Raw genomic sequence first — 72,089 nt, forward strand, 5'->3', positions numbered from 1 at the left:
AGTTTATATGATTTTAATTTGATCATTTTAATCTTGCTGGCACTAAAATTTCATTTGCAGCATATGGTGGTTTGTATTTTGCATTTTGTGAGCGGCACATAAACAAAATATTTACACAATGACTGTACTCTGTTTTTACACTGATAGTCTTAATATAGTCTTTCATAATAAAGTCTTTCATAGTCTCATATTTTGTTACACAGTGCTTTCAGATCTTACCTGGCATCAGAATTAGCCAGATGGGTGTATTGAAACAGTAGGAGTGCTTGTTGATAGATGCTCTGCCTTCACATTCAGTAGTGTTTATGGAGGTCAGAGGATGAGCACCAGCACCTGGCAGTGATATGATATGGCAGTGGTGAGGATGGGTTCCCTGGGGAATCATGAGGAGGGAGAGTCCTCCTGGCTTCTTCCCCACCATTTTGGTGAAACCTAGTAATCATGAAATGTAAAATAATTCTAATGTACATTGTCTCCCTTGGGCTGGAAATTTACATCTTACTTGAACAGTATATTGTAGAATTTTTTTTATTTGGGAATAGAAATATGACCTCACTGAATCTCCAGCATTTGATGAGGAAGTTAATGTGTTTGCTCTCCTTGTTCTGACAATCCAGTTGATCTAATATGGTGTGATCTTCCTAATCCCAATAATTTGAGACTTTGAGTTTTCCTTTTAGGTAGTTTGTATGTTATACTTTTTGAAGGACTCATGAAGAGAAATTATTTAGACAATGCCTGAAGTTTTTGTGTATGTTAATATCCTGGGTTTTTCTTAAATTTGAATGTCTTCAAATAAATCTTGCCTCAGAATCATGTTGAGAACTTACTGTAACAGGGAGATTATTGGGATGTACTCTGATGTCTTACCTGGTAGATCTGGGGATGGGCAGTGGTGTTCAGCTCAACACAGGGTAAATAGGAGCTTCTGCCCAATTCTGCTTCCCAGTGTTTTTGGATTTCCCTTCTTCATTTAATACAAATGCAAGTTCATTGATTTGAAACTCCTTTCTGTTCTCAAATAAAGCATGAGAATTACTGCCAGAAAACACTGAGGATTTTCAAACAGTATAATTTAGATTACTTTGCTGAATTAGCTTGTGGAGAAAATCCCAGGAACAAAGGAAGTGGATTGAAAACAGTTGAATATTTTTGCATGCCCCATCAAACTGGAGCAAATTAATGTAGGAATCCCAGATAAACTAGGAGTCAAGGATAAGAACATGAAATCACTCAACATGAGATTATCCCAGGACCAGGAGAAATCAACATATATAATCTATCTGGGTGTTAAATTTCTTGAAATTTTTGCATAATTGTTTCATTACACACATTTCCCATGAACTTTCTGAAGATGCCTCATTGCGTGATGCTCATCCTCTCCATTCCCAACCTTTGTTCAGTGAACTGTGTGCATTCATGTTGACACTTCTTTTAGTTTCCACACATTAGGGAGAATAGAAGATACTTACTCTCTGACTTAGATTTACTTTTCTTGTTTAACTGAATATACAACAAGTTTCTTCATTGTATTTGTAATAAATCTAGCTCATCAAGGCATTTTATTTTCATTATATGCAAGTTACTGAATTCTGATTGTATTTTGTGCCTATTCTGCATCTCAATTTGCATGTGCCACTATTCAAAATCTCACTAATGGCATCAGAGCAGTGGCTAGGCAATGGAAAATTTGTTTTTCTTAAAATATTAGGCACCACATTTAAAGCAATTTGAGTTTAGCAAACTTTAGAATGAGTTCTCTTAAATGCCCTCTTGTCTCCCTCCTTATTAGATTTACTCCATTAGCAATATCTCAAACTGATATGCAAACACAAATGATTAGTCAGTGTTGCTCATCATCATTCCCTACATGACATGGTATCCATTGTGTTTACTTTCATGTTGTTCATTCTGTGGGTTTGGCAAAGGTTTAACAGTACACAGCTTCCCTGATGGTGTCCTACATAATATTCCTGAAAGTCACTTGCATTCAAGAAGTATAGGTGTCTGCAGATATCATCCTGTCCTTGGTGTTTGTGGAGGTGAGAATAAATACATAACTTCTGGCTGGTATTGTCTGCTTTTTAGTAAAAAGTGAGAAGTACTCAAATATTCCCTAGTTCTCATGAGAGCATCGACCAGGGTTGTAGGTGCCTAAACAGTCATCATAGGATTATCATGGTTGAACTGCAATGTGGAAAGCTTTCCTGTTTTACAACTGAATATGTGGTGACCTGACATACAGAATGGGAACTTCCAAATTCAGGGTGATTACTGGTTCCACAGTGATTGAAAACCTCATGTCCTAGTGGGTATCTCTGTAAGCAGGATTAGTTTTGGGTCTCTGTGGCATCAAGGCAATGTGTGCTACCCAGGACACTGTTTGTGGGAAGCTGCCCCTTTGCTCTCTGGGTCTTTGGAATGTGTGATCCTGGTGTGTTCTTGTTTGAAACCTGAATGAGTTGGGCCATCTCAGAAACTTGCCTGATGCCTCCCTTTGAGCCTTCTGATGCAATTGTATATAATTGCAAAAAGTTCCTGGAGAAGTTTTTTGACAAAGCCCTTGCAAGAAATTTATCTAACAGGAGTTTCTCCCTTGATTCTTTGTATCCATGGACAAGGAGAAAATGCTGGCACCTGGGGTGAAGAAGATCATCCACAAACATGTTTTCCATCTTTCGTTTCTCACCAGGACAGAAGACCTCAGCTGCAGAGCCTCAGGGCAGAAAGCTTCCAGGTTCCCCCATGGACGAGTGGACAGCTGGTCAAAAGATGTAAGATGGAGTGGTATTAAAGTGGCTTGATTCAGACAAAAATATGATAATAATTATATTTTAATGGTGAATTACCCTTGTGAACTTTAATGCTTCTAATCTTCAAAATTTAGGATGTATCCCTGATTCTAACTTTTTCTGAACAAAAATACAGACATCCCAGAAGGGAGATTATTTTGCTTCTGCCCCTCTTTAGCATACCTTCTTTTTCAGATAATTATATATGTTTCACATATAAATATATGATAATTGAATGCTACAGAATATTGTATCTTGTAGGACAGCATAATTGTTTTTTGCACATCTGTTTATGAAGGTGCTAATTTTCTGATTTCTACTGTAATGCTACAGAAAATAGGATTACATTGCATAGATCTTTAATAGAAGGTAGATATTAGGTCATAGATCATTGCATTATTGTTAAAGCAAAAAGATTTGAAAAGTTTAGCTGGTTCCGCCAAGGCGATGCAACTGATTAAGTATTTTAGGCATTTTTCCGAAGATCACGCCACAAAATAATCTAATGGATACTAGCTTGGTATAGCAATATTATTCTCTTCACATATACAGTGTCCTAATTTGATATGTACACATGACATCCCATTTATGAAATATTTATTAGTAGTAGTAGTATTCCCCATGGTTATGCATGCAGCACATCATTTAAGTGTACCCTGAAATGATGGAGACCAGGATATAGTGAATGTCCAGTATTTGGAGTAGATTCTATGAATAGCACTCAGGTTCCCCCATTATGAATGCCATGCAAACTGGAGATCATAATAAAATATCATCAAATTCAGGAGAAAATAACTGCATTGATGATACTTGGAAAATAATTCATAGTTGAACTTATATATTGAACTTACAACAGATTTAGACACTATATGATCCAATGTTAGGCTGACCAACTCTAGAATATATAATAATTACTGATAAACTGTTCTTAGCGATAAGGAACACAGCATAAAACAGATCAAAAGGGCAACTGTCACAATTGCCTAGTGCGACAATGAGCTTTCTAGATCTTTTGATTCCAGCGGGGGAACAGGAGGAAGAAATGAGAGCAGGAATAGATGGAGGTGTAGAAGAATGAGGAGAACAGCAACATATATAATACAAAACTAAGTATTATTTGATCATTTAGCAAGGATTTTCAAATTTCCTCATTCTACATACAAAGTGTGAATGAGGTATTTAGATAACAAATATTAATAGAAACTATATATACATGTATATATAACATTAGAGGGAACAACTGTATATATGGTATAGAACACATATATAAATATAGAAAGAGGTAATATTTATATCATACACATACACATACATATTATGCAGCAACATGAATGAAGAAATGAAAAACTGTTACTTCCTCTGGAGCACACAGTGACCATTATCAAGCAGTGAACATGACATGGTATGCTCATCAATACTCAACACCCAGTGCATCTAATATAAATACAAAGGGCTCCTCATTTTCATTCATTGTGAAATGTCAGATCCCAGAAAACAGAAATCCATTGTGTTCTTTGCATGGAAGGCTATTTATACTCAATTCTGTAACAAAAATTGAATGAATGAGGCCTGTTTGGAGTAAATACTGATACCAATGCTGATGATTTACTTTAACATATGCTTAGTGTTCCAGATAAAGGGTTATCTGTCTTAACTTTAGGCACCATGGGTCTCATAACCCAGTGTTTCAAGTCCACCCTGTGAGTGTTTCAGGCTTCTCTAAAGTGTTCTCCCCTTTTCGCTGTTCTTCTTTTGAAGTCTGAATCTGATTTCATTTCCCTGGCTTGTGATGGTGGTTGATGGGTAAGTTTTATGGGGAAGAGGTTTTTTCTGGATAAAGTCCAGACTTTGATCTACCATTCTCTGTGGTCTGAGATTTTCTCTCTTTCTGATCATAGAGCCTTCAGCTGAGTTACTCTCTTTTTCCCATTACTAACTGCAGTCTTATGATTATATGATTCCTGTTTCAAGAAGCATTTGGTGATGCAATAATGTGAAGAATCATTGTAGTCTGTGAATATAAGAAACATCTATAGAGGCAGTGCTAAAGAGGATGTGCCTTTCCATTATTTATGTGTTCATTAACAAGTTGAATCCATTTCCTCTATTTGCAAGAAATGTAGAGAGGGCATTCCAGAGTATATTGTAATATTTACTTTAGATATCAAATATCATAACTTAGAAGATGTTGCCAGAAATGAATTAAATTGATGAGGTAGGCATACAAAAAGATCATGTTCTTTGGCTGCATGGACAGCCAGGTGATAACATGCCCAAGACTTTATGATGTAATAGCAGAGCTTATTTTCAGAATCATTTAGACTAGAAGACCAGGATGAAGGAAGTAACAGCTTTGATTCTTGCGAGGGTGTGTTGTGCAGCAAATATGACAGTCTTCACACTCTGTCCACAGTAGGTGTAAAAAGAATGATTAGAACTTATGTATTTTTGCCAGGATAGTCCAATTGTAATAGTTATGGGAGTGCAATTGATGATAATCTGGATTGGATGCTTCTCCCTTAATGATCCTTGTGCCTTTCCTGCAGATTTCAGTTCAAAAACTACCAGTATGTTCTGGCCTTGGTTTTTGATATTGAGATCATCAAAAAGAACCCCCATTTTTTACCCAACATGACCTTGGAATTTGATCTCTATAATGGCATGCACAGTGACATGATGGTGACAGGGAATCCCTTCCTGTGGCTTGCGGGCCTGGAATAGGACATTCCTAATTACATGTGTAGGAAAGAGCAAGTCTGTAGCCAGGATTTCAGGAATAAGCATTAGTGTCCAAATAGGGACACTGCTAGAACTCTACAAAACTCCACAGGTGAGTTTTACAGGAAAGAGGGGGGAAAAATCACATCACCTTAACTGCCTCACTCAGAGCAAAAAGGGAAATGACTGACACCTTATGCTTTAGCCACAATGTGTAATATAAAGAGGAGCCATGCAGAGTTTTGGAGGAGTAACCACATTTGCTTGGTACAGAGGTGTGGTGAAGTGAAAATGGAAACATTTTCCTCAACCTGTGAGTCTAAACGCATGACCGAGGAAGTTCTCATGTAGTGGGAGATGAGAAAAATGAAATATTCAAATACCTGTGACACTTCAAACATTTGCTTAATTACCTTCAGAAATAAGATTGTATATTCTGGCAATAACCTTACACATATTTCTTGCATTTTCCTCTAGCTGACTCTTGGGTCTTTTGAACTGCTTCTGAGTGACAGTGGTCAGTTAGCTTCCCTCTATCAGATGCTCCCCAAAGACACTTCTCTGGCCCTTGGCATGGTCTCCCTGATGCTCCATTTCAGTTGCATCTGGGTGGGTTTGGCCATCTCAGACCTCCCAAAAGGTACTCACTTTATTTCTGATTGGAAAATTGAGATGCAGAAAAATGGTATCTACCTAGACTTTTGGAATTTATTCCACCCACTGAGGATTCATGATCTTGTATCCCCTGGCTGTATCACATCCAGATCCTAAAATCATCAGCAAAGGTGGTTATTCTTTTCTGTGACACTGATTTTCTCATGGGAAGATTTAATGACATTGAAAGTCTGAGTCACCACCTCAAATTGGGATTTTGCCACCAACTGGAGACTTTTTCTGCTCCACTCATTCCATGGGACTCTCATGTTTTCACACCACCATAGTGAGATTTCAGGTTTCAAAAATTTTCTTCAGACACCAAACCCTTCCAAATACACAGAAGACATTTACCTCTCCAGATTCTGGTTGCTGGTTTTTGATTGCTCAGTTACTGGGACAACTTGCAAAACCTTGCATAACTGTCCACTGAATGCCTCCTTGGAATGGTTGCCTCTGCTTCATTTTGATATGACCTGGAAAACCTTGCAGAACTGTCCACTGAACGCCTCCTTGGAATGGTTGCCTCTGCTTCATTTTGATATGACCATATTCAATGCTGTGTATGCTGTGGCCCACAGCGTACATGAGATGCTTCTACAAGAGTTAGAAATGCAGCCAGTGAACAATGGGGCAAAGGTGGCATTTTCTCCCTAGCAGGTAACTTGGTTTCCATTGCATGACATGTACTCCTGGAGTGATCCCCTTAAGAGCTTCTGCAGGTGTTCAAACCAAATAGCTTGGGATCCTTTCTCAAAACACCAGAAATCATGCAGTTGTTTCAGTGTCTAGGATATAAATGTGCCCCTTTCATTAACTTTGTCTTCAGCAACAAGGTTCCATTGACTACTGTGAAAACATCTGTGGATAAGTATCAGTGCTTTGTGAAAAAGAATGCAGCATATTCTCTATTTAAGGTTTATGTATATGAAATACCTAGCCTTTGTCTCTATTTTAAAACTAAGCAGTAGGAGAATTACTTCTAGTGTCAGATGGTGCTGAGATGTTCAGGGATATTGGAGTTAATGATCTTAGGTAATTTGCACACATTTGTATGTGGGTAGCTTCATTTTACTGTCTGTTGTCGTAGAATCATGGAGAAAGTAAGAGTCTAGATTTGTTCAAATCTCACACCTAGTGATTTTGATTGCTCATGTTTTTTAATGAAAATGATTGAAATCTGAGGAAGGATAATAAAGACACTTGTTCTTCCACATGTTTCGAGTCTATTTCATGGCACAGAGTCAATATGGCATGCAATCAGTGTATTAGAAACAGGTACTTACAATTTAAGAGCATAGATTGTCCAGGACTAAATACCCTACTTGGAGTTTAGATAACAGACCCAACTATGACCTACATCCATCTGATTTTTCTTAGATGCCACGCTCAGTGCAGCAAGAGTTGTAGCCCTGGACTCAGTAAAAACCCTCTGGATGGAAAGCCTACCTGTTGTTTTGATTGCACACCTTGTTCAGAAAATGAGATTTCCAATCAGACAGGTAATTCAGTGCCTGTTTCATGGTGAAGTTAACACCTGTCTCAAAAGTCTTCATCTTTGACAGAAAAAAAGAAATGGAATGTGACTGATGAGAAAATTCTGCCTACCTTCAGGTAGTAATTATCATATTTTAATACATAATGATCTTCAAAAGGATAAAGATTTTCAACTACACTAAACATTATTTAGTACTCAAGAAAACATAGGAAAGATTCAGTGTCACTGGCACTCTGACCAAGTGATCTGTGGGATTACATGTGTTGTAAAAAATGAACAGAAATCAATAATGGAGAATTTTTACTCCTGAAAACTATGTAGAATTTCTCATATTTTTCCATTAAGCAGTAAGATATGATCATCGCATATATCAGGAAGATTTTCCAGCTTTAGCTTGTGATGGATGAGTAGTTACTTTAACCATATACTTGGTATCATTCCAGTTTTCTTGGAAACAGATTGGTAATAGTTAGATTCTGGCAACAGTTAAATCAGTTGGAGTAAGATGTTCTATGGGCCTGGCACCATGGCTCACTTGGCTAATCCAAGTTTGTAGAATTTATTTGAAAGAGTTTTGGAGAATGAGGGAGAGACAAAGAAGGAGAGATCTACTATCTTTTAGTTGACTCCTGTCTGCAATGGCCAGAGCTGGACCAGACTGAAGGAATGAGCATCATCTGACTCATTCAGATGTGAGTACAGAACTCAAACCCTTGGGCCATCCTCACTGCTTTTCCCAGGCCATTAGCACAGCAGGATCAGAAGTGGAGCAGCTGAGATAGATCCTGAGAAATATGATGTGTGTATATACGGCAATGCATGTGACAACGATTTTTAATTGTAATGTCCAAAGAATTGTCTGGAATTACACTAATAGATTCTATACCTTTCACATCGACCTCTTTAAAAACAATGTTCTGGCTTTATATGTGAAAATGATATCTCCTTGATGATATATTATTTAGTATGATATATTATTTAGTATTATTAGTTGGGTTGATGGTGTTTGTGCATTATCTGAAGAATATATTCTTGAATGCATTGCTTTCCATCCATTTTCTCTATTACCATAGGCCTGTATCTATCTTTAAAAGAAACACAGAAATTTATTTTCCATGTGGAAGTCACATTCCCGCCTTTAAGGTGCAAGTAGTAGGCACAGGGCAAATAAATCCAGTTTTGATGCATTTATAAAGGAAAACCACCACAATCCTACTGCTGAGGCAGCTCCCACCACAGTCTTCTGTCAGACGTGTCCTGCTCAGAATCATGTCTGTGTCAGGGACCCTTAGTGGTGCGGTGGAGTCATCTGATTGAAATGGGACAAATGTGCTGTTGGAGTGCGACATTCCTGCAGTTTTGACCTCTACCTAAGTCAGGCCTGTTCCTGCCTTTCTACCTTTCTGTCGGGGTCAGTGCCGTCTGCTGCCCCCAGAGGGCACCCATGGTTCTTGGTTGGAACCCGGCACAAAGACTGCCTGAATGCACCTGAAGTTGCCCCCCAGGGGCTCTGTGAAATTTAGCCTCTCAGGTTGTCCCCTCCCTGCCACTCTGGGAATTTGCAGAGACCCACACACCAGCCATCGCTAGCCCCTGCTTTGAGTCTTAAGTGGATGCCGGAAGCCAAGGGAGGCACCTAAGGCTTTTCATGAGAGAAGAGAGGTGAGAACTGCATCCTACACAGGTGCCCTTCATGGCCCAATGTGGCCTCTTCTGGTCCCTATGCTGGGTCACTGAGACCTTGGTAAGAGTCGCGCTGTCCCAGCCTTAGGAAGGGCGCTGCATTCCCCTCATAGCTGTCTCTCAGTGCCTCATCGAGGGGACTGCAAGAATCCCTGCCACGTTCTGTGGTGAGATGTGGACCTTCCAGGGATGTTCCTGGGCCCAGTGAGGCCTGCCAGCACCTCGCTGTGGAAAAGCCCAGTTTTCCTAGAATGTAAAATAATCTTTCTTCTTTCTTTTGTCTCCTCTGACTTGGAAAAGTACCTCACATCTCTACCCTCCATTAGGGAATACAGCCTCGTTGTTTCACACTGCACCCCAACGTTAGATGAGAGTTAGCTTTACACTTGTTATTCTGCCAAGCCAGTTCGCCTGGGTATAATCTGGCAATTTGAATCTTGCTCGTACTGAGTCTCATCATACAACTTTAACCTTGCTGGTATTAGATTTAGAGATGAGGCTTTACCGCCATTTGTATTTTATGTTTTCTGAGGGCCATGTGAGCACAGATGGTTTGGACAGGGACTGTGTCTGTGTTTGCTTTGGTTTCACTGATGCTCTGAATTCTGATTAAATAAGGCCTTCCAATTTGATACTGCATTAGAATAGTCAGTATGGCTTCTGAATACCCTGGGACTGCTGGGCACATGCTCTGATTTCAGCCTCAGTTGGTATGTGTGGGGGTCAAGGATCAGCGCCTCCTTGTAGTGGTGACAGGTGTCTCTGCCTAACCCTGCTGCTTCCTCTTTCTGCATTTCTCAGGTGGTGCAGGTCTTGTGGCACTGTGTGAAGTTTCTTCCCTTTATTCTTTCTCCATTTTAATTCAATGCAAGCTGATTGCATTTAAAAATCATTTCCTTCACACTGAAAAAAGTAGATTCCAAGGCAGAAATCAAAAGGGAGATGTCCTGAGTTGGAACTGTGACCTAGATCCTTGAAGGATTTTCCCCACTAAGGAAGATCCTCAGCTGGTTAATTTGATTGAATTCCTGACTTTTTAGGAAGAGAAAACCCAAGAGCAAAGTAGTAACATTGCAAGCACTAGAACATTTTGGAGGGGAAACCATTGGGCAGAAGCCAGTAGCCTCCCTGAAAGAAATGATTCCCTTAGGTAAATGAATATGGTAATGCAAATGATCAGTGTTATCGAAAAGAAAATGAAGTTCCTCAACTGGGTCCAACCTGACATGGTGGGGAGTAGAGCTCATGAAGTTCTTGTTGTAGGAGACAATCCTAGATAAAGAGTACAACTTCTCCATGGGTTTAAATCATACACTGGTGCTCACAGCCCATCTGTCCAAACACATGAGAATCATGATGTAGTTGATGACTGTTCAAAAAAAGCAATATTAAATTGAAAACAATTTATTTTGACTTATAGCTCTCAACAATTAGAACTGACAATTTCAAAATTTAAAATAATGAATAACCAACTGCTTTTAGAGTCAAAGTTGGAATTATAAAGTTGATCCTGTTACAAGTTCCACTTGAATTCCAACAGTTTTGGAGAACTTTAGAGAAAGGAAGAAGAGGAAAAGTAGGAATATATGTTGAGGAATAAAGAGGAATCAGGGGAAATGTATAAGAATGAGCAATCAATAATTGAGTCGCACATATGTGTATTCATCCTGTGAAAAATCTATTCTATTCTGCCTTGGCTTATTTCCTTATTTTGTTTTAAACTAGGGCTGCTCATACTTTAAGTAGAAATGCATAGGCATTTATTTTCCATGTGGAAGCATCATTTATCCCTTTATTGTACAATATGTAGACATGGGAAATTAAATCCAAAATTAGATATAAAAAATATATAGCCATGCACAATCATTCCTCAGAGGCAATAATTATTTAACTGTTATTTCAGAGTACACTCTACACAAATGTCTCTGTCTTGGGTCTTCTGGAATCAGTTGGAACCCCTTACATTGAAACTAGACAAACATTGGAGCTGCAGAACCACATTCATGTTGTCTTTGCTTTCCAACAATAGTGGGGTTTAGGGAGTCTGTTCTTGCTCTTCTGCACAAGTCTGGGTTCCTTTAGGGGATCAGGGCCACCCTCAGACCCTAAGAGAGCACACATATATGGCAATGGATTAGAATTTTTCCCCAGGTCTGTGCTAAATACCATGTAGGGAGACCTTATGGCCTCTTTTTTATTAGATTATATTTATTTACTTATTTGGGAGAGAGAGAGATCTTACATCCACAGTTTCACTCTCTAAATGGACAATAAGACCAGAGCTAGGCTGATCTGAAGCCAGGAGCCAGGAGTCAGGAGCTTCTTCTGTCTCACACTTGGTTGAAGGGTCCCAATCATAGGCCATCCCACATTGCTTTCCCACGTGAAATAGCAAGGAGCTGAATTGGAAGTGGAGAAGCTGGACATGAATCAGCACTCATCTAGGATGTTGCACCACAGGTGCATTCTTAAGCTCCTGCACCACAGTGCCTCTCCCAGAGCACATTTTCAGGCAGCTCTGTGGTTGCCACCTCCCCACCATCACCGCGAGCTTGCGGAGGCCCTTGCCCAGACTTCCACTAGCCCCTAGCTTGAGATTTCAGCTGATTCAGGATCCTGTGCACCACTGGCTCAGTGAGGCTTTTCAGGCAACCCAGAGGCAGGACCTTCACCTTACATTGGAGCCCTCAGTGCTTTCGAATCTTATCTGGCATTAGAATGAGGCAGGCAGGTGTACTGAAACAGTAGTACTGCTGGTGGATGCACTCTCAGCCTTCACATTCAGTAGGTCCTTGTGGAGGTCAGAGGATGAGCACCTACCCCTGGCAGTGATATCGTACCTCTGCCCAATCCTGCTTCTTTCTTGCTCTGCAGTTGCACGGTGTAAGGCATGTAGCACCAATGTGAACTCTCTTGTCATTATTCATTTTTTTATTACAAAGACAAGATCATTGGAACTGAAATTCCATATTCTTTGCATGCAAAAACTAAGTCCTGCGTTAACGTTTCAATGATATTTTTGATTCTAATTTCTATCATTCATAGCTAGTTCATATGTCTGTATTAACTAAATAGTACATTCTGTGATGACTTGTCTTTCATGATTTGTCTATTTTATGATAGGCTTGTTTATTTGATTAAAAAGAAACCCACAGTCATTGATTTTTATATGTAATGTGAAATTGGCCTGTTCTCAGCTATTGTTAAATAGTATCCATAGGGCAAATAAATCTAAGTATTTATAACAGATAAAGGAAAACCAACTGCAATCCCATTGCTCAGAGGCAGCTCCTATCTAAATAGTCTTTCAGATTTTCTGTGCACACACATGTTTATTTCTGCAGGGATATCCAGCGTTCCCATGGAGATCCTTTTCATTATACTTACGAGTTTTCAGTTCACCCAGTTTTGACATGGAGCTGTCTACTGTGCTTATGCCCACGACTCCTTTCCTTTCTGTCAGGGTCATACCTCCCTCAGGCACTAGAGGTTGCCTGAGGTAGAGAATGGATTTGAACTTGCCTGCAAGACTACAGTAAATGTACCTGAGGGGTGTGGGGATTGTTCCAAGGCCTGCTTCTTGTGGAATCTCTCAGGTCAGCTCTTCCGGAGTGACACCTGAAGTTTGCAGACATCCACAAGTCAGCCATAACTAACACCCCCACATAGATCTTCAGCCAAAGTCAGGAGCCTCAGCACTGTGAGCAGTTTTCTCATGAGGAGACAGAGGCAAGAACCTTGTGATGAGTAGGAGCCTCTATCCAATTCTACTTCCTTGTGTATTAGATTTCCCTTCTTCATTTAATACAAGTCAAGGTCTTTCAAAGAGTATGATTTGGATTACTTTCCTGAATTTGCTAGACAAGAAAACCAGAGGAAGAAAAGAAGTGGATTGCAAACAGATTAATGTTTTCGCAGGAAGCAACAACAGACAAAAGGTAAGAGCCATCCTGGAAGGAAAAGATTTATTGTATGTCACAATCAACCCAGGGCAAATTAATGTGGGAATCCCAGATAAATTCTGAATCATGGAGAAGAAAATTAAATCACTCAGCATGGGGCCATCCCATGACCAGGAGTAACTGACACAGTTCTTAAGTGGAGGAGAAGATTATGATAAGGACAAAGGTACCTCACAGAAGAAAAGTCACACAAGAAACACCTTGTAAAGTAGCCTCATCAGAAACATGAAGAAAAAATAGATATTTGTTGATGACAGTAGAATAAAAGAATATTAAATTTAAAATAACTGCTTGAGCCACTAAATTCCCAACTGTTAGATTTTCCAGTGCTAGGATATCTTCTTACAACTGATGACCTGTTTGAAGAGATAAAGGATGGAATGGTTTATCATATCCACTTGCAAACTCTCAGCAAAAGCCTGTTTGGCAGAGATCACATATAGCTTTCTAGAGAAGAGGAGGACGAGGAGATGAAGAGGACAGAGCAATTAGAGGAAAACTGGAAGAATGACAAAGAAGAAAATAGAAAGAATGAATACAGATCAGAAAATATATTTTTGCTTAGAAGGGCAATTTTCAACATTTCTTAACCAGAAAGCAACATAGATAATAAAAAGATAGTTGAAGTCAAATTTACATTTTTTTAATGTTGGAAACATATAAAATCCTGTGCCCAAAATTGAAAGATGCATCTTCCTCTCAGACACACAATGAGTGTGTATAAGATGTCAACATGATATACACTGTTCATCACAATTAAACACCCAGGCTACTTAAAATACAAGTGGCACCTGTGTTCTAACCTTGAAGTTTTGTGTCAGTGTCCCTAGAAATAATTCATGTTGTTTCTCGGCCCGCACGTCTATCTGCATGCAAGTCTGGAGGAAAGATTCAGAGAATAAGACCTATTTGGAGTTAGAACTGCTACCCATAGTAATTATTTATATGAAATTACTTTTCAGATTTCCATAGAAAACTAGCTGGCAGCCATTCAACTTCACTAGGTGCAGTGACTTTTGATATAAAGTACTTGAAATCCCCCCCAGTAAGTGATTCTGATGTCTTCTAAATGTTCTATATTTTCATGATTTGCCTTTTTTCAGGCTTTAAATTTGAGTTAGTTGCCTGATTTGGGATGGGAGGTGATGCCCAGTTTTGATAGGAAGGAGGCTTAACAGTTATAAATCCCAAGCCTTGTGCTCCACCTTTCTCCACACTTAAGATACCCTGCCTCTGCTTCTCACCTAGCATTCAGGTGAGTTATTGTTTAATCCCATCACCTTGTGCAGAGTCATGTTCATGTTGATGATGCTCAAGGAATCATTTAATGACGTGCTAATATAAATAACCATTTTTGGCCCATGATGGAACATGTGCAAAAACTCACCAAGAGTGATTTGTATTTAATTCATTATGCTTCCCTTTGAAAATCAGTTTCTCTCCCTTGTGGTGCATGGAATTTAGACATAACATTCCAGAGCCTGTTCTGGCATTTGCTACAAATACTGTTGACACAAATAAAATTAACTAGTGTTAATCCCAATTTAATTGTTGTGTTAGTCATCTAGAGTTTCCATATAAGAACATACCATGACTTTATCACTTAACAACAGGAAGTTAATTTTCAGAATTACTGAGGCTGGGAAGACCAGGAGCAAGATACATGAAGTTGGCGTCAGTCCAAGACACATTTCCTGCCTCAAGGAAAGATATTTTTCCTTCAATCTTCACACAATCTTCACATGTCCAAGAGATGTAGCATTCTCTCTCCACAGACTCATATTGGAAAGAGGAGAAAGAAAGCAGCTAGGTAAGTCATAAAGAATTGTACTTACCTCCCAAAGACCTCATCAACTATGATCATGCTACAGAGCAGTATTTCAACAACACATTCATTCTCTAGAAGTTCTAGGATTGGAGTTGATAATCATCATGGATGGAGTCTTTTGCCTAAGGATCTCTAAGGATCCCTAGGATCCCTAAGGATCAGGTGCCCTTCATGGCCAGGGAAAACAGTGGAAGATGGCCTGTCGCTCCCCCTCTTCGTGGAGGAACGACACTAAACCCTGCCTAGGTTTCCTATCCGAGTCACGGCACCATTATGTCGCTCCCTGTCTTCGTGGAGGAACGACACTAAACCCTGCCTAGGCTTCCTATCCGAGTCATGGCACCATTATGTCGCTCCCCCTCTTTGTGGAGGAACAACACAGGACCCTGCGCTGTTCTTTTGTCTGCTCGGCCCTCCCCGGGTTTGCTGCTGGTTCTTCCCGGGTTGGCTACCGACCCTTCCACCTCCGTGGAAGACCCATGCAAACACTCTGCTCTGCTTGCTAGAGTTGCCCACAGGTGCTTACAAGCCCTATCAATCAGGCAAACCGAATCCAGGTCCTCTCTTCACCATGTTGTGAGGAGCTTTTTAGGCGGAGACCGTGGAGCGCACAGAGCCGGGAAGCCGCCACGGGTGAGGCGCCAAGAAGCAGCCTCGGGGTGGGCGCCGGAAAGCTGCTGGGATAAGAGAAACAGAAGTTTAGAAGTAAAATGAGAGAAATAGGAATGCTGGCAGATAGAAGTAAAATAGAAGAAATAGGAATGCCCGGAGATAGAGAAATAGAGAAAAATAAGGCCTCCCCACAATACAGCAATGAGAGAGCTTGTATTCGGTCTGCCTGATTAGTAAGACGATAAGCACCTGCAGGCAGTTCTAGCAGAGCAGAGCATGTGCTGCAGGGCACCGAACACAGGCACGCATCAGCGCCTAAAAACCTCCTCACAACATGGCGAAGAGAGGACCCGGATTCAGTTTGCCTGATTGATAGGGCTTGTAAGCACCTGTGGGCAACTCTAGCAAGCAGAGCAGAGTGTTTGCCGTGGGGCACCGAAGACAGGCGCGTATCAACGCCAAAAAATAAAAAGAAAGGGGGATCTGTGGGGAGCAACTGGGAGCAACTCGGACTAGGCTGTTACTGGAATTAAGACTTATTCTATGCATCTGCTCTCCCACAATATGGTGCTGGGAGAGGAGGAAACAGCTTCTACACAGCTGCCTCCAGTTCAACAAATAAACAGCAGGACCTGCTCCTGATTGGAGGAGAGCAGTGTACTCGGCGTTGTGGGTAGCAGAGTTGGGATTGGTGGAAGAGGACTATAAAGGAGGAGAGATACAACATGCAACAGGAACATCTATCTGAAGGAACACCTGAGCAGCCCCCGAGAGAGCCGGCCGGTGGTGTGCCACTCCCCCGTGGAAGTAGGGAAAGTGGCAGGGGGAACCGCCCTTCCACGGAGGTGGAAGGGAGGGTAGCCAACCCGGGAAGAACCAGCAGCAAACCCGGGAAGGGCCGAGCAGACAAAAGAACAGCGCAGGGTCCTGTGTCGTTCCTCCATGAAAATGGGGAGCGACAATGGCCCAAGTTCTTGGTCCTCTGCAGCTATTTGGGAGACCTGGAAGAAGTCCCTGGCTCCTGTCTTTGGATTGGCTCAGCTCCAGCTGTTATGGCCTTTGGAGAGTGAACCATGGGATGGAAGACACTTTCTCTCTCTCTCTCAGACTGTCTCACTCACATTCACTCTCTCACTCTTCCTTTCAAACAAAATCTTTAAAAACAAAAACTATTGTAGCCAATTGAGCAGATGTGAGGTGATATCTTAGTGTGATTTTGAGTAGTATTCTAGGTCTACTAATGTTTAGCACCCTTGGTAAGGCCTTTGGCTCATCTATTTGTGCAGGAATGTCTGTTCAATTCCTCTACACAGTTTGGATGATATTTTTATTGTTCCTTCATTTTGTAATATGTATGTTGTAAACATGTATCTGGAACCATATATAGCCATATTCTTGCATTTTCTATCAGGTGTTTGACTCTTGTAAGTTCTCCCTCCAATTACATAATCAGTGGCTCAGGCACTGCAGTTTGATCACCCCTCCCTCTCCAATACTGTTGTTTTCTCTGGCTCTTGGCTGCTGGGATTTTTGTTGTCTCCTTGAACATACAGCATGTCTGTACCTTCCACACTGATCCACAGCATTCTTGTTCCTTCCATAGAATGCCCACTGTGGATTTGTTTCTAACTCTCCCATAAGAATGTGTTTCTTCCACTTTTACTTTTATATCTCCTAGCCTAAAACAGTATGTCCTTCCCATTCAGCCATCTTGGTCTCTCCCTAGTAATCAGCAGTATTAGTCCTAGCTTAGATGGATAATGGTAGAAACCGATTCTTGGTAGATAACCATAAATGGTGAAAGTAGCAAAGTATCATGTTCTGTTATATTGAGAGGATGATGTGGGGCTTTTTGGCTGAGACATAATGCAGAATGGTTTAAAAAATGCAGTGTTGTAGACTTCACATACCAGCATAGCTAATTTGGAGTTACTGAGAATTGATACAGTGAGTATTGATGTGCTAGCTCAACTCTGCATTGTGGATTCTCTTAGTTTCCTTTACTGCTTGCTATGACATTAATGTTACAACGTGCTTATAGTGATTTCTACTTTTGATTTGAAGTGTATTGAGCCTGAGAAGATAGTCCAGAATAGAATTCATTGGAGACAGTGCTCTCAGTGCAGACTGAGTGTAAGTTCTTGTGTGTGTTCCCTATACACACAGAGAACTCTGTACTTAACAACTCAAAGGTGCACGTTTTCATTTCTGGAAATTGTTTTGTAGGAAGTTATATGTTATTGGACATCAATAGAAATTATTAGAAGTGTCAAAGGGGCGGAGCCAGATGGTGGAATAGTGAGGGTGCACACCGATAGTCCGGGAAAATTTAGTTTAATAAAAGTGGAGTTACAGTAGCCTCAGAAAAAGGATCAGGGAAAAAATGCAGAAGAATATCTTCCGGATCTAGTGGCTGTGACTCAGAGGACCTACTGGGAGAACAAGGTCGCCCACTGCACAGAAGCCGAGCCACTGCGGGAGCTGCAGGGTCTGCACACCAGTGCAGGAAGGGGAGTGGATGTCACACAGACACCAGCGGGGAGAGCAGGGATGCCCAGGGCTCCAAGTCCACATATCGGTGCTGGAAGGGGAGGTGAGCTCACTAACCTGAGACATTAGCGGGGAAACGGTGGTCAGAATCTAGAGGGGAGCGGGAAAGTTCACCAGACTGACTACAGGAGAGAAGGAAAAAAGGTGGGGTTGGGAGATACTGGTACAGACAAGTTTCTCTCTAGTTTCTCTCTCCGCCAACCTTGCAAAGGCAAGCAAGAGACAAAGAGCAGGCCCCACTTGGGATAAACATAACAACAGGGGAGAGCTAAGGAACTGAGTCGCTACAATTCAGTAGCCTAGGCAACCCAGTGGGAGTCCAGAGGAGAAACGGAGCCTGCACAGACTCTTTGGGTAGAAGCCAGAGATTGGAAGCTAAATACCAATTGTGCTGAGCCGTGCTGTGTGGTAGTACTTACCTCCTGAATACATAAATTAAATAAATAAATAAATAAATACATAAATAGAGAGAGATTTAGCACCCATAACCTGAGGGTGTCACCTTTACACACCTGTAACCTGGAAGAACCAAGCAGAGCTCTCAGGCCACACCCATCTCAAGCCTCCAAGGCTCCTCCAACAGCAGGCAGTCCACTTAACACAGACATAGTATAAAATAAAAAAAAAAAAAACGCACAGTGAGGGAAGAAGAATTAACTATGCCAAGAAACAAACACAAAAATCGAGGAAACAAGATCAACGATGACTCTATGATGCCTCCAAATAAACAAAACACCCCAAGCCAAGATTATGAAGATGATGAGATAGAAGAAATGCAAGATACAGATTTCAAAAAATTTATGATAAGAACATTCAGAAGTTTTCAAAAGCAAATCCTTGAACTACAGAAATGCTTATGGGACAAGATTAAAAATCTCTCTCGTGAAAATGAAATTTTAAGGAAGAACCAAAATGAAACGCAGGAACTAGTAGAACAGGAAAGTGTGATAGTGAAGAGAAATGAAAATGAAATGAAGAGCTCAATTGATCAAATGACAAACACATTAGAGAGCCTTAAAAACAGAATGGGTGAAGCAGAAGAGAGAATATCGGGCTTAGAAGACAGAGCACAGGAAAGGATACAGTCAAACCAAAGAAAAGAAGAGGAAATTAGAAATCTAAAAAATATTGTTGGGAAACTACAGGATACTATTAAAAAAAACCAACATATGGGTTCTAGAAGTTCCTGAATGCATGGAGAGAGAGAAAGGATTAGAAGGCCTTTTTAGTGAGATACTAGCAGAGAACATTCCAGGTTTGGAGAAGGACAGAGACATCCTAGTAAAGGAAGCTCATAGAACCCCCAATAAACATGACCAAAAGAGATCCTAACCACGACACGTTGTAATTAAACTTACCACAGTGAAACATAAAAAAAAGATCCTAAAATGTGCAAGAGAGAAACGTCAGATTACTCTCAGAGGATCTCCAATTAGACTCACAGCAGACTTCTCATCAGAAACACTACAGGCTAGGAGGGAATGGCAAGACATAGAACAGGTGCTAAGAGAGAAAAATTTCCAGCCCAGAATATTATATCCTGCCAAGCTCTCATTTGTGAATGAAGGTGAAATAAAGACCTTTCATAGCAAACAGAAATTGAAAGACTTTGCGGCCACTTGTCCGGCCTTGCAAAAGATACTTAAAGATGTGCTACACTCAGAAACACAGAAACACAGCCATCAATATGAAAGAAGGTAAAGGAAGAAAACCCACCAGTAAAAGAGCGTGGGAAGCTCAAAGCATATACTAGAAAATATCTCCGGGAAAATGTCAGGGTAAAATCACTATGTATCAATAGTCACATTAAATATTAATGGTCTTAACTCTTCAGTTAAAAGAGACGATTGGCTGATTGGCTTAAGGAACAAAACCCAACTATTTGTTGCCTACAAGAAACACATCTCTCTAACAAAGAGGCATGCAGACTGAAAGTGAAAGGTTGGAAAAAGATATTCCATGCCAACAGAAACCAAAAAAAAGCAGGTGTAGCCATATTAATATCAGACAAAATAAAGTTTAATACAAAAACTGTTAAGAGAGACAAAGAGGGACACTATATAATGATTAAGAGTTCAATTCAACAGGAAGATGTAACTATTATAAATGTATATGCACCTAATTACAGGGCACCAGTCTATTTAAAAGATATGTTACGGGACTTAAAGGGAGATTTAAATTCCAATTGGGGGACTTCAATACTCCACTCTCAGAAATAGACAGATCATCCGGACAGAAGATCAACAAGGAAACAGCAGATTTAATCGACACTATTGCCCAAAGGGATCTAACAGATATCTACAGAACTTTCAATCCTACACAGAAATCATTTACATTCTTCTCAGCAGTGCATGGAACCTTCTCTAGGATTGATCACATACTAGGGCATAAAGCAAGTGTCAGCAAATTTAAAGGAATTAGAATCATACCATGCAGCTTCTCAGACCACAGTGGAATGAAGCTGGAAATGAGCAACTCAGGAATTCCTAGAGCATATGCAAACACATTGAGACTGTACAACATGATCCTGAATGAACACTGGGTCATTCAAGAAATCAAAAGTGAAATCCAAAACTTTCTGGAAGTAAATGAGGATAACAACACAACATATCAAAACTTACGGGATACAGCAAAAGCAGTATTGAGAGGCAAGTTTATAGCAATAGGTGCCTATATCAAGAAATTGGAAAGGTACCAAATAAATGAGTTTTCAGTGCATCTCAAGGACCTAGAAAAACTACAGCAAACCAAACCCAAATCTAGTAGGAGAAGAGAAATTATTAAAATCGGATAAAAAATTAACAGGATTGAATAAAAAAAATTACAAAAAATCAGCCAAGCGAGAAGCTGTTTTTTTGAAAAAATAAACAAAATTGACACCCCATTGGCCCAACTAACTAAAAAAAGAAAAGACCCAAATCAAGAAAATCAGAGATGAAAAAGGAAACGTAACAACAGACACCACAGAAATAAAAAGAATCATCAGAAATTACTACAAGGACTTGTATGCCAGCAAACAGGAAAATCTATCAGAAATGGATAGATTCCTGGACACATGCAATCTACCAACATTGAACCAGGAAGACATAGAAAACCTAAATAGACCCATAACTGAGACAGAAATTGAAACAGTAATAAAGGCCCTCCCAACAAAGAAAAGCCCAGGACCAGATGAATTCACTGCTGAATTCTACCAGACATTTAAAGAAAAACTAACTCCAATTCTTCTCAAACTATTCAGAACAATTGAAAAAGAGGGATTCCTCCCAAATTCTTTCTATGAAGCCAGCATCACCTTAATCCCTAAGCCAGAGAAAGATGCAGCACTAAAAGAGAATTACAGACCAATATCCCTGATGAACATAGACGCAAAAATCCTCAATAAAATTCTTGCCAATAGAATGAAACAACACATCAGAAAGATCTTCCACCCAGACCACGTGGGATTTATCCCTGGTATGCAGGGATGGTTCAACATTCATAAATCTATCAATGTGTGGGGAGCAACTCAGACTAGACTTAAGTTACTGGAATTAAGACTTATTCTATGCATCTGCTCTCCCACAATATGGCGCTGTGAGAGGAGGAAATAACTTCTACACAGCTGCCTCTTTCCAACTTGACAAGCTGCAGGAGCTGCTCCTGATTGGAGGAGAGCAGCGTATTCAGCGTGTGGGTAGCAGAGTTGGGATTGGCAGAAGAGGACTATAAAGGAGGAGAGATACAGCATGCACCAGGAGCATCTATCTGAAGGAACACCTGAGCAGCCCCCGAGAGAGCCGGCCGGTGGTATGCCGCTCCCCCGCGGAAGTGGGGAAAGTGGCAGGGGGAACCGCCCTTCCACGGAGGTGGAAGGGAGGGTAGCCAACCTGGGAAGAACCAGCAGCAAACCCGGGAAGGGCCGAGCAGACAAAAGAACAGCGCAGGGTCCTATGTCGTTCCTCCATGAAGAGGCGGAGCGACATCAATGTGATTCACCACATTAACAGACTGCAGAAGAAAAATCATATGATTATCTCAATAGATGCAGAGAAAGCATTCGATAAAATTCAACACCCTTTCATGATGAAAACTCTAAGCAAACTCGATATGGAAGGAACATTCCTCAATATAATCAAAGCAATTTATGAAAAACCCATGGCCAGCATCCTATTGAATGGGAAAAAGTTGGAAGTATTTCCACTGAGATCTGGCACCAGACAGGGATGTCCACTCTCACCACTGCTATTTAACATAGTTCTGGAAGTTTTAGCATGAGCCATCAGACAAGAAAAAGAAATTGAAGGAATACAAATTGAGCAGGAAGAAGTCAAATTATCCCTCTTTGCAGACGATATGATTCTTTACTTAGAGGATCCAAAGAACTCTATTAAGAGTCTGTTGGAACTCATAGAGGAGATTGGCAAAGTGGCACGATATAAAATCAATGCACAAAAATCAACAGCCTTTGTATACACAAGCAATGCCATGACTGAGAAAGAACTGCTAAGATCAATCCCATTCACAATAGCTACAAAAACAATCAAATACCTTGGAATAAACTTAACCCAGGACGTGAAAGTTCTCTACGATGAGAATTCCAAAATTTTAAAGAAAGAAACAGAAGAGGATACCAAAAAATGGAAAAATCTTCCATGCTCACGGATTGGAAGAATCAACATCATCAAAATGTCCATTCTACCAAAAACAATTTATACATTTAATGCAATTCCAATCAAGATACCAAAAACATTCTTCTCAGATCTAGAAAAAATGATGCTGAAATTGATATGGAGGCAAAAGAGACCTCGAATAGCTAAAGCAATCTTGTACAACAAAAACAAAGATGGAGGCATCACAATACCAGATTTCAGGACATACTACAGAGCAGTTGTAATCAAAACAGCATGGTACTGGTACAGAAACAGATGGATAGACCAATGGAACAGAATTGAAACACCAGAAATCAACCCAAACATCTACAGCCAACTTATATTTGATCAAGGATCTAAAACCAATTCCTGGAGCAAGGACAGTCTATTCAATAAATGGTGCTGGGAAAACTGGATTTCCACGAGCAGAATCATGAAGCAAGACCCCTACCTTACACCTTACACAAAAATCCACTCAACATGGATTAAAGACCTAAATCTACGATCTGACACCATCAAGTTATTAGAGAACATTGGAGAAACCCTTCAAGATATTGGCACAGGCAAAGAGTTTCTGGAAAAGACCTGGGGGGCACAGGCAGTCAAAGCCAAAATCAACTGTTGGATTTGCATCAAATTGAGAAGTTTCTGTACTGCAAAAGAAACAGTCAGGAGAGTGAAGAGACAACCAACAGAATGGGAAAAAATATTTGCAAACTATGCAACAGATAAAGGGTTAATAACCAGAATCTACAAAGAGATCAAGAAACTCCACAAAAACAAAACCAACAACCCACTTAAGAGATGAGCCAAGGACCTCAATAGACATTTTTCAAAAGAGGAAATCCAAATGGCCATCAGGCACATGAAAAAATGTTCAAGATCACTAGTAATCAGGGAAATGCAAATCAAAACCACAATGAGGTTTCACCTCACCCCGGATAGAATGCCTCACATACAGAAATCTACCAACATCTGATGCTGGGGAGGATGTGGGGAAAAAGGGACACTAACCCACTGTTGGTGGGAATGCAAACTGGTCAAGCCACTATGGAAGTCAGTCTGGAGATTCCTCAGAAACCTGAAGATAACCCTACCGTTCGACCCAGCCATCCCACTCCTTGGAATTTACCCAAAGGAATTTAAATTGACAAACAAAAAAGCGGTCTGCACCCTAATGTTTATTGCAGCACAATTCACAATAGCCAAGACCTGGAACCAACCTAAATGCCCATCAATGGTAGACTGGATAAAGAAATTATGGGATATGTACTCTTTAGAATACTATACTGCAGTAAGAAACAATGAAATCCAGTCATTTGCAATAAAATGGAGGGATCTGGAACACATCATGCTGAGTGAAATAAGCCACTCCCAAAAGGACAAATAGCATATGTTCTCTCTGATCGGTGACAACTGACTGAACACCAAAAGGAAACTTGTTGAAGTGAAATGGACACTATGAGAAACAGTGACTTGATCAGCATAGCCCTGACTGTTAATGAACAACTTAATACATTATCCCTCTTAGTATTTGTTTCTCTGTTCTACTTAATATGACTGGATTTATTCTGTAATTAAAACAAAGTCATTCTTAAGTGTTGAAATTTAACTGAAATATGATCCCTGTTAAACATAAGAGAGGGAATAAGAGAGGGAAGAGATGTACAATTTGGGAAATGCTCAAGATGACTTGCCCCAAATGGTAGAGTTAGAAACATACCAGGGGATTACAATTCAATACCATCAAGGTGGCATGTAGCAATGCCATCTCATTAGTCCAAGTGATCAATTTCAGTTCACAACTGATCATAATGAAAGGACAAAGTGTCAAAGGGATCACATAAACTAGTCTAGTACCTGCTAATACTAGCCGATATAATAAAGGGGAGAGTGATCCAACATGGGAAGCAAGATACACAGCAAACTCATAGAATGACAGATGTCCTAAACAGCACTCTGTCCTCAGAATCAGCCCTAAAGGCATTCCGATCTGGCTGAAAAGCCCATGAGAGTATTTCAGGCATGGAAAGCCAAGACACTCTGGCAAAAAAAAAAAAAAAAAAAAAGACCTAAATGAAAGATCTCTGTGAGTGAGATCCCAGTGGAAAGAACAGGTCTTCAAAGAAGGAGGTACCTTTCTCTGAAGGGAGGAGAGAACCTCCACTTTGACTATGACCTTGTCTAAACAAGATATGAATCGGAGAACTCAAAAGGATTCTATAGCCTTGGAAACTCATGGCTGGAGCATAGCGAGATTACTGATGCCATAAACAGGAGTGTCAATTTGTAAAGTCAACAACAGGAGTCACTGTGCACTTGCGCCTCATGTAGGATCTCTGTCCTTAATGTGCTGTACATTCAGATTTAATGCTATAATGAGTACTCAAACAGTATATTTCACTTTGTGTTTCTATGTTAGTACAAACTGTTGAAACCTTTACTTAATGTATACTAAGCTGATCTTCTCTAAAAACAAAAAAGAAATTATCAACTCCCAACTTGACTCTCACTGGAATTAAACATGACAATAGGTCTGATCTGATTTCATCATCATTTAAAAATCATCTATTATTTTTCACTTAATGTTTCTGTGTGGGAGCAAACTGTTGAAATCTTTACTTAATGTATGCTAAACTGAGCTTCTGTATATAAAGAGAATTCAAAATGAATCTTGATGTGAATGGAATGGGAGAGGTAGTGGGAAAGGGGAGGGTTGCGGGTGGGCGGGACGTTATGGGGGGAAGCCATTGTAATCCATAAGTTGTACTTTGGAAATTTATATCCATTAAATAAAAGTTAGAAAAAGTGTCAAATAGAAAAAATATTATCAACTTTTATGATGTTGTTGCTAAAGTTCAATTTATACAGAAATGTATGATCTCAGATTCCATTTATGTTTATGCAGTTAGATTATATATTTCCCTAAAGTAAATCTAAAGTTCTAGAATGGAAGCATTCATTACAAGCTATAAAAATATCAAATATCAAATTTAGCATTAAGAATCTAGAAGATAAAATGTTAAATGTGAAAGAAACACTTAAGCAAAAATTATTGAATATATCTGGGTGACAATTTTTTAAAATTCATGCACAACTATTTCATAACACACATTTGCCACACATTTTGTGAAGCCTACTCATTGCATGGAGTTCATCCTCTCCATTCCCAACTTTTTTTTTTTTTTAGTAAATCATGTGCATTCACATTGACTCTACTTTTTTTCTACACATTAGAGAAAACAGTGGATACTTGCTCTCTGATTTAGATAGACTTTTCTTGTTTATCTGAATAGAAACAAGTTTTATCATTTGACTGGTAATAAACTTAACTCATGAAGACATTATATTTTCATTTTTAGGGAAGTCACTGAATTCTGTTGTGTATTTTGTCCCTACAATGCATCTCACTTTGCATGAGCACCTAATCAAAATCTCACTAATGACATCAGAGCAGTGGCTAGGCCATAGAAAATGTGTTTTGCTTAAAATATTTAGGGACCACATTTACAGTAATTTGAGTTTAGAAACCTTTTGAGTGGAAAAATAGAGTTCTCATATATCTGCCCTCTCTACCCCACTTACTAGATTTTCTCCATTGGCAATACCTCACACAGGTATGCAAGCTTAAATTATTAGTCCTTATTGATCCTCATTATTGACTATAGGACATGGCATCCATTGTGTTCACTCTTGTATTGTGCAGAATGTAGATTGGGCTATGGTTTAATGGTACATAGCTGACCTGATGGTGTCCTACATAATAATCCTGAAAGTCACTTGCATTCAAGAAGTACAGGTGTCTGCCCATGGTGTTTGTGGTGGTGGGAATAAAGAGGTGACATTCAGCTGGTATTGTCTGCTTTAGATTAAAAGCGAGCAGTACTCAAATAGTCCCAGGATCTCATGAGAGCATCAACCAAGGTTGTAGGTGTGCAAACAGATCATCATGGGATTCCATGGTTAACAGCAACATGGAAGGGTTTTATGCTTTACAAATAAAGATGAAATGATTAGATATGCAGAATGAAAATATCTGAATTCAGGGTGATTACTGGTTCCACATTGATTGAAAACCACATGTCCTAGTGGGTATCTCTGTAAACAGGATTGGTTTGCGGTCTATGTGCTAACAAAGCGATGTGTGGCTGCCCAGAACACTGGCTGAGGGAGGCTGCCCTGTTGCACTTTGGGACATTGTATTGTGTGATACTGGAATTTTCTTGTCTGAATCCTTACAGAAAGCCTTGACTGATGCCTCCCTTTATGCCCTCTGATGCAATCCCAGTACATAATTGGAAAAAGTTCATGGAGAGGTTTATTGACAAACCCTAGCAACAAATGTAACTATCAGGGGTTTCTTCCTTGAATCTTTGTCTCCATGGACTTGGAGGAAAGCCTGGCACCTGGGGCAAGGAGGATGATTCACAAACATGTTTTTCTTCTTGTGTTTTTCACCAGGACAGAAGACCTGAACTGCAGAGCCTCAGGGCAGGAAAAGTATCAGATTCCCCCATGGATGAGTGGACAGCTGTTGGAAAGAAGTCAGATGGAGCAGTAGTAAAGTGGCTAGTTTCAAGCAATCACACACACACAGACGTGCACGCTCTATGTATGCACCTGCATGACCCTGCATGTTCACTGCTGTTGTGTCCTAGGGTTTTACACATTTGAAGATGTTTCCTTTGATTTTTCTGTTGCTCTTTCTGCAGCTGTATCCCCTTGTGACTTGTCAGGATGGTCCCGACTGCTATTCCCAGATGGAACAGAGTTTTTACAAGGATGGAGATATTGAGATTGCTGCTTTTTTGCACATTTACACATATGAGGTTCCCAGAACCATGATGAGGTTCAGCAAATATCGCAGATTCAGATGGTAAGTTGTCCTTGCCATAATCATTTTCCATTAATTCACATATTACCTACTTGTTATTAGGTCTGCAATTCTATAGGCAAATATGTTCTGTATCCCTGCCATGTCCATCTTCTGTCCCTCCTAAAAACTGCTGGTAATTGATTCGGGGCATGAGGAAGACATTTCTTTCTGCCTGGCACCGTGGATGGTTCAGGGAAATAGTGTCTCATGAGAGGAGGAACAAGAGTCCGGTTGGTATCTTCCTGTCCTTCCCTGTCCAGGTTCATCAGCTCAGGGGCCTATTGTGCCTCAGTAGCAGATTCTTACAGAACCCATGTACTGAAATGAACAAATCTGAGTTACATGAGCTCTTCCACACGTGCTCACACTCTTTTCTGCTACATACTAGATTTGGGGTCATGAGAACACTTCATTTCTTCTACAGTTGTAAAGGAGAAAAGATTCAAAAAGGTTTTTCTATATAAAAGTAATCTCAGGGCAACACCTTTGCACAAATATAGTAATTATATTTTACTGATGATATATACCCATAAGAATTTCAATGTTTGTAATCTACTACATTTGCAATTTTTCCCTGATTCTGCCTTTTCTGGGCAAAATAGATTTCTTAAGGGGGATTATTCTGTTTCTTCCCCTCTTAAAGGTACTTTATTTGTAGCTAAATGTAAGTGTTTCATTATATATATATATATATATATATATAGTATATATAAATTTCATGCCTACAGAATATAGTATCATGTAGGACAGTGGGACTGTTTTCTTCAAACCTGTTTATGAAAGTGCCAATTTTCTAATTGGTTTCTACTGTAAGGCTACAGGAAGTAGGCTGCAGCTGCATAGAACTTTGATAGAAGGTAGGTATTAGGACATAGATCATTTCAGTATCATTAAAGCCAATGGATTTGAGAAGTATAGTTGGTGCCACCAAGGACATGCAACTGATGAAGTATTTTAGGCATTTGTCCAAAGATCTTTGCAGAAAAAAATCTAATGCATACTAACTTGGCATAACAATAGTATTCACTTCACATTGATTTTTATAAATTCACATTCTTTGATATGTGCACATGGTATCCCACTTATGAAATATATATTTATTACTACTAGTAGTATTCCCCCTGGTTATGCATGCAGCACATCATTAAGTGTACCCTTAATGATGGAGACCAGGAAATAGTGACTTTCCAGTAGTAGGAAAAGAGGCTATGAATAGAGCCCAAGTTCCTCCAAGATGTATGCCATACAAACTGGAGATCCTAATCAAATCTTAATAAATCCAGGGAAAATATCTGTGTTGATGATACTTGGAAAAACAAGAAATACTGAACTGTTAATACATTTAGGCACTATACCCTCCAATGCTAGATTCACCAACTTTAGAATATACAACAGTTACTGAAAAACTGTTTTTAGAGATAAAGAACACAGCATAAAAGAGATAAACTCTTACAAATTCCAGTGTGTCCAAGAGCTGTCTAGACATTTTGGTACAAGACAGCAGCTGGAGAAAGAAATGAGAGGATGTGGAACAATGGAAGTGTCATAGTAATGAGGAGAGAAACAGATATATGAAATACAAAACTGAATTTTATTTGATTCACAGCAATGCTTTTCAAATTTCCTCATTCTACAAAGTATGAATGACATATTTGGATAACAAATATGTATAGAAACTATATATACATAAAACACTATATATATATATAGCAACTGTATGCATGGTATACCTATGTATAAATATATAGAGAGAATATGTATGTAATGTGAATACATATATACATATTATGTTGCAGCAAGAACCAAGAACTGAAAAACTGTCACTTCCTCTGGAGCACACAGTGATCCTTAGCAAGCAGTGTACATGACATAGTCTATTCATGAGGAATCAACACACAGGACATCAGAAATAAATTCAAGGGGCTCCTCATTTACATTCTTTGTGAAATGTCAGATCCTAAAAAGTAGAAATGGATCATTTTCTTTGCATGGAAGGCTATTTATATTCAAAATTGTAGGAAAACTCCAGTGAAGAAGGCCTGTTTGGAGTAAATACTGATACCACTCATAAAGATTTACTTTAACATATGTTTAGTGTTCTAAATGCTTGACTGGTTTAATTGTAAAGCGTCATAGTCCAGTGATTCATGTTCACCCAGGGAGTGTTTCCAGCTTCTCTAAAGTGCTCCTCCCTTTTCACTATTTCCCTTATTTGAAGCTCTGAATCCGATTTTTATTTTCATGGCTTGTGATGGAGGTTGATGGATAAGTTTAATGGGGAAGAGATTTTTCAGGATCAATTACAGACTCCCATTTTCAGTGCCATGACATCATCCCTCTTCTCGATTACAAAGCCTTCAAGTGAGTTATTCTCTTCCCATTACACCCTGCAGCCTTATGATTGTATGACTGCTATTTCAAGAAGCACTTAATGATGTGGTAAGATGAAGAATCATTTTAGTTTGTGAATGTAGGAAACATTTAGAGGCAGTGCTAAAGATGATGTGACTTTCTTTCTCGTGCTTTCTTTGATAACTGGAGTGTACTCCTAGGTGTGCATGAACTTTAGAGAGGGCATTCCAGAGCCTGTTGTAGTATTTACTTTAGATATCAAATACAAACACTTAGAAGAGGTAGCTGTTGCCAGAGATGATTTAAATTGATGAGGTATGCATCCAAAAATAAGATCATGTTCTTTGGCTTCATAGACAGCCATGTTACAACATACCCAAGACATTATGATGTAAAAGCAGATCTAATTTTTCAGAATCATTTAGTCTTGGAAACCAGTAAAAGTTGGTAGCAGCTTTGGTTCTGGTGAGGACGTGTCCTGCAAATACAACAGTTCACACTCTGTACTCAGCAAATCTACACATACGGATTAGAACATATGAATGTTTGGCCATGACCATTCCATATCTCACAGTAATCACAGAATTGAAGATAATCTGGATTGGAGGCTTTTCCCTTAAGATCCTTGTGTATTTTATGCAGGTTTCAGTCCAAAAACTACCAGTATGCTCTGGCCTTGGTTTTCGCTATTGAGATCAACAAAAACCCCCATCTTTTACCCAACATGACCTTGGGATTTGGTCTCTATAATGTCATGCACAGTCATATGACGGTAATGGAGAACCCCTTCATCTGGCTTGTGGGACTGGAAGAGGACATTCCTAATTACACATGTAGGAAACAGAGCAAGTATGTTGCTGTAATTTCAGAAAGTAGCGTTGCTGTCCAAATGGGGACCCTGCTGGAACTCTACAAAATTCCACAGGTGAGTGTGCAGTGAAAAAGTGGGATAAAGTACATCACCTTAGGTGCCTTACTTAGAACCAAAAATTTAAGGGACAGAGACCTTATACATTTGACACAGTATGTGATCTAAAGAGAATGCATGCAGAGATTTTGTAGATTAGCCACATTTGTTCTGAAGCGGAGGTGTGGGTGAATGAAAAGGAGAAATGATTTGCAACCAGTGAGTCTAATGATTCATGAACTAGGAAGCTTTTATGTACTGGGACATGATAAAAATAAAATATTCTAAAATCTGACACTTCCATTATCTGCTTAATTTTTTCAGGAATAATGTTATTCACTATAGGAATAACCTTACACAGATTTCTTGCCTTTTCCCTTAGCTGTCCCTTGGACCTTTTGAACCTCTTCTGAGTGACAGTGGTCACTTTCCTTCCCTCTATCAGATGGCACCCAAAGACACTTCTCTGGCCCATGGCATGGCCTCCCTGATGCTCCATTTTGGGTGGACCTGGGTGGGTTTGGCCATCTCAGACCTCCCAAAAGGTGTTCAGTTTATGTCTGATTTGAAAGTAGAGTTACACAAGAATGGCATCTGTGTAGACTTTGTGGAATTGATCCCAGCCACTGTAGAGTCACTTTCTTCATTCCAAAGTACGTTTCACATACAGATCCTAAAATCATCAGCAAATGTGGTGATTCTTTTCTGTGTCACTGAGTCACTCATAGGCGCCAGCTTTCAATCATGGAGGGAGTTAATGATGTGGAAAGTCTGGGTCACCACTTCACAATGGGATTTTGCCAGTTCTGAGAAACCTTTCTTGTTCCACTCATTCCATGGGACTCTCATTTTTTCAGACCACCATGCTGAGATCTCTGTTTTCAAAAACTTTCTTCGGACAGCTAACCCTTCCAAGTACCCAGAAGACTCTTACCTCTCCAGATTCTGGTCACTGGCTTTTAATTGCTCAGTTACTGGGACAGCCTGTAAAACTTTGCAGAACTGTCCACTGAATGCCTCCTTGGAATCCTTGCCTCCGCATCATTTTGATATGACCATGAGTGATGGGAGTTACAACATATACAATGCTGTGTATGCTGTGGCCCACAGCATACATGAGATGCTTCTACAAGATGTAGAAATGCAGCCAGTGAACAATGGGGCAAAGTTGGCATTTTCTCCCTGGCAGGTGACTTGGTTTCCATTATTGACATGTACTCCTGAAGTGATCCCCTTAAGAGTTTCTGCAGGTGTTCAATCCAAGTAGCTTGGGAACCTTTCTGCAAAACACAAGATAAAAATTAGCTTCTTCCTGTAATTTGTCATTAGCAAAAGGGCTCCAATGAAAAGTGGGCAGGTCTCTTGGATCAGCATCAGTGCTGTGACTTAAAAATGCTCTCCAATTCTGTCAATTTAATTTTGACATGTGAAATACCTAGACTGTGTTATTCCATTTTCAACTTCAGCAGTACGGTAATTATTTCCAGGTCCAAATGTTACTGAGGATGCTCATCTACAATGAACATAAGGGATCTCATATAATTTGCACAATTCTTTATTCTAGTAACTTTATTATAGATAGTTGTCCTAGGTACACTGAGAAAATGAGTGTTGGTATCTTGGACTGCACTGTTGGAAATGGTCTGAATCTCACAGCTAGATAATTTTGATTACACTTGTTTTTGTAGAAAAATGAGTGAAATCATACTTACTTTGATGTAGTTCTCATCAGGTTTATTTTTTCTTTTACTTCAATTCATTGGGTGGTCCTAAACAGGTTCTATTGTTTATTTGTGATTACAGACAAAGAGAGATTTTCTCTAACCTGGGTTTCATTGTTATTGCTTGGCAGTCTTCATGAGAATATGATGCATTTTTTCTGTTGCACCCATTTCTGAAGAATCTCCAGTTTACCAATCCAGTTGGTGACCTAGTGAATTTGAATCACAGGAAAAATTTGGAAGCTGAATACGACATTCTCAACTTTTGGAATTTTCCATATGGTTTTGGACGTAAGGTTAAAGTAGGATGGTTTTCCCCATACATTTCACAGAGTGAACAGTTGTCTCTCTCTGAGAATTTGATAGAGTGGGCCACAGGAATTACAGAGGTAAGTAGGACTGATCATAAGGTTCACACGACACATTGTTACCCCCCAACTGCTAAGGGAGTATGTGCAGTATGGCTTATTCAAAAGACACTTAGAGACATTAAACCACTCCCCTTCCAATCCAAATACTTTCTTATGTTTTTAGTGTCTGAGGATGGACAGTACACACACATTTTCCACCACATCTTTTGAATCTATTTAAGAAAATCAAATTGAATGTAGTCATTGTGTCAGAAACAGATGTTTACAGTTTCAGTGAATAAGTTTGCAGGACTTGAAAATCCTCTACTTGGAACTTAAGTTATAGTCTGAACTATGACCAACACTCATCTGATTTTTCTCAGACTCCACGCTCGGTATGCAGTGTGAGTTGCAGCCCTGGATTCAGGAAAACCCCTCTTGAGGGAAAGCCTGCCTGTTGTTTTGATTGCACACCTTGTCCTGAGAACGAGATTTCCAATCAGACAGGTAAGTCAGTGCCTGCCTCTTGGAGAAGTTACCACCTGTTTCTTAAATTATCAACTTATCCATGTAAAGAAAGTATGTGGAATCAATAATCAATAATAATCCACAAAAGGATAAAACTTTCCACAATACACTCCCTATATTATTTTTGAAAGCATATAAAAGACTGAATGTCTCTGTAATGCTGACCATGTTTGAGTTCAGGCTGATATATATAGGTATAAAATAAATGAAAACCAAGATTGGGTAATATTCACCGCATAAAACAGTGTGGCATTTCTAAGATTTATTTCATGAATCAGAACTATGCCATCACATGCATCATAAAGATTTTCCAGTTTTCGCTTGTGTTGTGTGAGTAGTTATTTGTACCATATATTTAGTATCATTCAAATTTTTTGAAACTTATTGTTGATAATGAAAGGTTTTGGAAACAGAGTACAGTCCATGGGAGTAGTGTGGTGTATGTGCTAATTCAGTATAGGAAAACTCATGTCTGGGTTCCTTGTGCTTATACAGGTAAAAATCCTTTCACCAAATTCAAGTGTAGCATGCTTGGAGTGAGAAAGTGCAACTCTACACAAACTGTGTGTTATGTGAAAAACTATCTTAGAAATCATGCAGTATATCATCCTGAGGATGATACTCATCAAATATCATAAATGGGGCTAATCTTAGCCTTTGACAAAAGTCATTGCTGCTCAAAATATAAATCTTCAAGAACATTCTTATGCTTACATATGTACACACATTTATAAAATTCATATCAAAAGAACTCAACCAGACATACATGGTAATAAGTATGCATAGTGGACCTGGCACTGTGGCGCAGTGGGCTTAAGCCCTGGCCTGAAGCACCAGCATCCCATATGGGTGCCAGTTCTAGTCCCAACTGCTCCTCTTCTGATCCAGCTCTCTGCTGTGGCCTGGGATAGCAGTAGAAGATGGTCCAAGTCCTTGGGCCCCTGCTCACACATGAGAGACTCTGAAGAATCTCCTGTCTTCAGATCAGCACAGGTTGCTGCAGCCATCTGGGGAGTGAACCAGCAGATGGAAGGCCTCATTCTGTCTCTATCTCCCTTGGTAACTCTGCCTTTAAAAATAAATAAGTATGCATACCAAGGTAGGTCAATGACTGCAAATTAAGCACAAGCCCTTGAAGGTAAAATGTGGACATTATAAGGAAATTGAAGTAAGTAAAAATTGGAAGAATTTAAAGTTGGTGATCATAAACAAGAAAGATTTATAAACCTCAGCAAGATGGAACAGTGCGAACAATAAGATTACTCTGTGTGTGTGTGTGTATACACAGAGAGAGCTGAATAAGTCTGTTTATATAAAAAAATACTAATATTAGAGCTTATTAATCATTTAATTCTAATACATTGAAAAATATAGAAGAAATTCAGATATTCTCAGATAGAAATATTATGAAATATGTTGAGCAATATTTGAAAAATCCAAATATCCTCACAGTTATTAAAATAATTCCCAATGCTTGAATTGTGATAAACAATTTTCACATATTTTCTGAACTCCTATAGAGAACAGGAAAAATGTAAAAATTCTGTTTCTTCTATGGGAACATCTCAAGTTGATGGATCAAATACTGCTATATATTTCAGCAAAATGAAATTGTAAGACGCTGTTGTTGAAATAAATTCATACATGTGAAATCTCAAACAGTGTAAATCCAACAGTATTTTTTAAATAAGCTACATCCTGCCCAAAGAGTTTCATAAAATCTAATTCAGTTTATAGTACATGAAAAATGTAATATTAATTAGCATAACTGAAGAAAAATAGTTAATAAAATCTAAGTGATCTATGAATTGTAAACAAAGAACAAAACCACTCAAACATGACAAAAAGAAGCATTAGCTTTCAATCCTGAAGAGTATTTTAGAATGCTACAAAACATGGAAATTACAGCTGAAGATTGGATACAAAGTTGACGAAAGAATGCAACTTCTACAGAAAATTACACAGGAGGTTTGGCTCCATGCATATTGTCAAAAAAGAATGACATTCAACTTACTAAAAAGGAAGATTTAAAAGTGGCATCATTTAAAGTGATATTGGGATGGTGTAATGAAATCAGTGAATTGATAATTGAATTAAGTAGTGCTGGTATACAAAATTGTACAAAGCAGTTACTTTTCCTTACCAATTCTGGAAAACAAACCTATGAAAGATGGCACTTGTAATGTCTAAAAAGTATGAAATATCCAAAGGAAAGACTAACTAAATATTGGAAGAAATCTGCAAGTTGAGACATCAATCACCAATGGAACAATATATTGAACATAAGAGGATACAGACAGGGCTGGAGAGAAAATTCATGTTCAAGTATAAAAAGACAGGAAAGTGGAAATATGCCAGTAAGTTTCAAGGTGATCTACAGACTGACTTTGATTATAGGCAGCATCCTAGTGTGTTCTTTGATGAAAACTTTCAAGGGTAGAAATTAATCCAGCTGGTATCAAGTGTACAGCTGTTCTGTGTTTCTCTAGAACCTGACCATTTGCCTTCTAATGGTGGTTTTTCAATCAGTGCTTTCTCCTATCATGACATAATCCAGATTCTACCTTAAAGAGATATGTTTTAGTGAGGTTGCTAGGTGATTTCTGTGCAACCAAAATTCACAAAGTATATCTCCCAGTCCATGATTTTAAGAGTGGGAACCTGGGGCCAGTGCTGTGGTATAGTAGGTTAAGCCTCTGGCTGGGATGGTAGCATCCCAGTTGGTCAGCAGTTTCAGTCCCAGCTGCTTCACTTCCAATGCAGCTCTCTCCTGATGCTTGGGAAAGCAGCTGAAGATGGCCCAAGTTTCAGAGCTCACACCAATACAGGAAGCCCAGAAGAAGCTCCCAGTTACTGGCTTCAAAACAGCCCAGTTCCAGCTATTAATGTCTTTTGGGGTGTGACTTACTGGGGGAAGATCTCTCACCTCCTCTTTTTCCCTCTTTCCTTTTCTCCCTGTCCTCCTCTCCTTCTTTCTCTCTCTCTCTCTCTCTCTCCATTCTGTTTCTCCTCTTTCTTCTGAAACTCTGACTTTCAGGTAAATTATAAATAAATGAATACTCATTAAAACAAAGACTGCAACCATTGGGTGGTTGAATAGGCCATGAGAGTACAGAAAGAATAGCACCATTAAAAGAAGGGCTCATTTCAGGCATGGAAAGCCATGACTCTGCAGTAAAAAATAGACTACATGGAGGATCTCTGTGAAACCTCTGTTGAAAGAAAGGGTCATCAAAAGGATGTACTCTTGTCTGAAGAGAGGAGAGAGCAACCACTTTGCGTATGGCCCTGTCCAAATACCAATGGAGTCTCTGGTCACAAAAGGCTTCCATAGGCTTGGCAGACCATGGCAAGAGCCTCAGGTGATCACTGACATCATACATGCATAAACATGTTAATTGTTAAAGTAACAACAGAGGTCAGTGTGTACTTAGTCCCATGTAGGACCTCTGTCCCTAATGAGTTGTACTATGAGAATCAACTGCAAATTTTGTTTCTAAACTGTGCTCTATATGTGGTCTGTGTGTGTGGATACCAACTGTTGAAATCTATGCTTAACATGGAGTTGGTCCTCTGCATTTAAAATCAAACTAAAAATGAACCATAATGAAGAAGGAGATGTTATAGTTAGAGGGAAAAGGAGATGTGATGGGAGTGGGAGTGGGAGGGTTGGTGTAGGGAAAAGAACCCCTATATTCCTAAAGGTGAATGTATGAAAAATTCAATCATTAAATAAAAACTTAAAAACTGACGGCTGCTGCTTGCTCTTGTTGCAAGTGAGCATGCAGCAGAATATGCCCTGTATAAGGGCAAAGTAGCCCTCACCACACATGCAACTCTCTGGCTCCTTGATCATCAGTTTCTAATCCAAAGAAACAATGAAGAAGGAATTTGTGGTGTTAAAATAACACAGGCTAAGGTATGCTTTTAAAGCACCATGAATAGGTTCAGAGAGTAGCCCTTATGGCTTTGTTAGGAGAAAAAGAGCATGTACTCATCATTATGTAAGGTACTTAGGAAGATGAAGTATTAACTGGCTAACATGAGGTAGATGGACATAAATAATTGCCAATAATTTTATGTGTCATTTTATATGCTCTCTTTCACATCAAATAAGGACCATTTCCCTAAACTAGCTACGTTGGGTATTCTAGAAGGTACTTGTGAATCAGGAATAACTGAACTTGAGATGATGTTAATTACGTTTCTCACCAGATATGGACCAGTGTGTGAAGTGTCCAGAGCAGCAGTATGCCAACACAGAGCGAGACCAGTGCTTCTACAAAAAACTGACCTTTCTGTCTTTTGAAGAGCCCCTGGGGATGACCCTGGTCTACACAGCTGTGTGCTTCTCTGTCCTCACCGCTGTTGTTCTTGGGGTCTTTTTGAAGCACCGAGACACTCCCATAGTCAAGGCCAACAATCGTTGTCTCAGCTACATACTGCTCATCGCCCTCATCTTCTGCTTCCTCTGCTCCTTACTGTTTATTGGTCGTCCCAACAAAACCACCTGTGTCCTCCAGCAGACCACGTTTGGAGTGGTGTTCACCATGGCTGTTTCCACAGTCCTGGCCAAAACTATCACTGTGCTTCTGGCCTTCAAGTTCACTGCCCCAGGAAGAAGGATGAGACACTGACTGCTATCAGGGGTACCTAACTCCATTATTCCCATCTGCTCCCTGATCCAACTGGCTCTCTGCGGCATCTGGCTTGGGACTTCTCCTCCCTTTATTGACACAGATGCACACTCTGAGCATGGCCACATCATCCTGGTGTGCAACAAGGGCTCAGTCACTGCCTTCTACTGTGTCCTGGGCTACCTGGGCTCCTTGGCCCTGGCGAGCTTCACTGTGGCTTTCCTAGCCAGGAATCTGCCTGACACCTTCAATGAAGCCAAGTTCCTGAGGTTCAGCATGCCGGTGTTCTGCAGTGTCTGGGTGACCTTCTTGCCTGTCTACCACAGCACCAAGGGGAAGGTCATGGTGGCTGTGGAGGTCTTCTCCATCTTGTGCTCCAGTGCAGGGCTCCTGGGCTGCATCTTTGTCCCCAAGTGCTACATTATTCTCTTCAGACCTGAGAAGAATGCTTTGAAAGGATTCAGGGATAGAGTAGTTTCCAAGGAAACAAATGTTCTGAAGTGTAGCTCTTAAGGCTCTCACAGTTTTCAGTTGTTAAAGATTAAGATTTATAAAACTGATTTTGCATTCTGATATTATAAAATAACTTGCAGAATGTAATCTTCTTATGAACTGTTTATTTTCTCTTAAAATGTTTTTGTTCTGAAGCACCAATTCACAGAAAAGGAAGGGATAATCAGAGAAACCTTCCATCTGGTGATAGACTGAAGAGATCTGCTGTGGCCCAGTGCTGGTTCATGCCAAAGCAAGATCATTTCAGTTGTCCATTGGAGTGTCAGCATATTAGGCCATCTTCTACTGCTTTTTTTGGATCATTAACAGGGAGTAGGATTCCAAGTGGAACAGCCAGGATATGAACTGACACCCACATGGGATGTCATAGTTACAAGTGGTGGTTATATCCACTACACACTCACACTTGTCCCAATCCTCCTCTCTTCAAAAATAATACTGTGTATAAATTTCTTAGCCTGGGTTTCATGTTCACAAACACAAACTGATCTCAGATAAAGGCTCTCCTTGAAACTTTTCATTGCTTTTCATTTCTGTGTTTTCATTGTCACCTGGTGGACATTGTAATATTCATATTTTAATAAAATGTGTTACATGTTTGCTGTTTTCTAAGATATATTCATCTATTTGAAAGAGTTTACACAGAGAGAGGAGAGGCAGAGGGAGAGAGGTCTTCCATCTGTTCAGTTCACTTCCTATTAGCCACGTTGGATAGAGCTGCACTGATCTGAAGTAAGGAGCCAGGGGTTCCTGGTGCAGGGTCCTAGAGACTTGGTCCTTTTTCTGCCGCTTTCCCAGGCTGTAGCAGAGAGCTGGATGAGAAATGGAGCACCGGGTCCCGACCTGGCCCCCATATGGAATGGGGGAGCTTCAGGCAAGGACGCTAACCTGCTGTGCCACAGCGTCTGCCCCTGTTTGCTGTTTTTATTTATTCATTACTGTATTTATTCATTCATTATTCATTTACTATTAATGTCAGCTTTATAATAGAGTTGGAATATTTCAGTGCAAATATTAGACATGTTAAATCATTTTAATGTGTATAATGCATTGTCCTGAAACTCCTTAATTTTATACCATTTCATATGGATTTGAAATGATGTGATAATCATACACCAAGTTTTCATTATACATAGAAGTGATTCTGCAGACTTCTTTTCCATCTGCTCATTTCTGTTTATTATTGATTTGGCTTTAGATTTACTTTTGCCAATACCACACAAAAGAAAGTGATTTTACATCTCGATCTGAAAGTAATTCAAAAGAAATAACAATTTTAATGTGATCTAATGACATTTAGACCTTTCACTCTACTGTGCAACTATTATCTCTGTCATATTTTAAAGTATTTTCATCACTACAAATCAGGTTCCTTATCCATTAATTCTCACACTCAGTTCCTTGTCTTGCCAGTTACACAAGCAGCAATCTGTTCCTGTTTCTGTGCATTTAATGGTCCTGAGTGTTTCATATAAATGAAGTATTGGACTGTGTGGATTTAGGTAACCTTTCATTTTGCATGGTGTTTTCAAGGGGCCTCCACATTATTGCAGGTATTTACATATTTTTATGACAAAATGATAATTCCTTGTAGTAATTCATTGTTACAAAAGACACGATTTCTTTTTTTTACTGCTAATTAATATTCTTAGAGTATGTATGCCATGGTTTCTTTATCCACTCATCAGTTGATGGATATCCAGGTTGATTCCATACTTAGCTATATTGAATTGAGGTGCAATGAACATGGGGGTACAGATGACCCCTTTTCATGCTGATTTCATTTTGTTTGGGTTAATTCCTAGGAGTCAGTTGTCTGGGTCATATGGCAGATCTCTTTTCAGCTCTCAGAGATTTCCATACTGTCTTCCACAATGAATGTATCAGTTGACCTTCCCACTACCTGTGGATTAGGGTACCTTTTCACACAAATCTCCAGCATAGGTTGGTTGTTGATTTCTGTATGAAAGCCATTCTGATGGGTGAGGTGAAACCTGATTGTGGTTTTGATTTCATTTCCCTGATGGCTAGTGGTCCTGAACATTTTTTTCAAGTGCTTTTGGCCATTTCAGTTTCTTCTTTTTGAAAAATGAGTGTTGAAGTCATTTTCCATTTCTTAACTGGATGTTTAGTTTCTTGCTGTTTTGTTCTTATTGCTTTTACAGGGAACTGGATCAGATGTGGAGCAGCCAGGACTCAAGCCTTTGACATATGGGATGCCAGCACTGCTTGTAGAAGCTTACTATACTACACCACAGCCCACCTCCAGTTTGCATTATTTTTTATTTTTTATTTTTATTTTATTTTTCAAGGTTTTTATTTAATGAATACAAATTTTCGTATGTACAGCTTTTAGGGTTATAGTGTTTCTTGTCCCCTTTCCCACCCTCCCACCTGTACTCCTGGTCCCTCTCCCATTCATTTTCTATTAAGATTCATTTTCAACTGACTTCATATGTAGAAGACCTACTCTTTACTAAGAGAGATTTCCACTCTTTGCACCCAGACAGACACACACGACATGAAGCACAGTTTGAAGACAAGTTTTCCCTTTAATTCTGGTAGTACAACACATTAAGGACAGAGGTCCAGCACGGGAAGCAAGTGCACAGTGACTTCTGTGTTGATTTAACAACTGACCTCTTAGCTATGATGTCAGTGATCACCTGAGGCTCTTGACATGAGCTGCCAAGGTTATGGAAGCCTGTTGAATTCACAAACTCCATCAGTTTTTTATTCAGGGGCATATATGAAGTGGAAGTTCTATGCTCCCTTCAGCATAAAGTGCATCCTTCTTTGATGGCTTTTTCTTTCCACTGGGGTCTCACTCACAGAGATCCTTCATGCAGAACCATTTTTGCCACTATGTCTTGGCTTTCCATGCCTGAAATTCTCTCATCATGTTTTCAGTCAGGCCTCAGGGGCTGATTCTGAGGTCAGAGTGCTGTTTAGGGTGTTTGTCATTCTATGTATCTGCTGTGTGGACTGCTTCCCATGTTGGAACTTTCCCTTCTTTGTAATTCTGTCTATTGTTATTATCAGGCACTTGCTCTTATTTATGTGATCCATTTGTCTGATATTCCTATGTACATGATCAAGTCCATTCTTAATATGATCACTTTTACACATAAGATGGGAACAGTGCCACCCAGCTAAATGGGATTTGGAGTCCATGGAACATTTTTAGCTTCACCATTAGTGGTAGGTCTGTGTGAATGTGTGCTGATCTGTACAGCTCCTCCCTCTTTCATTCCCATTCTTATTTTGAACTGGAATCTATTTTCAATTGATAATACATTTATGATTAATTCTAGGTTAAGTAAGGAGTTTAGCTAATGGTGTTAAGTAGAGAAGAAAAAAAGAATGAAGAAATAGATAAAGTGAAATAATAAAGTGTTCCTTGACAGTCAAGCAAAGGGCTGTTCAAGTAATTGCTTCTCATAGTGTCTATTTCACTTCTACAGGTTTCCTTTTAGGTGATCTGTTAGGTGTCACAGATTAGGGAGAAGATATGACATTTGTCCCTTTGGGACTGCCTTATTTCACTAAGTATGATATTTTCCAGATTCATCCATTTGTTGTAAATGACCAAATTTCATTCTTTTAAACTGCCAATAGTTTTCCATACAGAACATATCCCATAGTTTCTTTCTTTCTTTTTTTGACAGGCAGAATGGACAGTGAGGGAGACAGAGAGAAAGGTCTTCCTTTTCCTTTGGTTCACCCACCCAATGCCAGATGCAGCTGGAGCAGTGTGGCTGGTGCTCCATGCTGTTCTGAAGCTAGGAGCCAGGTGCTTCTCCTGGTCTCCCATGTGGTTGCAGGGCCCAAGCACTTAGGCCATCCTCCACTGTACTCCTGGGCCACAGCGGAGAACTGGACTGGAAGAGGAGCAACCAGGACAGAATCCAGTGCCCCAACTGGGACTAGAACCCAGGGTGTTGGCACCACAGGTGGAGGATTAGCCTAGTGAGCTGTGGCGCCGGCTCCATAGTTTATCTAGTCTTTGGTTAATGAGCATTTAGGTTGATTCCATATCTTGGCTATTTTGAATTGAGCTACAATAAACATACAGGTGCAGATGTCTCTTTTATTTGCTGATTTCATTTCCTTTGGGTACATTCCAAGGAGTGGGATGGATGGATCCTAGGGTAGGGCTATATTCAGATTTCTGAGGTATCTCAAAACTGTTTTCCATGGTGGCTTTACCAGTTTCCATTCCCAGCAGCAATGAATTAGGGTACCTTATTCCCCACATCCTCACTGGCATTTGTTGTTTATTGATTTCAGTATGAGAGCCATTCTAATTAGAGTGAGGTGAAACCTCATTGTGGTTTTCATTTGCATGCCCCTGATGGCTAGTGATCCTGAGCATTTTTTCATGTGTCTGTAGGCCACTTGGATTTCATTTTTTGAGAAATGTCTACATGCAATGCCCACTTCTTGACTGGGTTGTTTGCTTGGCTATTGTTGAGTTTTTTGATCGCTTTATATATTCTGGTTATTAATCCTTTTTCAGTTGTGTGGTTTGCAGATAATTTCTCCCATTCTGTTCATTGCTTCTTTACTTCACTGTTTGTTTGCCGTACAGAAGCTTTGCAATTTGATGTAATCCCACTTGTTAATCTGGGTTTTTATTGCCTGTGCCTCTGGGGTCTTTTCAAGGAACACTGTGCCTAGGCTGATGTCTTGCAGGGTTTCTCCAATGCTCTCTTTTACTTTGATAGTATTGGGTCATAGATTTAGGTCTATAATCCATTTTGAATGGATTTTTGTGTAAAGTGTAAGGTAGGGGCCTTGTTTCATATTTCTGCATGTGGAAATCCCTGTTCTTGCTCTAGGGAGTGGTTTTAGCTACTTGAATGAATATAAGTTGGTTGTTGTAGATTGTTGGATTGATTTCTGCATTTCTATTCTTCCATTGGTCTATGCATCTGTTTTTGTACCAATACCATGCTGTTTTGATATTAACTGCTTTGTAGTACGTCTTTAAATCTGGTATTCCGATGCCTCTGGTTGTATTTTTGTTGTACAAGATTGCTTTAGCTATCCTAGACCTCTTAGGTTTGAAAATGAATTTCAGCATCATCTTTTCTACATCTGAGAAGGATGTATTTGGTATTTTGAATGGTGTTGCATTGAATCTGTAATTATATTTGGAAGAATGGACTTTTTGATGATGATGATTATTCTGATCTATGAACATGGAAGTTTTTTCCATTTTTTAATATCGTCTTTTATTTATTTTTGGAGAGTTTTGTAATTCTCATCATAGAGATATTTTACCTCCGTGGTTAAATTTTTTCCAAAGTATTTACTTTTTTGTAGCTATTGTGAATGGGATTGATCTTAGAAATTCTTTCTCAGCCATGGCATTGTCTGTGTATACAAGGGCTGTAGTTTTTTGTGTATTGATTTTATATCCTGATGTTTTACCAAACTCTTTTGGGAGTTCTAGTAGTCTCCTTGTGGAGTCTTTCAGTTCTCCTATATATATAAAATCATGTCATCTGCAAATAAGGATATTTTGACTTCATCCTTACCAATCTGAATCCCTCTCATTTCTTTTTCTTGCCTGATGGCTCTGGCTAAACTTCCAGTACTATATTGAATAGCAATGGAGACAGTGGGCATCCTTTTCTGGTTCCATATCTCAATGGGAATGCTTCCAGTTTTTCCCCATTCAATAGGATGCTGGCCATGGGTTTGTCATAATTTGCCTTAATTATGTTGAAGAATGTTCCTTCTAGACTAAATTTGCTGAGTTTTCATCATGAAAGAGTGTTGTATTTTATCAAATGCTTTCTCTACATCTATTGAGATAATAATGGTTTTTGTTCTTTGATTTGTTAATGTGATGTATCACATAGATTGATTTGTGAATGTTGAACCATCCTTACATACCGGGGATAAATCTCACTTGGTCTGGGTGAATGATCTTCCTGATGTGATGTTGAAATCGACTGGCCAGGATTTTGTTGAGGGATTTTGCATCGGTGTTTATCAGGGAAATTGGTCTATAATTTCCTTTCTCTATTGCATCTTTTCCAGATACAGGGATTAAGGTACTCCAGGCTTCATAGAAGGAATTTGGGAGGATTCCATGCCTTTCAATTGTTTTAAATAGCTTGAGAAGAATTGGAGTTAGTTTCTCTTTCAATATTTGGCAGAATTGTGCAGTGAATTCATCTGGTCCTGGGCTTTGCTTTGTTGGGAGGGTCTTTATTACTGACTGAATTTCTGTCTCAGTTATGGGTCTTTTTAGGTTTTCTGTCTTCAAAGCTCAGTTTAGTAAGTCTTATGTGTCCAGGAACCTAATCATTTCTTCTAGGATTCTTTTTTCTGAGTATTCTTTTTATTTCTCTTGTGTATGTAGTTACATTTCCTTTTTCACCTTTACTTTTGTTGATTTGGGTCTTCTCTCTCCTTTTCGTGGGTGGTTGGGCTAATGATGTGTCAATTTTGTAATTTTTTTCAAAAAACCGGCCGGTGCCATGGCACTCTTGGCTAATCCTCTGCCTGCGGCACTGGCACCCTGGGTTCTAGTCCCGGTTGGGGCACCAGATTAAGTCCCTATTGCTCCTCTTCCAGTCCAGCTCTCCGCTGTGGCCCAGGAAGGCAGTGGAGGATGGCCCAAGTGCTTGGGCCCTGCACCCACATGGGAGGTCAGGTGGAAACACCTGGCTCCTGGCTTTGTATCGGTGCAGCGTGCTGGCTATAGCGGCCGCTTAGGGGGTGAACCAATGGAAAAGGAAGACCTTTCTCTCAGTCTCTCTCTCTCTCTAACTCTGCCTGTGAAAAATAAATAAATAAATAAATACATACATAATTAAAAACAAAAAACAGCTCTTTGGTTTGCTGATCTTTTGTATTTTTTTTTTTGCTTTCAATGTTGTTGATTTCTTCTCTAATTTTAATTATTTCTTTCCTTCTACTGCTCTTGGGCTTTAGTTTGCTGTATTTTTTTTCCATAGGTCCTTCAGGTGGATAGATAGTTCATTCATTTTTTTTTTTATTTTCAATTATCTTTATATATACAAGATCAATTTAGTATAAATTCAGTAAAGATTTCAACAGTTTGCACCCACACCATAACACAATGTGTAAAATAGTGTTTGAGTGCTAGTTATAATGTTAATTCACATTATACAACACATTAAGGACAGACATCCTACATGAGGAGTAAGTGCACAGTGACTCCTGTTGTTGACTTAGCAAATTGGCAGTCTTGTTTATGGCCTCAGTAATCACCTGAGGCTTTCGTCATGAGCTGTCAAGGCTATGGAAGCATTTTGAGTTCACCGACTGTGATCTTATTTAAATGGGGTCATAGTCAAAGTGTAAGTTCTCTCCTCCCTTCAGAGAAAGGTACCTCCTTCTTTGATGGCCTGTTATTCTTTCCACTGGGATCTCACTCACAGAGATCTTTCATTTAGGTTTTTTTTCCAGATTGTCTTGGCTTTCCATGCCTAAAATACTCTCATGGGCTCTTCAACCAGATCTAAATGCTTTAAGGGCTTATTCTGGGTGGTCTTTGTGTTAAAGCCTATTTTGTCTTATATTAGGATGGCCACTCCAATTCTTTTTGGTTTCTGTTGGCATGGAATACATTTTTCAATCCTTTCACTTTCAGTACGCAAGCATGTTTTTTGGTAAGATGTGTTTCTTGTAGGCAGCAAACAGATGAGTTTACTTTGTAAATCCATTCATCCAGTATGTGTCTTTTAATTGAGGAGTTCAGACCATTTACATTCAGTGGTACTTGTTATGTACCGACTTTGCCCTACCATTTTTCTGTAAATCATTCTGTTTATGTACTTTGGATTTCACTTGTTTTTTCTTTAACTTTTATTTAATGAATATAAATTTCCAAAGTACAGAATATGGATTATAATGGTTTCCCCCCCCATAATGTCCCTCCCACCCACAACCCTCCCCTTATCCACTCCCTCTCCCCTTCCATTCACATCAAGATTCATTTTGAATTATCTTTATATACAGAAGATCAGTTGAGCATACATTAAGTAAAGATTTCAACAGTTTGCTCCCACACAGAAACATAAAGTGAAAAATATTGTTTGAGTACTAGTTATAGCATTAAATCTCAATGTACAGCACACTAAGGACAAAGATCGTACATGAGGAGTAAGTGCACAGTGACTCCTGTTGTTGACTTAACAAATTGACACTCCTGTTTACAGCATCAGTAATCACCCTAGGATCTTGTCATGAGCTGCCAAGGCTATGGAAGCCCCCTGAGTTCACTGACTCGGATCATATTTAGACAAGGCCATGGTCAAAGTGGAAGTTCTCTCCTACCTTCAGAGAAAGGTACCTCCTTCTTTGATGACCCATTCTTGCCACTGGGATCTCACCCGTGGAGATCTTTCATTTAGTTTTTTTTTTTCCAGAGTGTCTTGGCTTTCCATGCCTGAAATACTCTCATGGGCTTTTCAGCCAGATCCACATGCCTTAAGGGCTGATTATTAGGCCAGAGTGCTGTTTAGGACATTTGCCATTCTATGTATCTGCTCTGTATCTCACTTCCCATGTTGGACCATTCTCTCCCTTTTTGATTCTATCAGCTAGTATTTTCAGACACTATTTTTGTTTATGTGATGCCTTTGGTTCTTAGTCCTATCATTATGATCAATTGTGAATAGAAATCGATCACTGGGTCTAGTGAGATGGCATTGGCACATGCCACCTCGATGGGATTGAATTCGAATCCCCTGGTATGTTTCTAACTCCACCATTTGAGGCGAGTCAGCTTGAGCATGTCCCGAATTGCACATCTCTTCCCTCTCTTATTCCCACTCTTATATTTCACAGTGATCACTTTTCAGTTAAGTTTCAGCACTTAAGAAGAATTGTGTATTGATTACAGTATTCAACCAAAAGCATTAAGTAGAACAAACAAAAAAATACTAAGAAGGATAACATATTAAGCTGCTCATCAACAGTCAGGTTGAGGGCTTATCAAGTCACTGTTTCTCATAGTGTTCATTTCACTTTAACCGGTTTCCTTTTTGGTGCTCAGTTAGTTGTCACCTATCAAGGAGAACAAGTGGTCTTTGGCGGAATAGGAAGGGAGCACACTGATAGTCCGGAGAGAGACAGTTTAATAAAAGTGACATACTGCAGGTTCAAGGAAGAGTAGGGGAAGAAACAGCAGAAGAAACTCTTCTGCAATGCGTGATTCACAGTGGACCTGCATGGAGAGGATGGGAGCCCACAGTTCGGGTTACCAGTGGCAGACTCAACACACCAGCGCTGGAACGTGAGGTGAGCCGAACCTCAATAGCCCGAGACACCGGCAGGCAAGCAGAAAGAGGAGACTAGAGCAAACAACCTCAGGGGGGGAAAAGCTCACCAGGCTAACTAGAAGAGAGGGAGAGAGAGAAATTGAGTGGTATGGACACGGGTTTTTCTCTCTCCACTCACCTCTCAAAGGCAAGCAAGACAAAGAGCAGGCGCCATCTTGGACAGACGTCATAAGCAGAGTGACCTCACGTCTGCACCGGCCCTGAGCCTAGCAGAAAAACCTGACTCTGGGCAGGGCAAATTAACAGGTGATTGGGACCTAGTAAATTTGTGGTGCTACTGAACTGAGACTGTGAAAAAAGAGACGGTGGGGTAGAGAACTCATGGAATTCAAGTGAGTACTCTCCAGAGACACTACAATTCCGTAACTTTGGCAACACAGTGGGAGACTGAAGGAGAATTTGAGCCCACTCTGAGGGCAGAACAGATTCCCTGAGTGGTCCCTTGGGAAAGAGCTTCCACTCTCTGGGTCCTGTGGGTGTACCATTTGCCTGCTAACTACCTCCAACTTCGTTCAGCTGTACGGAATTACTTCCCTTTTGAATCAAAAAAAGAAAGAAAGAGAGAGAGAGAGAGAGAGAGAGAGAGAGAGATCAAGATCTACCATGCCTAACCTGGGAGTGTCACCTTTGGCACACCAAACAGAGCTCTCAGGCCACAACCATCTCAAGCCTCCAAGGCTCCATCAAAACAGACAGTCCACTTAATCTAGAGTCATAGTATAACAAGAAAAAGCACCACAGTGAAGAAACCAAATATCTCCAATATGCCAAATAACAAATGCAAAAACCGAGGTAATAAAAACAAGGAAGTCACCATGACAACCCCAAATGAAAAAGACACCCCAATTCAAGATTATGAAGATGATGAGATAGAAGAAATGCAAGAAGCAGATCTCAAAAAATTGATAAGAACATTAAGAAGTTCTCAAAAACAAATTCTTAAACTACAGAAATCCGTAATGGTCAAGATAGAAAATCTCTCTCGTGAAAATGAAATATTAAGGAGGAATCAAAACGAAACGAAACAACTAGTACAACAGGAAACTGTGATAGTGATGAGAAATCATAATGAAGTGAAGAATTGAATAGATCAAATGAAAAACACAATAGAGAGCCTTACAAACAGAATGGGTAAAGCAGAAGAGAGAATATCGGACTTAGAAGACAGAGAACAGGAAAGGATACAGTCAGACCAAAGAAAAAAAGAGGAAATTAGAAATCTAAAACATATTGTCGGGAATCTTCAGGATACTATTAAAAAAAAACAACATTCGGGTTCTAGGAGTTCCTGAAGGCATGGAGAGGGCGAAAGGATTAGAAGGCCTTTTTAATGAGATATTAGCAGAAAATTTCCCAGGTTTGGAGAAGGACAGAGAAATCCTAGTACAGGAAACTCACAGAACCCCTAATAAACACGACCCAAAGAGATCCTCACCATGACACGTTGTAATTAAACTCTCCACAGTGAAACACAAAGAAAAGATCCTAAAATGTGCAAGAGAGAAACGTCAGATTACTCTCAGAGGATCTCCAATCAAACTCACAGCTGACTTCTCATCAGAAACCCTACAAGCTAGGAGGGAATGGCGAGATATAGCCCAGGTACTAAGAGAGAAAAACTGTTAGCCCAGAATATTATATCCTGATAAGCTCTCAATTGTGAATGAAGGTGAAATAAAGACTTTTCATAGCAAACCGAAATTGAAAGAATTTGTCGCCACTCATCCAGCCCTGCAAAAGATGCTTAAAGATGTGTTACACACAGAAACACAGAAACACGGTCATCAATATGAAAGAAGGTAAAGGAAGGAAACCTCACAGCAAAAGAACACAGGGAATTTAAAGCATATATTAGATCTTATCTTTAGCAAATTGCAGGGCAAAGTTACCACTCCACTTATCATTAGTCACATTGAACGTGAATGGCCTGAACTGTCCAGTTAAAAGACACCGATTGGCTGATTGGGTTAAGGAACAAAACCCATCTATTTGCTGCTTACAAGAAACACATCTTTCCAGTAAAGATCCACACAGACTGAAAGTGAAAGGCTGGAAAAAGATATACCATGCCAACAGAAATGAAAAAAAAGGGCAGGCGTAGCCATATTAATATCGGACAACATAAACTTTACCACAAAAACTGTTAAGAGAGACAAAGAGGGACACTATATAATGATTAAGGGATCAATACAACAAGAAGATATAACAATTATCAATGTATATGCACCTAATTACATGGCACCGGTTTATCTAAAAGATTTGTTAAGGGACTTTAAGGGAGACTTAGACCCCAATACAATAGTACTGGGGGACTTCAATACTCCACTCTCAGAAATAGACAGATCAATAGGACAGAAGATCAACAAGGATACAGTAGGTTTAAACGACACTATAGCCCAAATGGATCTAACAGATATATACAGAACTCTCAATCCTACAGCTGAAGATTTTACATTCTTCTCAGCAGTACATGGAACCTTCTCTAGGTTTGACCACATACTAGGCCATAAAGCAAGTCTCAGCAAATTCAAAAGAATTAGAATCATACCATGCAGCTTCTCAGACCATAAAGGAATGAAGTTGGAAATTAGCAACTCAGGAATCCCTAGAGCATACACAAACACATGGAGATTGAACAACATGCTCCTGAATGAACAATGGGTCATAGAAGAAATTAAAAGATAAATCAAAAATTTTCTGGAAGTAAATGAGGATAACAGCACAACATACCAAAACTTATGGGATACATCAAAAGCTGTGTTAAGAGGAAAGTATATATCAATAGGTGCTTACATCAAGAAATTGGAAAGGCACCAAATAGATGAGCTTTCACTACATCTCAAGGATCTAGAAAACCTACAGCAAACCAGACCCAAATCTAGTAGGAGAAGAGAAATAACTAAAATCAGAGAAGAAATCAACAGGATTGAATAAAAAAAAATTACAAAAAATCAGCCAAGCAAGGAGCTGGTTTTTAAAAAAATAAACAAAATTGACACCCTGATGGCCCAACTAACTAAAAAAAGAAAAGACCCAAATCAATAAAATCAGAGATGAAAAAGGAAACGTAACAACAGACACCACAGAAATAAAAAGAATCATCAGAAATTACTACAAGGACTTGTATGCCAGCTAACAGGGAAACCTATCAGAAATGGATAGATTCCTGGACACATGCAACCTACCTAAATTGAACCAGGAAGACATCAAAAACCTAAACAGACCCATAACTGAGACAGAAATTGAAACAGTAATAAAGGCCCTCCCAAGTAAAAAGCCCAGGACCCGATGGATCCACTGCTGAATTCTACCAGACATTTAAAGAAGAACTGACTCCAATTCTTCTCAAACTATTCAGAACAATCGAAAAAGAGGGAGTCCTCCCAAATTCTTTCTATGAAGCCAGCATCACCTTAATTCCTAAGCCAGAAAATGATGCAGCATTGAAAGAGAATTACAGAACAATGTCCCTGATGAACATAGATGCAAAAATCCTGAATAAAATTCTCGCCAATAGAATGCAACAACACATCAGAAAGATCATCCACCCAGACCAAGTGGGATTTATCCCTGGTATGCAGGGATGGTTTAATGTGCACAAAACAATCAATGTGATACACCACATTAACAGACTGCAGAAGAAAAACCATATGATTATCTCAATAGACACCAAGAAAGCATTTGATAAAATACAACACCCGTTCATGATGAAAACTCTAAGCAAACTCGATATGGAAGGAACATTCCTCAATACAATCAAAGCAATCTATGAAAAACCCACAGCCAACATCCTATTGAATGGGGAAAAGTTGGAAGCATTACCACTGAGATCTGGTACCAGACAGGGATGCCCACTTCACCACTGCTATTCAATATAGTTCTGGAAGTTCTAGTCAGAGCTATTAGGCAAGAAGAAGAAATTAAAGGGATACAAACTGGGAAGGAAAAACTCAAACTATCCCTCTTTGCAGATGATATGATTCTTTATTTAGGGGACCCAAAGAACTCTACTAAGAGACTATTGGAACTCACAGAAGAGTTTGGCAAAGTAGCAGGATATGAAATCAATGCACAAAAATCAACAGCCTTTGTATACACAGACAATGCCATGACTGAGAAAGAACTTGTAAGATCAATCCCATTCACAATAGCTACAAAAACAATCAAATACCTTGGAATAAACTTAACCAAGGACATTAAAGATCTCTACGATGAAAATTACAAAACCTTAAAAAAAGAAATAGAAGAGGATACCAAGAAATGGAAACTCTTCCATGCTCATGGATTGGAAGAATCAATATCATCAAAATGTCCATTCTCCCAAAAGCAATTTATAGATTCAATACAATACCAATCAAGATACCAAAGACCTTCTTCTCAGATCTGGAAAAATGGTGCTGAAATTTATATGGAGACAACAGAGGCCTCGAATAGCCAAAGCAATCTTGTGCAGCAAAAACAAAGCTGGAGGCATCACAATACCAGATTTCAGGACATACTACAGAGAAGTTGTAATCAAAACAGCATGGTACTGGTACAGAAACAGATGGATAGACCAATGGAACAGAATTGAAACACCAGAAATCAGTTCAAACATCTACAGCCAACTCATATTTGATCAAGCATCCAAAACCTATCCCTGGTGTAAGGGCAGTGTATTCAATAAATGGTGCTGGGAAAACTGGATTTCCACGTGCAGTATCATGAAGCAAGACCCCTACCTTTCACCTTACACAAAAATCCACTCAACATGGATTAAAGACCTAAATCTACGACCTGACACCATCAAATTAATAGAGAGCATTGGTAAAACCCTGCAAGATATAGGTACCAGCAATGACTTCTTGGAAAACACCCCAGAAGCACAGGCAGTCAAAGCCAAAATTAACATTTGGGATTGCATCAAATTGAGAAGATTCTGCACTGCAAAAGAAACAGTCAGGAGAGTGAAGAGACAACTGACAGAATGGGAAAAAATATTTGCAAACTATGCAACTGATAAAGGGTTGATAACCAGAATCTACAAAGAAATCAAGAAACTCCACAAGATCAAAACCAACAACCCATTTAAGAGATGGGCCAAGGACCTCAATGGACATTTTTCTAAAGAGGAAATCCAAATGGCCAACAGACACATGAAAAAATGTTCAAGATCACTAGCAATCAGGGAAATGCAAATCAAAACCACAATGAGGTTTCACCTCACCCCAGTTAGAATGGCTCACATTCAGAAATCTACCAACAATAGATGCTGGAGAGGATGTGGGGAAAAAGGGACACTAACCCACTGTTGGTGGGAATGCAAACTGGTTAAGCCACTATGGAAGTCAGTCTGGAGATTCCTCAGAAACCTGAAGATAACCCTACCGTTCGACCCAGCCATCCCACTCCTTGGAATTTACCCAAAGGAAATGAAATTGGCAAACAAAAAAGCAGTCTGCACATTAATGTTTATTGTAGCTCAATTCACGATAGCTAAGACCTGGAACCAACCCAAATACCCATCAACAGTAGACTGGATAAAGAAATTATGTGGCATGTACTCTATAGAATACTATACAGCAGTCAAAAACACGAAACCCAGTCATTTGCAACAAGATGGAGGAATTTGGAAAACATCATGCTGAGTGAATTAAGCCAGTCCCAAAGGGACAAATATCATATGTTCTCCCTGATTGGCAACAACTAACTGAGCATCAAAGGGGAAATTTGTTCACTTGTTCTTTTGCTGGCTAATTATGTCATTTTCCAGTGATGTTCCTGTTTCTGTGTTTGTGTGTAGCACATGTTTGAGCGTGTTTCTTAGGGCTGGGCTTGTACTTAAAGTTTCTTTCAACTTCTATTTGCTGTGAAAGATCCTTTTTCTCATGCATTCATAAATGGGACTTTTGTAGTATATAGTAATCTGGGTTGTCTGTGTTTTTCTCCTAAGATTTGGAATATGTCTTCCCATTCTCTCCTTTCCTGTAGGGTTTGTGACGAGAAGACTGGGGTGAGTTTATCTGGGTTCCCTCTGAATGTGATTTGGCATTTCTCTCGGGAACATTTTAAGATCTTTTCTTTATGTGTTACTGAGGAGAGCTTCTAGTTCTGATGTTCTTTCTTCTTCTCTTTGAGGATTTTTTTGAGACTATCCACTGTATTGTTATTTACTCTACTGATTTCTTCACATCTAAATTTCATTCTGATTTCTCTTCAATATCTCAATTTCCTGGGAGCACATTTCATTTAGGTTGTGAATGTGTTTCTGATTGCTTCTAAGTAATCTGATGATTAGTTTTCTGAATTCCGTTTCTGGAATATCTTCAATCCCTTGCTCTTCTGCTTCTATTACTGAAGAGCTGATGTAATCTTCCATTCTGGGGCTAATACTATGTTCCTTAGTTTTATTAAAATTTTCCCCTTTTTATTGGCACTTGCAATTTTTCTTCTTTAATATGTGTCTTGGTGCTTGTGGCAAGATTTCCCTCTGCTATGTGTCTACGTTGCCAGTGGAAATATGTAGTTCCACCTCTGGAAGTCCTGCTTCCTTCTGGATGGTGATGGGGGCCAATAGAAGGGCTCTGGTGCAGTAAGCCCTGCCTACTTGGGCCAGGCTCTGGTGTGTGAAATGAACTAGGGATTTCAGTCTTTAGAACTTCTCACTGTCATATAGCTCATGTGGTGGTGGTGGGGAAAGTACTCTGAAATGTTGTGATCCTTGTTCTGGGTGGCAGGTGTGCATTGAAGTAGCCCCAAAAGTCAATGGACATGCACACAGAAAGCAAATATGGTAGCACTGTGTTTATTTTCAGAGATGTAAACAGATAATATGGCTTCTCCCAGCTGGCTGCCAGTCTGAGTGGAGGGGGAGACATAGGTGGGCAGGAGTATGCCCTAGTTCTCTGTCCTTTCCCATAACTTCCCTCTGGGAATTTCAAACAGTTGCCCACTGCTAACTGCAGCTCTGGGGTCTCATAAACTTACATCTCACCTGGTACACCCGGGGGGGGATGGTGTCACATCAGTTACCCCATTTGGGTTCTTCTTCACACCTCTGGTGTGGCTCAGTGGCTGTTTGCTCCCTCTGTGTGGTCCTGCTCCATCTCTGCTGGACTCCCGGGCTTCTCCACTCAAAATTCTTGTGGCTCTGTCACTAGCCTCTATCACCTTTCCTAATTAACTATCTATTTTCCACCTTGAGACTGAGAACATCTTGTTGCTCTACTGCCATCTTGGCTCCTCTCCGTTATTCTTAAAAGATAAGTGGAAAAGCATCAGAACAGGTTAATTCCAACCTCCTTTTGAGAGCCTTTTCCCCAATTGAGATATCTTAAATTACAAATGTCCTCATCATCTCCAACACAGTGGATAGCTCCTCATAGAATTACTTCTTTCTCCCCAAACCCTCCAACAGTGTCTTCAGCTCCTATAGCCTGAGAAGCACTTGGGTGTGAGATACCATAACTTTATGGGGCTGTCTCGAACATAGGAAAATTTCCTGAGTCATACTCAGTTGTGTATGAGTAGACATTAGCAGATGCCTCTTCTAATATCCAAGTCAGTGTGTATTTGATTCCTTTGCATTTTAAAGCAATTGTGTACATATGTGTGTATGTAAATATATGTTATTATTATGATTATGTTTAGGAGATACAGAATGATCATTTCTTCCATGTGTTCAGTAGATAATCAAATCACATGTTTTAGGTTCTTAAGTTATTTTACAGCTTTGATTGACACTTAATAGTTCTGTGATATTTTAGTGTATGTATGCAACATGTCCAGAGAACCTCAAATTATTCATAGAAAATGGAAGGCTCTTAGACAATTGAACTATTTTAATTCAATGCTTACTAAAGGCAAGGCATCAGTAGTGACTGGATGAAAAATCTGTTTATATTAAAATTATTAGACTTTCTGTTTTACAGCAGTTTAAACTTACAAAGTATTTGAATAGAATACTACAATTTTCTTATGTGTCCCCAACTCCTTTAGCTATCCTCTATTGATAACATCTCATGACAGTAGGATAGTAGGATAAAATGGACAATTGATGAGCCACTGTTGATGCATCACTTTGCCTAAAGTTTCTAGTTTACTTTGGGGTTGCTTTTTTGTTGCACAATCCACAAGTTTTGGCAGTGGAATAATGATACGTGTTCTCCATGATGGTATTCTAGAGAGTAGTCCTGAAAACCACTTGCACTCCAGATATATAGATATCTGTAGCGTGTGATCGTGCACTTGGTGGTTTTCATGGTCAGAATAGAGATGATTTCCAGCTGATTTCTCTGCTTTAGGTTGAAAATGGAGACTTTGGCACTTAGCTCCCATGGCCTCATAAGGGCTTAAATGAGAAATACCCATGGATTTAGGTGTAAATCTTCATGGAATTAGTGTGGATGTTAAAACATTCAGGATAGGTGTCATACATGGATATGTGAACATAAAGATACATTGATGTTGATGTACTGATTAGGAATCTCTGAATTGAGAGTGATGAGTGGGGCCACAGTACTTGGGAAACCTGTACTTGTGGGTTTCTTTGTGCACAGGATTGCTTTGAGATCTGTGTGGGAAACAAGGAAATGTTCTGTGGCTTCCCTGGATACTGGGTGTGTGGGGCTGCCCCTTCCTCTTTTGTCCTCTGGGGAATCTGATGCTGGAATGCTCTTGGCTAAGTGCTGACTGAGACTGGCCCTTCTAGGTTCTCACCTGACAGCTCCCATTGCACCCTCTGAGGCAGTCTATTTGTGTCATATTAAACAGCAAAGTTTTTGGATCAAATCTAATAGGAGTTTGTCTCTAGGATCTTGCTAACCATAGACTTTGATATCATCATAGCACCTGGGTGTAGAAAAGATGGGCCAAAAATAGGTTTTCCATCTTGTATTTTTCACCTGGACACAAGACCTCAGCTGCACTGCCCCAGGAAAGAATGATTCCTTACTCCATGGAAGAGGAGGTGGCTTGGCCTAAAGGAGTTAGATTGAAGAGCATTGGAATGTCCTCTCCAGTCCAGTAGAAACACACACAGATGTGCATACATGAATGCAGAAAAATACAATATGTGTGTGTACCTGCCTAGCACTGAAGGTTCTTCTACGATTGAGTTCTAGGGTTTTGTACAGATTTCCTAAATGCTTCCTTTGCTTTTTCTCATTCCCCTACTGCAGGTTCCCTTCCTTGTGTATTCACTGGTTGATAGTTTGTGCTTTCTTGAGTTACAAAACAGTCTTCATAATGATGGAGATATGGTGATTGCTGACCCCCCCATGTATAGATACATCACTAACAGAAGCATCAATAATCCCATATTCATATGCCAAGTGTAAGTGTCCTTTGCTTTCTTTATATTTTCTGTGGTTGTCCTGTTAGTTATTTCTTGAGGATTCTGAAAATGGTTAGACAAATGCTTAGATAATTTGTGAGATAAAATTCTGTGTCCCTGGCCTGTCCATCCCTTACCTCACATAGAATTTGTTGATAAATTTTTTGTGGTCTCATGATCACATTTCTTTTTCACCTATCTCTGAATTGTGGGATGAGAGACTGCTTCTCCTCACAGAAGAAAAGAGAGGGTATTGGCTTCTCTTCTTCTTCACAATGATTAGCTCAGAATTCCTATAAGCCTCGGCAAAACACTGTCTCCAAACTGATGCCATGAAATGAACATCCTTGTGTTTACTTGAGCTCTTCTTCTTGCTCTGGTCAACTTTTCTGCAAGGCACTTGTTTTTGCGTCCATAGAAATGCTTTTTTTTTTTTAGTAAATCTCAATGGAAAATAAAAGATAGACCAAGACAGAATATGCTTCATTACAGACGATTAACATTTTTGTGTTCAGACAACTACTTAAATATAGATATTTCAAAATACAGGTTATTCTGACTCCTCCGTTAGGTTTTCCTTCCATAGTAAAATATGATAGATATTTTTTTTCCTTTATGATTATTCAGGCCTAAATATATTTTTTAGGTCTAGCATAATTTTATTTGAAACCAATTTTTGAATGTTCCTCACTTTCTAACTGGCTTCTACCTTAATAATGCAGTCAGTAGGAAGAGAGTTCATAGATCTTTGATAGAAGATAGATGTTAAGGCATCGATCTTTGCATTATGATTTAAGCCAATGGATTCCAAGAATCCATAATAATGGACCACATGATTTGTGCAACCAAGCATTTCGTGTCATACAATATTGTAGGCATATGTCCGCAGAGCACTCCACTTTTATGATGATGGATACTAGCCAGTTATAACAATATTATTCCCTTCACATTGATGATCTTAACAAGTGGCCTGAGTTGGTATGTGCAAATAATGCCTCACTGATACTTTTATTTATTAGTACTTGTGCTGGCCTGCTGAACCAGTGGAACAGAACCTGAAGGAAGGAGTGGCAATGAAAAGAGGGACAAAGGTGCAGAGAATAGAGCCAAGACAACAAGGCTTATCAAGGCTCATTTATTCCAGTGTCTCAGCAATATTTATACATAACCAGCTACAGCTCAAAGAAGCACAAAAGATAACAACATACACACACAGCTTATCAGGCCTCCTGTAACACAGATAATTTTAACACAGTGTTCTTGATCATCATCCTCCTTCAGGATGGGAGTATGTGACTTTTTTTTTTTTTGCTGGTCCATGCTTTGTTTATTGCCTTATAGAAAACATTTTACAAAATAAGAAGGTAGACGTTCCCTTTAACATCTTCATGAAAAATTTCACAGTGCAAGAAAGTGATCACTTTTAAGTATGAAGACATCCAAAGCCAGCCAGTACTTAAGTATAGCACAGAATATTTTTTCTATCACTTTCTTAAAAATGTTGGCACATTACTCACTTGGGTTCTAAAAATTAGTGAGTGTCCACTTTCTGTCCTTTGAAACATTTTATATCCATACTGCATATTAATCCTGGTGCTCAAAACAGCTAAGAATCTTGAAAAACCTCTCAGATAGCTCAGATGGCTTGATACCAACTGGTAAAAGGTATAAGAATACTTTGCATGTAATCGTCTGTCCATTACCACAATAACCAAGTATAAAGCTGTTATACTTAAAAAAATGCTAAAGGAAAATAATTTCACTTGTCCTTTGCAAATATCATGTCTTAGCTCTTAAGAGAGGACAAACTTTCTTGGAGGGGGAAATATTTTATAAGTAAAAATGTCAGGTTTAAGTTAGTTATTACAAATGTCTCATTTAGGAAAGAAAGTGAACATTTTGATTCAAAAGAGTCTAAAAATTTCATCATTACAAGCTTAATTTAAAGCCAAAAATTGTAACATGTCAAATTAATATAAATCAGTATATTCTACTGTTTTTCAAAGAATCCATAATTGAGGAACAATAGCTTATGTAAGATACCTGTTTTTTTTTTTTCTTTTTTTCTTTTTTGACAGGCAGAGTGGACAGTGAGAGAGAGAGACAGAGAGAAAGGTCTTCCTTTGCTGTGGTTCACCCTCCAATGGCCACCATGGCTGGTGCACTGTGGCTGGTGCACTGCACTGATCCGAAGCCAGGAGCCAGGTGCTTCTCCTGGTCTCCCATGGGGTGCAGGGCCCAAGCACTTGGGTCATCCTCCACTGCACTCCCTGGCCACAGCAAAGAGCTGGCCTGGAAGAGGGGCAAACAGGACAGAATCCGGCACCCTGACTGGGTCTAGAACCCAGTGTGCAGGCACCACAAGGCAGAGGATTAGCCTAGTGAACCACAATGCCGGCCTAAGATACCTGTTTCCGACATTTGGTCAGATTCGCTGGTATAAGAAGCCCTAGACAAAGGATACCACCTCTGAGTTTGCAGGTCCTCATTTCTTCAGTGAGGGTGGTAGACTCTGTGCCCTTTAACAGCCCTTCCAACCTACAGGTTTATACAGAATTGTTAACCTTGTGTGATCAAAAGTAAGTGTTTCAACTCAATGTCATTTTCCAGATAAATACAGTTCTCCCATTTAAGTGGCGTGCTGTTCTTTAAATGTTTAGATTTTGCTTTAAAATTTATTTTCAGGGTATCTATCACCTTAAAAAAAGATAAGGTACAACTAACAACACAGCTCTTGCTCTAATCCTATGCAACTTTGGGCCAGGCTCTGTGTTAAAATGAGTGTGGTGCACTTGCTAGCTGTCTTGAAGACCCACAGAGTGACTATGATATATCGAAGTATTTGTAAACTACAAATTACCACATGGATGCAAAGGATTTTCATAAATCTAGGTTGACTTTTCCCTGGTTAAAGAAAAAAATCTGTATTTTAGAAAATAGGCATTCTTTGTCAATACTTAACGCATTTATGATTCTGACTCTGGTTATCTGTCTCTTTTCTTACAATCACTCTGTTCTGTCTCCAATCACTCTTCTAGTTGCACCAGGCCTAGACTCAGTTTCTCTCTCCTGGAGTGCAGAAATCTGACTTTGAAATAGGTGGAAACCACCATAAAGATCGCTGTTACTTTGGCAACTACACTGTCATCACTATGCACTCTACAGAAGTAGTATCATAACTAGACTAGCATCTGACTCACCTAGGAAGTGTTTTAAAAACAGCTGTCTGGGCTCCTGCCCAGGAAGTCTGCAGCAGGACCTGGAGAAACTTCTTAAAAGCTGCCCAGGTGATCACCAACAGTCAACTGATTAGGTCCGTTTCAAGGATTTACTGCTCTGTCTTCAAATTTTTTCTCTATAATTTTAGCAACTGCCAGTTCATGTTTAATATAAAATTTTCCCTTACATTGATCACCAGCACACTTGAAAAGATTGCCCATGATCTTGGCTTAAATCCACAGGGAACCAGTCATCACAATCTTTTACAAAAATTTAAGATTATAAATTAATTTCAGAGCTAAGCAATGCATGTAGGCAGTGAAAGGTAGCTGGTCCTAGGTTTACATGGTATATTTGTAGTTGGTCACCATCTTATTTCAGTTGTCACTACTCAATAAAAGATAGCAGGAATACCGCCAAATCACAGAAAGATGGCTAACCAACTACACTCAGTATTTATAAAATGCTTCTAGCAGACATAAATTAAAAGTATTTTTTTAAAAAACACAGCTTCCTATAGAAACCCAGACATGCACACTTCTGAAGTCTATGGAAAGAAAAAATTGACCAAAACTACAGGTGTTTAAAAGTATGCCCCATTGACTGTGGTAGAGATTCATCCTTTAGGAGGTTTACCAGGCACAAGTGGAACTCAGCTTCCATTTGTTCTGCAAGAATGACATGTGAAGTATTTGGTATAATGTAGTTCTGAATGCCATCCCTTCCAAATTTAACACAAAAGCCAGTTTGTCCCCAGCTCAACTAGGCACTGTGGAATGTTGTCATGTCCTTTGGCTCTTGGCTGGGGACACACCAGTTGTCAGCTTCGTGGTTGGTGTTGTAATGCTTCCAGGCAGCCTTGTTATACACAGGCAATCTTTCTATGGATTCTGTGGACAGAGCCTTAATGTAGATCACTGCGTCTGTCCCATAACCCTCCAAGGAATACAGCTTTAGGTCTCCCTGGAAGTACTGGGCATAAAGACAGGATATGGGCAATCCATAACCAAAACCAGCTAGGGGCACTGCGCGGGAAGTCCAGGCAAGGTAGGGGTGCAGTTGAATACATGTAGTTGTAGAGTCTGTCAATTTTCCTCAAAGGAACGCCACCTCCTCGGTCACTCATCTTCACAGTCAAATCCTCATTACCCAGTGTGACATGAACTTGAATGGGGAGGGGGGTTAAACACCTTTGTCGGCATGGTGTTCCATGGTTGCTCTCATTGCATTCTTGAAAAGTTCAAACACCATGTGATAGAGATGGGACGGTACATAAACCACTTCTATTGGCTGTCCTGGTGATTTTGCATTTAATTCTTCAAGTTCTAGTTCAGGAGAGTTAATATAATACAAATCACACAGATGCCTGGCATTTTCATAGCCATCTTTAATAACTTCAACTACACTGTAGTTTGGATTTATGCTTCCAATTCTTTCTTTCTTTCTTTCTTTCTTTCTTTCTTTCTTTCTTTCTTTCTTTCTTTCTTTCTTTCTTTCTTTCTTTTGACAGGCAGAGTGAACAGTGAGAGAGAGAGACAGATAAAAAAGTCTTCCTTTGCCGTTGGTGTGCTGCGGCCAGCGCACCATGCTGATCTGATGGCAGGAGCCAGGTACTTGTCCTGGTCTCCCATGGGGTGCAGGGCCCAAGTACTTGGGCCATCCTCCACTGCACTCCCTGGGCACAGCAGAGAGCAGGCCTGGAAGAGGGCAAATGGGACAGAATCCGGTGCCCTGACCAGGACTAGAACCCAGTGTGCCAGCGCCGCAAGGCAGAGGATTAGCCTAGTGAGCCGCAGCACTGGCCCCAATGTGTTTTTGATGAGATGTACTTCCTTTCCCACAAAACAATAAGGGGTGCTGATTGAGCAACATTCTAATTGAAATGTGACTCATGTAGAACCGATCCAAGAAGTACTGAACATTCTGGCTGGTGACACGATCCACCCCGAAGCTCTCCTTGTATTCAATCACTCCCTGAGCCATTGTGGGAATGACGTCATTGTGGCAGTTCCTGATCTGGATCACAGTATCTGTAAAGTCATAAACAGCTTTTGCATCTTTAGCGCCTTTGTCCTTAAAATCAAGAAGCTCCTGAAGGCTCTGGATGTACCAGCTTTGCACCAACTGAACAGATGGCATCCTGAGAAGATTATCTGGAAGGAGACTTATTTCTTTCAGTATATTTGCCAATCTAACAGGCAGCTCCTGCCGCAGAAACATAAACGAAGTCTTTTCGCAAGCATTCACTGATCCAAAGTCCAGGAACTGCTTCATGGAGAGCAGGAATGGTGAGAAGCATGTAGAAGTCCACTTGGCCCAGAATGCCGCTGTCCGCCAACACTGGGCCGGAGCTGGAGTCCGAGGCAAGGCTGCGGTGTTTGTGGGGGCCTATGGCATGCAGCTCCGGGCCCGAGCCGGCCACGGTGGCTCTGCACAGCAGCCGCGCCAGCCTCATGCCAAGCCCCGCTGGAGGAGCTGGAGCCCCAGCACCAGGTCACCACTGGGCGCCTCAGTTAGGCAGTACATAGTATGTGACTTTCTTATCCCAGGAATTCTACAAGCCAAGATTGGCCTTGACTTGTCCAAAGGCTGCCTACATCTCCTCTTTTTTATTTTATTGAGAATGGCCTCTGTCTTAGGTTGCCCTCAGTCATCTCTGTACTTACCCATCATTGGTAACTGGCGACTTGGCCTAGAGCCCTGTATTAGGTTGGTACAGGATTCTGAGTGTCTTACCCAGCTCTGAGGATCATTCCAGCTAGGCATTAGGTGAGAGTCAAGGATTGATAAGATATTTGGCCAAATATCAATTATTTTCATTACAAAGGAGGTTTAGCAAGAAGTTTTAAATGATGGATCTCAGTCCATATAGACTGTAGTGAAGTTAACGTAAGTTGTAAAACACACGGAAAACTTCCCATACAAAGTAGGAAAAGCAGTAGTGGTCCAGCCAACATCAATAACCAATGGATCCTCTGAAACTCTCCAAAATATAGGGGCTTGTTAATGAACATATGTTGTATTTCACTCTTAAATTTATCAATAACAGACTCTGTATATGGCACATTGTTAGTAATGTTAAAACAACACCCCCCAGGCACAGATTCACAGCATATATGATCTTTCAACAGCAAGTAATTGATAGCTGCATGGTAGAAAAGGGTTCCTGAGCAAACGTGATCCAATTCTTCAGCTATACTGGATAGTGCAGTAGCAGTAAGATTGATTATTTTGGTCACCAGACATGCATGCCTTCGTAGTCCAGGATTATTTCCATAAGCCAATCCAGGAACTCCTACTACTGATATAGCCATGGTAAAGGCAGTGTCTTCTCTGATTAGGATGACATTGTCATCGCAGTTCTCAGGTAATGAACATTGCCGATGTCAGCATCGGGGCCACATGGCCCAATGAGCAGTTGCAGAAATTATCAAGGGCTAACGATGTAAAAGCATATTAGCTGCATTAAAAAAAACCCCATCCATTAGGAGCCCACATTCCATACCAGTACCAGATCAGGTCCATTCCATTGATTGGTGATAGGATCCCTCCATTTCACCATTGCTCTTTTTGCAGCTGTTTGTGTATGCCAGTGTCTATCAGCTACAGAACGACCATCTTTATCCAATGTGAGAAAATTTAAAATGAATAAAACATGTGAGAGCCATTTGTTAGGAGAATGGGCAGAAAGCCCAAACTCTCCCTTTTTTATTTAAATATTGCTTTAAAGTATTATGTGTGTGTTCAACAATGCATTGACCCTGAGGATTATAAGGAATACCAGTAACATGAGATATAAAAAAGGTTGCGCAAAAATTTTAAAAGAAGTAGAAGTATAAGCAAGTCCATTATCCATCTTGATTTATTTTGGGGTTCCCAAGGAAGCAAAAGCTTACAAGCAATGGGCAATAACATGTTTTGTAGCATACCTTTATGTAAGGAAGCAAAAATAAATCCAGAACAAGTATTGGTAGAAACATGTATATACTTCTGTCTACTAAATTCCATGAAGTGGGTGATATCCATTTGCCATCATTGACTGGGGAACAAACTGTGAGGGTTAATTCCATAATAAGGTACTGGTAACAGGATGGAGCAAGTAGAACAGGATTTTACAACTTGTTGAGCTTGTTCTTGAGCAATTTTATGTTTTAAACGTAATGTATGAGGATTTAAAGGATGTAAAGTGTGATATTATGTTGTTATTTTGATAGAATATACATGAAAAGCAGAATCTGCCAAATGATTGCCCTCTACCAAAGGTCCAGGAAGATCAGAATGTGCTCACATATGACCTATAAAGAAAGGGCAAGTACACCGTCGAATGATAGTGCAAATGTGAGAAAACAAAGTAGAGGCAGCAGAAGATTCAGGAAAAAATGAACAGGTTTATAATTGAGGAACCGATAGGAACACATATTTGATATTGATGTGTATGTTAACCACTACATCCAAAGTAGACTGCAATGCAAGTGGACCAGCAGCTAATTCAACTAGCTGTGGAGATGAAAAAGTGGTGTTCATAACTGTACGTTGATCATCATGAATTACAGAAGCTTGACCAGTGTTGAAACCGTCGGTAAATATCAAGGCAGCATTCTCTAAAGGTTGAAAACTTGTATTTTGTGGTAATACACAGGTTGTCATAAAAACCGTGATACTTTATCTGCTGGATAGTTATTATGAACTTGTCCTGAAAAAGAAGATAATCCAAGAGGCCAATCTTTGGCGAAAGACAGGAGTCAAATCAGCTGTTTGTCAGTATATGGTTGACATATACATGTCAGCTCTATCCCAAATATCTTTCTACATTCTAATCTCCCTTTAGCTATAATCTCAGCTATTGCATTATAATATGGTATGACATTCTTTTTAGGGGTAGCCTGTAAATATATCCAAAGTAAAGGAGCTTCTTGCCCCAGCAGAGCAGAGGGTAAATAATCTGTAATCAAAATAATAAGAATTAAAGGCTGATTATAATCAATATCAGAAACAAAGCTCTGAGATAAGGCTTGTTGTACCTTTTCCAAGGCCAGCCATGCTGCAGGAGTAAGCACTCGTTGGGAGGTAGGAGAACTATCTCCTTTCAGGATATCAAATGAAGGTTTAAGGTCTCCTGTTGTGAGGCAGAGATGGGGACAAAGCCAATTAATATCCCCTAGAAGTTTTTGAAAATCATTTAAAGTCCAGAAAGAATCCAACTGTAAGGTCACTTTTTGTTGAAGTATTTTTCGTGTATACAATTAGAAGCCTAGATATTGATAAGGATATTGAAGTTGCATTTTTTCAGGGGCTATAATAAGACCAAAGGCAGATAACTGTTCTCTCATTTCTGTCAAACATTGTATAACCAGAGGTTCCTCGGGGCCAGATAACAAAATATCATCCATATAGTGTACAATATATAAATTGTTATATATTTCACGAATTTTTTGAAGAGCGACATCAACAAATTGTTGGCACAGAGTAGGACTATTGGCCATTCCCTGAGGTAAAACCCTCCATTGATATCTTTTCATAGATTTTTAAAAATTTACTGATGGAACGCTAAAGGCAAATCAGGGACAATCTTCTGGATGTAAAAGTATTGTATAAAAGCAATCTTTTAGATCTATTAGTGTAACATAGGAGTCTCTTAGAATAGCAGTAGGCAGTGGTAGACCTGGTTGCAAGGACCCCATAAGTTCCATAGTAGCATTAACTGCCCTAAGGTCCTGAAGCAACCGCCATCTCCCAGATTTCTTTTTGATAACAAAAATAGGACTATTTCAAGGAGAATTAGAAGGAACTATATGTCCTGTTATCAATTGTTTTTTCACCAATATCTGTGTAGCAGCTGTCTTTTTCTGCAGTAAAGGCCACTGATCCACCCATACAGGATTATCCAATTTCCATTTTATTTTTTCTGCATGGGACACAGGCTGACCATTGGCCATCAAGGGAAACCCAAGCCTCTCCGTTCATGATTGACAGTTAAAGTAACTGGAGACGTGATACCTTGTTGTTGTTTGCCTAAGTTTTTACCTGGCAAATGACCTTTTGATGCATGTTAATGGTAACAGTCTCATTTGGACTACACTCTAAAGCCCCCATTTGAGTTCGAATATCATGTCCCCATAGATTAACAGGTAACCAAGCTAAAATATAGGAGCGACAGTTTCCAGCATTACCTGATTCATCCTCCTATTCCAACAATTCAGAACTTTGTTCTAACCCCAGACTCTGACCAATATCTCATAACTGAGTCATAGTTAATTCTTTTTTCCATCGTTTAGGCCAATTTATTTGCAGAAATGACAGAAACATCAGCTCCCACATCTAGTAACCCTAAGAACAATTTAATTTAATTTAATTTAATTTAATTTAATTTAATTTCAATTGAAATTCCAGTCTGCCCTTTCTTATAGGCTGGACCCAATAAGCATCTGAAGACCCAAAACCTCCTTCCCCATGAGAGTTTGCCAATGTGGCTCCAAATAAGGCAAGAGGGCAAGAGGAAGAAGGACCAGCTGAGCAATGCACTGTCCTGGAGAAAGTGTGACAACAGTACCATTAGCTTGTGCCATAATTTTTATTTCCCCCATAAAATCTCCATCTATAACCCCAGGGAATACTTGCAATCTATTCATAATAGTACTGCTTCTTCCTAGTAGAAGCCCAAAGAATCCCTTAGGCAACAGCTCACAGATACCCATTGGGAGGGCCAGTGCTCCCATTTTGGGCATTAGGTCTGTGTAGGTGGGGGTACTGAGGTCCAGTCCTGCACTCCCCCTAGTGGCTAACTGCAAGGTACCAATTGATTTAAGGTGTTTTGTTGAACAAATGTCATGGCCCCAAAGATTTGTCAGTTCTGTCAGGCTGGGGCCTGGGGCTGGCCCTGCTCTAGTTTCCCGAACTCTGTTCTTTTAATGAATTACCTTATTTATCAGTTTTGGAGTGACATTCTTTGGCCCAATGCCTTTCCCTTTTGCACTGGGGGCAAATTCCAGGAAGATCCCTATTTTGATTTTTAACTTTCAGACAATTTTTTCACACATGTCCATACTGCCCACATTCATATCACCCTCATTTATTGGGCATAGCTCTCCTTGCTGATTCTTTAATGACATACCATGCAGAGAGGCAGCCATGGCTAATCTTTGAGTATAAGAAGGTCCAATGTCAGCACATAGATTAATATACCCATCCAAATCTGTCTTTTTTGTATAAGGATGAATAGCCCGCTTACACGGGACATTGGCATTTTCATAAGCCAATGGTTTTATAAAATCCACTCTTGCTTGTGGATCCCCAAAGATCTTTCCTGCTTCTTGCAATAAGAGATTAACAAAGTCAGCATATGTCTCATTAGGCCCCTGTATGGTCTTTGAAAGTGACTCTCCCATTTTTGCTCCTTTTGAGGGGAGAGTGATCCAAGCTTGGTGTGCAGCCACAGCTGTCTCCTGAAAAACAGCAATGGGCTGTGCTATTTGAGCTAAGATATCCTCACATGACCCTTCCCCTGCCAACATATCAAAAGTCCAGCCAGCATTAGCTCCCTGAGCATTAAGTCAAGCAGTTTTGTGGCATTGATCAAAAAATTCTGACTTCTATACCAGGTAATCTCCCCCAGAAAGACATGCTCTAGCTATTGTCTTCCAACCAGCTAGTGCAAGTACCATGGATTCTAAGCTTTGTAGCAATGTCATTGTATATGGGGTTATAGGGCTGAAAGAATCACAAGCAAATTTTAATTCGTTCAACATTTTAAATGATACGGGAGTATGTTTCCTCATGTTCTGCCCATCTTGCTGATATTCCTCCACAGGGAAAGATGCAAAAATACTTCAGCCCCATCTTCTCCTGCCATTACAGCATTTTAAATAACTTGTTCAACCCCAACAAGAGGGCAATGGGAATAAGAAAGGTCTGGGGGGAAAAGTTCCTGTTGATTACGAAGACTTTGGAATTGTCTAACTAATCTTGTTTGGCCTTTTCCAAAAAAACCTGTTTCTCCAATCATTCAACCTCCTCTTTCAACTGACTGATATATGGGAAGCTTCAGGCCATGGCTCCTGTCTGGAAGGACCCAGAGTGTCCCTTTCCTATGGTCCATATTCTACACTTTTCTCTTCTGGGTTTGCTAATTTCTGTGGCATGGTGTCACAAGAGAGCTGTTCTCCTGCCTCTGATATCTGACTGTGTGCCTCCTCAATTGTTTCCTGAAGATTCTGTACAGCCGATCAAACACTAGCCTTTCCTTTTTGTGCTGATAATGCTTCTTTTATCAGAGACCATAAAGAAAATATCATAACAGGAAGATCATTGGGACTGAAAGTCTGCAAATGGGTATTCAACTCTTTTACTAATAAATCCCAATGTTCCTCATCTACAACTCCCTCCTCAGTGAACCAAGGACTAATTCTTTCCAGAGCACTGACAAATTGCTCTACAGTTTGCTTTTTAACCCCATTCCCTGCACCTGAAGTAAACATTTAATGACTTTAATTACCTCTCTTTTTCCTTGTGCTTGTCCCAGATTGTGCTGTTGCTTACTGAGGATTACAGGTAGTGGGTACTTACCTACTCCTCCGCATTACCGAGCTTGCAGCTTCCTTCTTTTTTCGGCATTCCTCACATAGTTCCCCCATATTTAGGCCCTTGTTCAGGCACCACCTCTGTGGGCCTGCCACATCAGTTGAACAGAACCTGACAGAAGGAGTAGGAATGAAAAGAGGGACAAGGGCATGGAGAATGGAGCCAAGAGAAAGGGCTGATCAAGGCTCATTTATTCCAGTGTCTCAGCGATATTTATACATAACCAGCTACAGCTCAAAGAAGCACAAAAGATAATAACATACACAAACAACTTATCAAGCCTCCTGTAACACAGATAATTTTAACAGAGTGTTCTTGATCAACATTCTCTTTCAGGATGGCAGTATGTGACTTTCTTATCCCAGGAATTCCACAAGCCAAGATTGGCCTTGTGTTGTCCATAGGCTGCCTACAGGTATGTAGTGAGACTTGCAACCCTGGATTCAGGAAAACCCCTCTGGAAGGAAAACCTACATTTTGTTTTGATTGCACACCTTATCTTGAGACTGAGATTTCCAATCTAACAGGTAAGTCGGTGCTTGCGTCATGGAAAGTTAACACCTGCTTCCAATAATTTTCAACTTCTCCATGGAAAGAAGAAGATGTGGAATATGACTGCTGAGAAAATTCTTCCACCTTCACTTAGAAATTAATCCTTATAATCAGTAATAATTCTCAAAAGGTAAAACTTTACATGACACTCTATGTATTTATGAAGGCATGTGAAAGAATGATTGTCACAGGAAGGCTGACCATGTTGGAGTTCATGGTGAAATATATGGTAAAAAATGAATAGAATCAGAAATTGGAGAATATCCACCACATTAAACAGTGTGGGATTTCTGAGATTTGTTCCATGAAGCAGTACGTCACATGTATCATAAAGATTTTACAGTTTTTGCTTGTGTTGTATGAGTAGTTATTTGCACCATATATTTAGTATTATTCTAATATTTATTGTTGATAGTGAAAGGTTTTATTGTTGATAGTGAAAGGTTATGGCAGCAGAGTATAACTCGTGGGATTAGTGTGGTGTATGTGCTAATTCAGTATAGGAAAATCATGTCTGTGTTCCATGTGCATGTATAAATAAAAATGTTTTCACCAAATTCAAGTGTAGCATGCTTGGAGTGAGAAAGGGCAGCTCTAAACAAACTGTGTTATATGAAAAACTATCTTAGAAATCATACAGTATATTATCCTGAGGATACTACTCATCAAATATCATGAAGTCTGCTAATCTTAAGCTTTGAGAAAGTCACTGTTGCTCTAAACATAAAACCTCAGGAATACTCTTATGCTTACACATGTACACACATGTATAAAAATTATATCAAAAGAACACAGGCTCACATACATGGTAGTAAGTATGCATAGCAGGGCTTGAACCATGGCACAGTGGGTTAATACCCTGGCCTGAAGTGCCAGCTTCCCATATGGGCCCTGGTTCTAGTCTAGCTGCTCCTCTACTGATTCTGCTCTCTGCTATGTCCTGTGAAACAGTAGAAGATGGTCCAAGCCCTTGAGCCAATGCACACACATGAGAGACTTGGAAGAAGCTCCTGGCTCCTGGCTTTAGATCAGCAGAGCACCAGCCATTGAAGCCATCTGGGGACTGAACCAGCAGACAGAAGTCCTCTCTCTCTGTCTCTACCTCTGTCTGTAATTCTGTCTTTAAAAAAAGTAAGTATGTATAACAAGTTGGTCAGTGACAGAAAATTCAACACAAGCCCTTGAAGGTAAAATATGGACATTATAAGGAAACTGAAGTAAATAAAAGTTGGAAGAATTTCAAGTTGGTGATCAGAAAACAAGCAAAATTTATGAACCTCAGGCAAGATGGAACACTATGAAAATAAGATTACAGTATGTGTGTGGGTGTATGTGAGTGTGTGTGCACGTGTATACACAAAGAGAGCTGAAGAGGTCTCTGTAGATATTAAAAATAGTAATATTAGAACATATTAATCATTTAATGGTGATACATTGAAGAATACAGAAGAAATTCAGAAATTTCCTGATAGAAATCTTGTCCAATACATTGAGAAATATTTGAAAAATCCAAATATCCTCCCAGTTATTAAAATAATTCCCAATACTTATATGTGTTCCACAATTTTAAGATGAATTTTACCAAACTTTCACATAGGAAAGGAACTCTTTTTTTCAACTCCTGTAGAGAACAGGAAAAATGGAAAAATTCTGTTTCTTCTACAGGAACATCTTAAATTGATTGATCAAATACTGCCAGACAATTCAGCAAAATGAAATTGTAAGACTATTGTTGAAATAAATTCTCACATTTGAAATCTAAAACAATGTAAATCCAACAGTATTTTAAAATAGGTTACATAATCCCAAATTGATGTATATACTCTAATTCAGTTTATAGTCCCTGAAAAAATGTAATACTAGTTAGAATAATGGAAGAAAAACACTTGATGTAATCTAACTGATCTAAGAATTGTTAAAAAGAACAAAACAACTCAAACATGACAAAAAGAAGAATCAGTTTTCAATCTTAAAGAGTATTTGCAGAATTCAATAACATAGAAGTTATGGCTAAGGATTGGACACAAAGTTGAAGAAAAAATGCAACTTCTGCAGATAATTATCCGAGGCTTGGCTCCATGCATATTGTCAAAAAATGACATACAACTTACTAAAAAGTAAGATATACAAGTGGCATCATTTACAACTGCTACTGGGATGGTGTAATGAAATCAGGGATTCAGTAACTAAGTTAAGTAGTGCCGGAATACAAAATTAAACACACAAAACAGTTATATTTGCTTACCAATTCTGGGAAATAAGCTGTGAAAAATGGTACATGTAATGTCTC

General features: G+C 39.6%; 1 protein-coding gene and 1 pseudogene across 1 annotated transcript; one reads left to right on the forward strand and one right to left on the reverse strand.

Annotated features, from left to right (window-relative positions):
* Positions 1–2,664: 2,664 nt before the first annotated feature.
* On the forward strand, positions 2,665–38,812 carry LOC100354152 (vomeronasal type-2 receptor 116). The gene is given in 9 exon segments (XM_089316315.1): positions 2,665–2,774; positions 5,339–5,471; positions 27,390–27,488; positions 27,641–27,804; positions 30,799–31,081; positions 31,446–32,251; positions 32,945–33,173; positions 33,518–33,641; positions 37,878–38,812. Coding segments are annotated over 9 exon segments (2,883 nt in total).
* A 22,556-nt stretch (positions 38,813–61,368) lies between these two features.
* Positions 61,369–63,125, reverse strand: LOC127489348 (pyruvate dehydrogenase (acetyl-transferring) kinase isozyme 1, mitochondrial-like; annotated as a pseudogene).
* Between the last annotated feature and the right edge of the window lie 8,964 nt (positions 63,126–72,089).

Source organism: Oryctolagus cuniculus, chromosome 16 (genome assembly GCF_051225735.1).
Source record: "Oryctolagus cuniculus isolate XC-2025 breed Fujian yellow rabbit chromosome 16, ASM5122573v1, whole genome shotgun sequence".
NCBI lineage: Eukaryota > Metazoa > Chordata > Mammalia > Lagomorpha > Leporidae > Oryctolagus > Oryctolagus cuniculus.